Source organism: Erigeron canadensis, chromosome 2, assembly GCF_010389155.1.
Source record: "Erigeron canadensis isolate Cc75 chromosome 2, C_canadensis_v1, whole genome shotgun sequence".
Lineage (NCBI taxonomy): Eukaryota > Viridiplantae > Streptophyta > Magnoliopsida > Asterales > Asteraceae > Erigeron > Erigeron canadensis.
The window spans coordinates 8469729-8539039 of record NC_057762.1 but is presented as its reverse complement, the minus strand read 5'-3'; the positions used below and the strand labels follow the sequence as shown (position 1 = coordinate 8539039).

Genomic DNA, 69311 nt, shown 5'->3' with positions numbered 1-69311 from the left:
TTATTCACTGCTAACTGTAAATCTTTTTCGTCTTGATTGTTTTATTAACCTGAATTTCTATATTTTGTTCTATAAAAAGGTGCAAAACCATCAAGAAGCAGGGACCATCTCTTCCATTATTGATCCACGAATTGGAAACAGCTTTACAACCGAAGGTATGGAAGAGTACATCCACTTGATAGTTCGATGTGTGGAGATTTCTAGTGAAAGAAGGCCTGCAATGAGTTATCTGGTAACAGAATTGGATCGAATACTTGAAAAAGAAATGAGTTTGACAACGATGATGGGGGAAGGAACTCCGGTTGTGACCCTTGGAAGTCAACTTTTCAGGGCTGGAAAATGAACACCATTGGCATTAAAATTTATTTATTATTTCATCTCCAAGCTGTCGTGTGTGCTTTGTGAAATAACTTCATATTTTTTTCTTTCTTATGTCTGGGAAGGAGATTCAGCTGTTTGACAAGTGTATAAAGAACAGCTGGTTAATTTTATTCTCTTCTTCCTCAATTGTTATTACCTTTTTATATCATTCCGAACGAACCAGAGTATTGATTGTGAATATATAAAGAAGGTTGAGATTGGCGTGTGATATTGTAAATGACATTATTACTGTTTATATTAATCGTCTTAATGAAAAAAAATCGTCAGACATATTATTTAACTTGTGACAACTGACACTGAATATCTTTGCATACATTGTGAAGTGGCTTTTTTATTTGGAAGTTGCTGAAACTGTGTGTTTTGTGAAGCTGTAGAGTTAATCGTATTTGTTAACTGGTTTGTTTCACAGGTAAATTTTAGTGATATTGTTCTCTTCATTTGACCATTTCGGGTACCATGGTTGAAACAAGCTTTCAAAGAAATAGAATATCCATTCAAATTTGATTTTAAAGATGAAAATGAGCAGTTTTATATAAAACTTGGGCAACATTTATGTAGTTTACTCGTCTAATAATAAATGAATTCATCAAAAACTTTATAGGCAGCAAAAGAATGAAAATCTGACAAAACCTGCAAAAAAGTGAAATGAAAGATTCTTAGTAAATCTCTGAGGCTATAAAGTCCTTTTTAAAGATTCTCAAATGAAGGTTACTTTAAACCATGCTTGTTTCACATAAATTTACAAGTCAAGAGATAACAGATCCACAGTAGCCCAGACTTGAGGAAACGAATATGGGGTTTTTGTGCAATGTTTCAGCCATACTTGTTATGTTGCTCTGCTTTTGGGGGGTGGAATGCAAGTATATGCTGCATGATACTTCTTACAAATTCCAAGCTGACAATATTAATGTTCATTTAGTGCCTCATTCTCATGATGGTTCAAGACCATTGATCTAATCTACTAGCACCTACACGGGTGCTAATAATCACGTCTATGTACCATCAGCTTTGTGCTTTTGTTTTTACCCTTTCTATACATTTGTCGGCACTCAAAACGTGTTGGACTGTGGTTTCAGCTTTACTAGATGACAAGAATCACAAGTTCATCTACTTAAAAATTATACATAAATACCTTTTTTTTCTATCTACAATACTTTGGATATTTGAATGTTTCTAGGCTTTCATTGAGCCATGCATGGTGGAACCAGCAGAGCGAACTACTTAAGACTAAAGTAGAGCTTGTCAAAACGGGTCAACTTGAGTTCATGTATTTTGATTGTTTTTAAGGTGCAGTGAGTATTGTATTACATGGACTTCATAGATCAGGTGGCTTTGGGACACATGTTTATACATTGAGAATTTGGTCAAAAAGCGAGAGTTGGCTGGCAGATCGACACTTTTGGCTACTCTAACGTCCAAGCTTACTTGCTAATGTGACATGCTTCTGCACAGAAACACATTGTCTACTCTGATTACCGTTGATTTTCACATCAACTTAGACGCACTCGAACCTTTTTTTTTGGCCAGTCTAAGTAGTTGTATACTTGTATGCTACAGTATAACACAGTGTTCAATTCTGTACCTAGACACAATTCTCTAACACAATGTTCAATTCTCTATTATTTTCTTTTATTATGGGTTCCTAAGCTAAACTAATCAGTTAAGTGATCGATGGAATCAATCAAATTAACTAATCATTTTATTGAGTTTTTTTAGAGAGGAAAAAGAAAATAATTCAAATAAATTAAATAATTTTAAAATGAGTTTGCTTTTTGAGTTTTTTTAGAAAGAAAAAAAAACGGATTGCTAGAATTTCAAAGGTTTTTTTAGTTGTTATTAGACATTTGGGCCTTGTTTTTTTTTTTACTAAATAAATTTAATAGTTAATAACTTAATTATTCAGTCAAATTTCATGTTTCTTTTTTGACATAATAAATAAAATAACCGTCAATTACTTATTTTTACTTAATACATATAGATATTCTTAATAATGCATTCAGCCACTTAGGCCGGTCACTAAGGGTGTGTCGACACCTCTTCAACAGGCTTGTCGACAAAGCCACCATAGGGAGCAAGGTCGTCGATGGCTTCTTCCTTCGAGCCGTTTCCATCCACCGATGAGCATAGACGAAGAGAGAGAAAGAGAGAGCGGGGTCAGGTTTGTTTTCTTTTTTGTTTTTGTTTATTATTTGGCATATACATATATATTACATATAGATAGATACTATATATATATATATATATATAGGGGACCCTTATTTTGAAAACCCATTTTTTTCATTCACATGTGAAATGTTGTAAAAACATATGCTGTAGAAGAAAATTTTTTCCGAAACCTTATATATAGCCGTTTGTTACATGTGAACAAAAAACGTAAACAAATTCATTCACAAGTTCATAAAAGGCTAATTTGAAGGAATCTTGAAAAATTTTCTTCTACAACATATATTTTTATATCATTTCACATATGAATGAACAAAAAAAACATGTGAACAAATATATAATTTAAGAGTTCTCATAGTTCTTACAAAAAAATGGTTCTCAAAATAAGGAAACCCTATATATATATATATATGGTGGGGGAAAAAGACAAAAAATATTTTGCTTTTTCTAGTTTTAGCCCCTCAAAATTTGATATATATATGAAATCAGATTCTTAGTCTAAAACTATTCAATATAGTCCTTTGATATTTGTTTATTATTATTTTTGTATGTTAAAAAAATCATATGTGTATTAAATTTTAAATAAAATTAAGTTTTATTTATTTTTTAAATATAAAATAAAATAAATAAAAAGTGTGAAAGAGATGTGGAAGAGGGGTTATAGGGAGTGATTGTGGAATAGGTGAGTGAAGAGAGAGAAAAGCTGATGTCAGTGTGGAAGAGGTATGTAAGAGAGTTTGTTTAGGGGGAGACTTTAATACAATCAACACTTAATGATTAAAAAAAGAAACGGGTCCTTAGTGTAACACCCCGCTAAAGCGGAATATACGGGATGTACAGATAAGCACAATTGCACACAGTACAAGTTCCAACACAACCAATAACATTAAGAAGATAAGAAATATAATAGTTATTACAGAACATGGGGTATACCCAGAATAGATAATATTCAAAAGACAGAACAATTGTCTTAAAGTACCGAGTCTGGAATTGAATAAGCAAAGGAAAGTCTTCACAGCTCCTGGTCTTGCATGCTCGAACAGTCGCCAAATGAGATGAGCTTACAAGAGGAAGACTCCTATGCTAAAAGATCTAGTAGTCTAGCCTGAAAAACATGTAAGTTCGAAAGGTCAACTACGAAAGTAGTTGGTGAGATTCATATAAAGTACTACTTGGTATACATATAAATAATATGTAGAGTAAGAACAAGGTCATAAGATCTGTACATTTAACAAAACTACTTTGCAATAGTAAGAACAGTACAAGAACAATTAATGAACTATAGATGTATTGTCACTGCTAACCTGATTGGCCAGAACTGAACTGTAATGTGACGATATGCTCATAATAATCAAGTAAGTCAAGTAAGATCTAGATCAGAACAAGAACAGATAATATGCATCCACCAGAACTACGGAGAATGAGGGTGAGCCTACCCTAAATAGCGTTGTCCATAATTATCTACGGTTCAATCCCTAAACTGTGGGATTTGAATTGATAGCAGTGAATAAGAACTGAACAAGAACAAGTAAGAACTAGAACATGGTAAAGAACAAGTACAGTAGTATAAATGTATTTAAGGATCTTGCCCATTCAAGACTTAAATACCCCTTTTTAAATAGTAAAGAATCATATCATAATTATCCCTTAAGATCATAAGATAGTACGTAACATAGTTCAAGAACATATATATAAGTACAAAATAGTTTTCATGCTTTTCAGTCCCCGATAAAAGAACTTGAACAAAATGTACGAAAGGGGGATTAGTGAACTCACAGTGATCTGGTACAAGCACAGTTTATAAGCACAGAGATAGATAAGTTATATCTATCAAAATCTAAGCACGTCTTGATGGAAGCCTAAGTACAAGTCATTGATCATAAATAAGTACGCATATTAGTTCATGTGATTAATTAATCATTGAAATGTCTTTGATGAACTGATGATTTGGCCCTTGATGATCTTTGAATGTTTCGACTCAAAATCAGTTTGAATGAACTTAGGTACTTGGACTGGACTTGATCTGAATGTCTTTGAACTCACACACATGTAATTATAATGTTAATTAGTTGAACATGTCTTTAATAACGATTTTTAGCCTTAAGAACTTAGTTTAATTGTTCATAGAACTTGCACTTTAATGGTTAAGATGAATCATGACTTTAATGTACTTTGGTCAAGGATTGAGCAATGATGTTTGTACAGCCTTTGGCGTATATTATTGCAATGTAATGAAGCTAAGAACTGGTCTAGTGGTTTGTTATGCCTGAGATTTTCATCTCCAAGAATTTCAGGTTCAAGATCCTCGTGGTCCAAGATCTTCGGGTTCCAGGATCTTCGTAGCTCAGGATCTTGGAGGTCTAAGATATATGACCGTTATCTTACTTTGACTAAGTAATACAGGAACAGGTAAAACGAAGACTTGCCACCAAAGTCGGAATTTATAGTTAACAACGTGTGGAAATGGCTCCACAACGTCCATTTACCGAGTAATTAAGTCAAAGAGAAAAATCTGCTCAAGATGCTCAAGATCCCAGATTTTTAGGATAGTTAGTTGGATATTTTCTCTATAAAAGGGGCAAGTGATTGCTAGGCTGAAACACATCGACTCACCACTGAAAAAATACTCTTTTCTCTCTATTTTCTTCTGTAAACACATCACACAAAACACTTTACATCATTGTAACACTTAGATCAATCACTTGGGCTCTCGAATTGTAATTATCTTCGATTTATCTTAATAAAAGTAGCAAGAAGGGACGATTGCTTCCTCCCGGGGTTTTTATGCCGGCGATTCAGAAGGATTAAGGGCTTTTCCTCGTCAACAAATCACGGTGTTCTTACTCCTTTTATGCATTTTACTTAATATATATTTTATATAGCGTTTTTCTTACGATTATCGCTAATATCTTTACATTTTGCTTACTTTTGATCAACTTTCAAAAAGTAATCTTTTTATTTACGTTCAAGTACATTAATTACTCATATTTTATGCTTTTATACAGTTTCATAACGAATTCTTAATTATTATCACGTTTCAACGTTTTTTATTCAAGATCTTGACACTTTATACGTTCATTTATTAGATTTTACAAGTAGATCTTTACTTTTACAGTCCTATCTTGACAAAAAAAAATTCATTTTAGCATTATCTTACGTGATTATTCAATATTTAGCAAATATGTTACATTTTCGCGATTATTTCAACACCTCAGTATATTGAACTTTCAAGATGTACAAGCAAACAACCTCACGAACGAAAGTTTGGTTACATAATTAATTTAAGTCTTCAACGTAGATTATCTTAGGTGATTTTTGACCAAAACATGGTTAAGTACAAGATCTAGTTGATTTAAGTTCGTGCATGCCAAGTTATAGAACAAGATCGTTTTAGGAACACTGAACCAAGATCGTCCTAGGAACACTAGGACCAAGATCGTCCTAGGAATACTAGACCAAGATCGTCCTAGGAACACTAGGCCAAGATCGTCCTAGGAACACTAGGACCAAGATCGTTCTAGGGACAAGATCTTCTTAGTGCCAAGATCTTCCTGGTGCCAAGATCTTCCTGGCGCCAAGATCTTCCTGGTGCCAAGATCAATTGTTTGAGCAAAACCAATCTAGAAGATTAGTTACCCAAGAAGTGTGTGTTCCCCAAACACAACAACTTCGAATGAACAACCAAACATACCAAGAGCCTGGGACGATCTTGGGGAGATCGTCCTAGCTCAAGAACAACCTTAATAAGTACAAGCACAATAATGAATGTCTAGATCGATTTTCAGGACTTGTTGGGACATAGCACTAGTACAATATACTCAATAACACTAACCAATAACACTTTTAATGATTCCAAGATCAAATATAACGTGAACAAGTCGTGGCCTTCAAGAACAAGTTGTACCTTCATTTTCAAAAATGGGTTTTGTAGATTAAAGCATGTTATGACCCAAATTTGTTCATACGAATGTTATTAAACACATTTAGACACAAACCCATTAACTTTTAACATCATTTTCATTCAAAAATTGGACCAAATCATCAAGAACATGAACTTGAAAAAGTACATTTTTAATTTGCTCAAAAACCCATCAAATGTTGTCGTTACCTGAGAAATGATTCAAGAAGTGTGTTTTGATTATCACAAGGATGCTAAAAGTACAAACGATTTTGATTAAGTGTTTCAAAATCAAGAGATGCTCTAGTGTGTGTTTTATGGTGTTTTGGTGCGTGTTCTAGTGAGAGAGTGGAGAGATGGAGAAGATGATGAATAGGGTTTTCTCTCTCTAAACTCTTCTATTTATAGTCTTCCCACAATAAATGAACTTAATAATTGCAAGGACTATTTATGAACATTTGAACTAGAACTTTTATGAACACGAACGTTTACAAACCGAACTTTAGTACTTCATCGTATTTAATCATAAACTCGTCATATAAATCAAGATTTAAGATCAAATTGACCTTCATATAAGCACATAATTGAGTCTAAGTTACGTCAAGAACTTAAATAAATTGAACTGTCTAGCCATTCTAATGGCAAAAGTACGATTCGAGGAACTTATCTAAAACATTTCCAAGACGGTTGTTACATTCTCCCCTACTTAGAGGATTTCGTCCTCGAAATTAAGAGTCTTGTCGATCAAAAAGATGAGGGTACTTCTTCTTCTTAATGAAGTCCTCGCGTTCCCAGGTGTCATTGTATCCATGTCTAGCACTCCAACGTACACGAACTAGTGGTACTCTGCTCTACCTAGTTTGTTTAGCATCTCTGCCAATGATCTCGATGGGCTCTTCAGTGAACTCAAGCCCTTCGTCGAAATGAACATCCTTAACAGGAATGACGGTCGAATCGTCAGCTAGGCACTTCTTTAAATTGGACACGTGAAATGTGTCATGAACATTGCCAAGTTCTAGGGGTAGTTCCAGTTTGTACGCAACTGGTCCAATATGTTTAATGATCTTATAAGGTCCGATGTACCGAGGCGCCAATTTGCCTTTCTTGCCAAAACGGGTAATACCTTTCCATGGGGAAACTTTCAATAGGACCTTATCGCCCACTTGGAACTCCAAAGGTTTACGACGTTTGTCAGCATAGGACTTTTGTCTGTCTTGAGCAGCTGTAAGGTTTTCTTTGATAACAACGATTTTGTCAATAGTGAACTGCACAACTGGAAGCTTCATCCAGTTTCTTTCACCGGCGTCTAGCCAACAAAGTGGTGATCTGCACTTACGCCCATATAAGGCCTCGAACGGTGCATACTGAATGCTAGTGTGATAGCTGTTGTTGTACGAGAACTCGATCAACGGAATATGTTTATCCCAACTTCCTCTGAACTCTAATGCACAAGCGCGGAGCATGTCCTCCAAGGTCTGGATAGTACGTTCGCTTTGTCCGTCTGTCTGAGGATGATAAGCGGTGCTCAGGTTAAGTCTAGTACCTAAAGCTTCTTGAAGTGACTGCCAAAAGTCAGATGTGAAGCGGATCTCGATTTGACACGATTGATAAAGGGACGCCGTACTTGGTCACAATATCTTCTATGTAAATCTCAGCGAGTCTCTCCAATGAGTAGTCATCACGAATTGGAAGAAAACGAGTTGATTTCGTCCGTCTGTCTACTATCACCCAAATGGAGTTATGGCTGTCTTTTGTACGAGGTAGTTTCATGATGAAATCAATGGTAATATCTTCCCACTTCCACACCGGGACTTTTAATTGCTTCAATAAACCGGAAGGTTTCTGATGTTCGATCTTAACTTTAGAACATGTCAGGCATCTGCTGACGTACTCAACTACTCATAGATCTCTCTTTTCTATCCAGGCCACCAATAGTCTAGTTTCAGATTCTTGTACATCTTGTCTGCACCCGGATGGATAGAGTACCTTGAACTGTGAGCTTCCTGCATAATGATCTCTCTAACACCATTAACTGCAGGGATCCAAACTCGGTTCTTGAACTTCTTGACTCCTTCGTCATCAACTTCAAATTCTTGAGCGATTGGGCCTAACCGCTCTACCTTTAGGTTTTCTGGCCTCAATCCGATCTCTTGATCTGTGATCACACGTTGTCTTTAATTTGTACGATCTGCTCCTTTGATAGATAAGATCTTGACTCGTTCTTTTCTGCTTAGAGCATTAGCTACTACATTCGCCTTTCCAGGATGATACTTGATGTCATAATCGTAATCACTTAGTAACTCCACCCAACGCCTTTGTCTCATGTTCAGTTCTTTCTGATTATACACGTGTTGCAAGCTCTTATGATTGGTGAAGATAGTACATTTAGTCCCGTACAAGTAGTGCCTTCAAATCTTTAGGGCAAAAACAACTCCTCCAAGTTCTAAATCGTGGGTGGTATAATTCTTTTCATGCACTTTGAGTTGTCTGGATGCGTAGGCGATCAGTTTGCCTCTTTGCATCAGTACACAACCTAGTCCTTGATGTGAAGCATCACAGTACACGACGAAGTCTTCGGTGCCTTCAGGTAAAGTTAGAACGCGTGCTTCATACAATCTATCCTTTAGGGTTTGGAACGCTCGTTCTTGTTGTTCACCCCAAATAAAGTCTTTGGTCTTTTGAGTCAGTTGAGTCAAGGGTAGTGCGATTTTAGAGAAGTTCTCAATAAAACGACGATAATAGCCAGCTAATCCAAGAAAACTACGAACTTCAGTAGGAGCTTTTGGAGCCTCCCACTTTTTAATTGCTTCAATCTTGGCCGGGTTGACATGAATGCCTTGTTCGTTTACGACGTGGCCGAGGAACTGTACTTGACGAAGCCAGAACTCGCACTTAGAGAACTTAGCGTACAACTTCTCATCGCGAAGAAGTTGAAGAATGGATCGTAAATGTTGTTCATGATCAGTCTTGTCTCGAGAGTAGACGAGTATGTTGTCGATGAATACTATGACAAATTTGTCTAAGAATGGACGACAGACACGGTTCATTAAGTCCATAAAGATCGCTGGAGCATTAGTCAGACCAAATGGCATAACGAGAAATTCGTAATGACCATAACGAGTACGGAAGGCTGTCTTTGGGACGTCACCATCCTGAACACGGATCTGGTGATAACCAGAACGTAGATCAATTTTGGAGAAGTACGAAGCACCTTGCAATTGATCAAACAGATCGTCTATGCGAGGTAAGGGATACCGGTTCTTAACGGTTAATTTGTTCAGTTCACGATAGTCTATGCACATTCTCATGGAGCCATCTTTCTCCTTGACGAATAAGATTGGTGCTCCCCAAGGAGATGAACTAGGACGAATAAGGCCTTTGCTCAAAAGTTCTTGTAATTGATTGGACAGTTCTTGCATTTCAGGAGGAGCTAAACGATATGGTGCTTTAGCGACTGGTGCTGCACCGGGAACTAGATCAATATTGAATTCGACTTGTCTAACAGGTGGGATACCTGGTAAGTCCTCAGGAAAGACATCTGGAAAGTCCCGTACAATGGGGATGTCTTGAACTTTCTTTTCTTTAGCACTTTTATCGATGACGTGAGCTAGGTACACTAGATGATCTTTCTTGTCCAAGTACTTATGGAATTTCATAGCTGTGACGATCTTAAGTTCGTTCGTGGACTTGTGGCCTTGCACCATTAAGATCTCGCCGTTCTAAAGCGATATATGAACTGATTTCTCGTGGCAACAAATAGTCGCGTGGTGTTTGGATAGCCAATCCATTCCCACGATGATGTAAAAGCTACTAATCTCGACAGGGATTAGATCAATTATAAAGTTCTTGTCTACTAAGGTCAAAGGACAATCTAGAGCAATTTCGTTGGTATCGTACTTTTGGCCATTTGCATACTCTACCACATATTTGTCATTTAGTTTGATAGTTATCATGTCAGTCTTAGCTTTAAAGGCTAATGCAACAAATCTACGTTCAGCACCGGAGTCAAATAGTACGGAAGCAAAATGATCGTTCAGAAGAAAAGTACCTGTCACAACCCGAGGGTTCTGACGATCTTCCTCAGCGTTCAAAGCAAAAACACGGGCATTAGCAGGGCCTTGCTGGTTTTGCTGTTGCTGATAGTTCTGCTAGTTCTGGTTCCTTGGCCCGCGTGGATAAGCAACACGTTGAACTTGGGCGTTCTGGTTCTGGTTCCTTTGAACTGGGGCAGCAGGTGGTAGTGGAGGTCTGGCATTTCTGACTGGTGGATTCCTGTTGACTGGCGATGGGTTGTTCCTGATCAGATTTGCTGCGATAACATTATAGTATTTGGCCATGTGCCCAATTCCTTGGCACTTATAGCAGAGAGGACAAGCACCAGTGTGATGCAGATTGCAGCGAGCGCACTTAGGATAAGCTCCAGAGTACCTTGTCGGTTCAGCCACTGTGGTCACCGCATAGTTCTTCAAGGTCTTCCCCTTCTTGCTTGGGGGTTCAACTTTCTTCTCCACTACTTCTTCAGCCTTCTTTTTCCCCTTATCAGCATTTTCAGTCAAACCTCCTGATCTGATTATATCTTTGGTCAAGGTCTTAGCCAGCACAATTGCTCTTGACATGGTCTTAAGGCCTTTACTAGTGAGGTCACGGCGAATCTCCAGAATCAAGCCCCAAATGAAACGATCGATTCTCTTCTCTTCGGTAGAAGCTAAATGTGATACAAGTCTGGAAAGCTCATTGAACCTCAAAATATACTTCTCAATCTCCAAACCTTCCATTTTCAGATCCCAAAACTCTTGTTCCAATTCTTGCAATGCATCCTTAGTACAGATATCAGCTCTCATCATTTTCTGAAGTTCTTCCCAGGTGTAAGCATAAGCGGACTTCCTGCCAATAGTGGTAACGATGCCAGTCCACCAGGACCTAGCAGCTCCATCGAATTGGCTGGTCACGTGCTCTACCATCTTATCTTCAGAAGTTTCAGTGTGGTACAGGGCTTCTTCCATATTCTCGAACCACATCAACAGTTCTGCAGCTCCTTTCTCCCCTGTGTAGACTAGGGGTTTGCACTGAGTGAAGGTCTTGAATAAACACCCTCCGCTTCGGGTAACTCTGCCTTCAGTGGTAGTTCGAGTGTTGATCTGACTAGCTCCATCAGACTCACTATTCACTTCCTGGTTCTGTTCAGGTTCTTCTTGAGTCCTCCTATTCTGAGTGACTCTGGTAGTTCTAGTACCTTCAGTTAGTGGGATTTCCAGAATTTGAGCAACTTGAGTAGCAAGATTTGGCATCATCGCATTCATGCGGTCAGTGATGAGGTTTGCTACATCTTCCAAGGTACAGTTGACAGTAACATTAGCACTAGGTTCAGTAGGTTCAATAGTTGGTGCGACCTTAGCTTTTCGTCCACGTTTAGCCGGCATTCTTCCTTATACCTCCTAATAAGATAGAAATATGAACTCGATTACGTTTCGCACAAGTCTATAGCTCCAAGCACGTAGTACGTTAATAAATGATCGTCGTTAGCACAATATATGAACAAGAACAGTCGTCGGTCGCACGATAAGGATCTATAGTCGTATAAGCTCTAAGGCCTATAATCGAAGCACCAGAACGTATGTCTTAAGAGAACGAATGAACTAGAACTGATATAACCGAAGAACGAGATTGCACGAAGTTCTTAGTAGAGCTCTAAGAAATGGATGACGCCTTTAATGACACACTTTGAGTTGTAGGTACTCCATCCGTAATTAGATGTAGTTGATCAAGTTACATCTAAGTAGGGCAAGAGTACTTACTACTCAAACCGGTCATATAAAGGATCACCTTAGAGTGGATTCAAGTTATAGCTCGAGTTTTCCTTAGGAAAAAGCTCGGTGTTCACTATAACCATGGCTCTGATACCAACTATAACACCCCGCTAAAGCGGAATATACAGGATGTACAGATAAGCACAATTGCACACAGTACAAGTTCCAACACAGCCAATAACATTAAGAAGATAAGAAATATAATAGTTATTACAGAACATGGGTATACCCAGAATAAATAATATTCAAAAGACAGAACAATTGTCTTAAAGTACCGAGTCTGGAATTGAATAAGCAAAGGAAAATCTTCACAGCTCCTGGTCTTGCATGCTCGAACAGTCGCCAAATGAGATGAGCTTACAAGAGGAAGACTCCTATACTAAAAGATCTACTAGTCTAGCCTGAAAAACATGTAAGTTCGAAAGGTCAACTACGAAAGTAATTGGTGAGATTCACATAAAGTACTATTTGGTATACATATAAATAATATGTAGAGTAAGAACAAGGTCATAAGATCTGTACATTTAACAAAACTACTTTGCAATAGTAAGAACAGTACAAGAACAATTAATGAACTATAGATGTATTGTCACTGCTAACCCGATTGGCCAGAACTGAACTGTAATGTGACGATATGCTCATAATAATCAAGGAAGTCAAGTAAGATCTAGATCAGAACAAGAACAGATAATATGCATCCTCCAGAACTACGGAGAATGAGGGTGGGCCTACCCTAAACAGCGTTGTCCATAATTATCTACGGTTCAATCCCTAAACTGTGGGATTTGAATTGATAGCAGTGAATAAGAACTAAACAAGAACAAGTAAGAACTAGAACATGGTAAAGAACAAGTACAGTAGTATAAATGTATTTAAGGATCTTGCCCATTCAAGACTTAAATACCCCTTTTTAAATAGTAAAGAATCATATCATAATTATCCCTTAAGATCATAAGATAGTACGTAACATAGTTCAAGAACATATATATAAGTACAAAATAGTTTTCATGCTTTTCAGTCCCCGATAAAAGAACTTGAACAAAATGTACGAAAGGGGGATTAGTGAACTCACAGTGATCTGGTACAAGCACAGTTTATAAGCACATAGAACAAGCACAGAAATAGATAAGTTATATCTATCAAAATCCAAACACGTCTTCATGGAAGCCTAAGTACAAGTTATTGATCATAAATAAGTACGCATATTAGTTCATGTGATTAATTAATCATTGAAATGTCCTTGATGAACTGATGATTTGGCCCTTGATGATCTTTGAACGTTTTGACTCAAAATGAGTTTGAATGAACTTAGGTACTTGGACTGGACTTGATCTGAACGTCTTTGAACTCACACACATGTAATTATAATGTTAATTAGTTGAACATGTCTTTAATAACGATCTTTAGCCTTAAGAACTTAGTTTGATTGTTCATAGAACTTGCACTTTAATGGTTAAGATGAATCATGACTTTAATGTACTTTGGTCAAGGATTGAGCAATGATGTTTGTACAGCCTTTGGCGTATATTATTGCAATGTAATGAAGCTAAGAACTGGTCTAGTGGTTAAGTACAAGATCTAGTTGATTTAAGTTCGTGCATGCCAAGTTATAGAACAAGATCGTTTTAGGAACACTGAACCAAGATCGTCCTAGGAACACTAGGACCAAGATCGTCCTAGGAACACTAGACCAAGATCGTCCTAGGAACACTAGGACCAAGATCGTCCTAGGGACAAGATCTTCTTAGTGCCAAGATCTTCCTGGTGCCAAGATCAATTGTTTGAGCAAAACCAATCTAGAAGATTAGTTACCCAAGAAGTGTGTGTTCCCCAAACACAACAACTTCGAATGAACAACCAAACACACCAAGAGCCTGGGACGATCTTGGGGAGATCGTCCTAGCTCAAGAACAACCTTAATAAGTACAAGCACAATAATGAATGTCTACATCGATTTTCAGGACTTGTTGGGACATAGCACTAGTACAATATACTCAATAACACTAACAAAACACACCAGGACTTGTTGGGACATAGCACTAGATCGATTTTCAGGACTTAATAGGCTTTATTCTTTGTGCTTAAGTTAAATAAAATAGCCTACGAATCGTCAATTATTATTATTATTATTATTATTATTATTATTATTATTATTATTATTATTATTATTATTATTATTATTATTATTATTATTATTATTATTATTATTTTGATTTTATTATTATTATTATCTCCGTGTGACAATCACTTCTACATCTCATAGTCTAGAGTACGTGTGGGGTGTCGCCATTGTATAGTGAGGCGTCCTTTGAGGTTGATTATCGTCTGATTGCTTGAGAAAAATTATGGGTTTTGATATTCGTAGTCTTAACCCTTAGGACTATGAATAACACGCAGAAGCGTTATGTGTAAAGATAATCGCCCCTGCAATTAATTTTCAACCATATATACGACAAACTTTATCGATAGCCCATAGTTGACCTTTTTTAGCAATAAGCCCTATATAGCATTATAGAGTATAGATACTCATTCTTTCTATCAATTCTTTTTAGTTAGGCGCGTAGCCTGCCTTCCCCACAATAATCTTGTATAAACTCTATATATTTAGTTATATTCATTTTTTTACATCAAGCATTAGGGCGGGTGTCGATGTCTCATATTTATTAGTAGTGATCATTTGTCTGCCTCAACAGAGACATCTATGAACGAGGTTTACAGTTAAGTGTTTAGCCATTTAGGTTTCTATAATTGTATTTATACTTGATTAAATATAGATGGCAGACTAGCCTATGGTAATTGAATTGCTGACCTTACCGGTAAAAGTAACAGAATCTTTCAACCTGTCTAGGCACTCTATGAATAAATGCGGTTACTATTTTTACATACTGAGGTTCGCGACAAATTGTTGTAGAGTTTTATGTATAACAAAGTTAGCGCTTGTTGTTTGAATAGATGGTAGTTGCTTACGGACTACCCTTAGCCCTTAGGTAATTAAACCGCAAACTTTATAGGTAAATATCAGCTTATTTAGGCAGTGATTAACCACTCCGTGTCAACGTTTTTGTATTTTCTCATGCTTGCATTCTGTTTTTGCAGATTTTGGAACAAATAGAGAGCTAATGGTGGTAATGTATAACAAGAAGAAGTTAAAAATATTAGGTGAAGATGAATCCTAGAATGCTTGGTGAAAAAAAGGATGCAGTTTGTATAAAGGTGGAACTGTAATTATTAAAGAGAATGGATCGTAAAACCAGAAAGAATGTGGAAGGTGATAGACTAAGCAACTTGCCCGATGAACTTATTCATAAAGTCTTCTTTTCCATTGACATCAAAGATGCTATAAGCACCAGTGCTTTGTCATCTAGATGGAGGTTTGTTTGGACTACATTGCCCTATCTCAATTTTTCAAGTGAAGATTTTTCTGGGCCATCCACATTCAACAAATTTGTGAGTCGTGTTTTGCGTCACCACAATTATAAGATAGACGTGTATTCACTTAAGCTCAAGCTGACACATGATATCGTTCGCGAAGGGCTCTTCAAAAAGCTTCTTTTGTATGCAATTTCTCATAATGTACAACAGCTGACAGTTTCATGTTTGTTTGAGAAGAGCATTACTTTCCCTCTTCATCTCTTCTGCTCCAAGTCTCTCAAACATCTTAGGTTGACTGGCGGTGTGTCTTCCAGTTTCTGTTCTGTTAACTATTCTACACTTGGTAAAGATTGGAAGCTCTCCGCTTTAACAACATTGCATCTAGATTACATCAAATTTAATGGTGACGATACGCTGCTGCTCTCCAAGTGTCCAAACTTGAAAGTTCTCACCTTAAATCACTTCAGAACGAAAAAGAGAGATCCATTTTGTATTTGTCATCCTCAAATTTCTAGTCTCACGCTTGAAAATGGAGACTCGACCTTAGAATGGAAATGTATTGATGTGGTTGCACCTCAACTAGAAAATCTTCACATTATAAATTGCTATGGGCGATACAAGGTTTCGGCTCCTCATCTTGCCTCCTTGCTCTTCAAAGGTTATAAACCTTTGCAGTTCTCTGAAGATGATATGTGTTCTTTGGAAAAGGTGCATTTATGTACTTACCATCCAAAATGTTATGGTGTTGGTGCTAATGAAATTGTTGCTCTACTCCAACGACTCCGCAATGGTGGAGGTATATTGCCATATTGATATTGGTATTTTGGCCATTAGTTATATATGCTGCATTTCAAGAAGATTTGTCATCTGAACAACCAAAATGTTATTTTGGTTATAATTTCGTGGTTATAATTAGTTTCCATATGGTTATAATAGTTGTACTCGTTAAAAAGAGGGTTGCATTAACTGTTGCTGTTTTCTCTATGTGATTTTTCTTCATCCATGGAACAAACCTCATTTCAGTCTCTTTCATTTACAAACTTAAAGAGTTTACTTATCTACCCTGGGTACGTATCAGCAAATGTGGAAGAAGGCGAGAAAGTTAGCATATCTACTGAAGTCAGAAACTATTTGCTTGATAGTTCTCCAAGTGCCACCCTCAGAATAGTATCACATGAGGTATCTACAGATTAGTATTTACATATATAATGCTTGTATTTGCTGTTTCTGATTGTCTTAAACAAAAACATTTTAAGCCTGGTCTTATACTGCTGAAGTTACTGCTCTAAATAAGCTTACTTCCCTAAATGTGTTTGTTGCTATCGTAATCTTCTAGAGTGAAGAGTGAACCACTGGCCGGTGCTACATATGTATTATAAAAGTAGTTTATATATTTTGGAGTAAATTTGAGTTTTCCTAGTCTTTGTAAATTTTATGATATCGTGGACGTGCTGCAGACGCTTAGGGCTTATAGGAATGCCAAGTCAGCTCGAACCCTTATGTCAAGATTATGGACCATGCTAGAGGATGAGAAAAACAGCAAGAACAGTATGCCTTATATGGATCAAAGGAACGCAATAGTGAATAGAGACAAGGCAAAGATGCATGAGCAAGAAATTGCACAAGTTGAGAATCAGAGGGCACAGCCGTTTGAGAAAATGGAAACACACATCTCCGAAATGATGGGACAGATCAAAAGCTCTTGCGAAGATCTTGGTTTGAAGGTTGATCAAGGAAGAGCAAAGACTGTCAAAATCATTTCTACGTTGCAAGAAATTAAAATGTTATTGACAAAGCTTCCTGCATCAAAGAAGGACAAGTTACAAGCAGAGTTTTCTAATCTGTGCGTAGAGACCGACACTGTTGTGAAGAGAATAATTGATCGTGTGAAAATCCAATATGATGAGAAGCACAGCCATGTGATTGACTGTTTTCACAAGTTGACTTCACAACCGGATCGACTAATCCAAGAGCATTAGACCATAAATCACTTCCCGGTAAATCACATCCGTCCTCTTAGCAGATTGTAAGTGATGACGTACTCTAAATGCCATGTTGGTTTGTCTGTCCAGTTATCGTTCTTAAGGACTAAGCTATCATCCAATTAGGTATGTTTTGGAACTGCAGCCCATTGAGATGATTTATTATGTAAACGCTCCAGAGATTTGGGTGGCATATTATGTTTAATTTAGTTTGATGTTATCATCTTATTATTTCAGATCATTTTTTTGTATACAGATTGGTTGAAGCTTGCTATGGCTTTAAAAACTGGGTTAAACTTTAAATGTGGACTTTAGTTACATTACCATGTAGCCTACTAACTACATTAGTTGAATGAAAATTACATTTATACCCTTAAAATTTACCAACTTAAATTACAGAAACCGGCCCTTAAATATTGGAAAGATGCGAAAAGTTTTTCCCTCAAATCTAACAATTGGCTTCCCACCATTTTCATCAACATTTTGTCAATGCGTATCAAGCCAACCAAATCAATGAAATCTTATTATTTAATTATTGAAGACTGAAGATTTTAATTGTTGACAGAAGGTGAAATTTTGGACTTGATAAAAGAAGATGAAATTTTGAGTGGGGATATTAGTTTGTCTATCGTTATTTCACAAAAAGTAAATTGCTTTGTTATAACAACAGATTTATTCACCACTGAAACCAAAAAACTTATAATTATAAAGATATAGCTATTTAGTTTTAGGTTTTTATTCTAGGTCTATCTTTTTACTTTCATTCAGAAAGTTGAATATAATTTTAATAACATATGAAATACTCCTATCATAGATGGTTTCAAACACCAAAGTTGGATTCTAAATATGATCAATGTTCGGGACTTCGATAGGTTTGCCTGCATATTGCCAAAATGAGAATATAGTTGGTTGAGGTCTTGAGGATTTATTTATAAAAGCCATTTATAAAATCAGGATGATAGATTTTAAGGGTATAAATATATTTTGATTGACTCAATGTAGTTAAGAGGCTACATGGTACCTCAAATGGTTGTTCCGAACCTTGAGTCACAAATGGTGTTACAAAGTTTTTTTATAAAATCTTTTACTATCTTGGAAGGTTTTTTATTTTTTATCTTTCTTTTTTTATTTTATTTTTATTTTATTGTTATCAATAGCTTGAAGAATTTGACATCTTCCGTTTTCTTGATTTTGTTATTAAAATATACTTAAAAGATTTTTATAAGCTATTACCATTTGAGCAATACTTTTAACCAAAAAAAAATATTTTTTTTAAAATTTTTGACAATTAACTTGACCATCAAATATATTCTTATTACAAAAATTAGGGAGGAACTATGAATGTTTACATATTGCTTATATGATAATAGAAAATATTTATGATAACATTATCAATATGGCAATATGTATATTCTTTTGGATTTGCTTATTGAGATAAACAATAACACTACACACCATTTATATTATTAAGCCGTACATCATATTGATCCATACATCATATTCTTACTAACATAGTTTCATTAATAAAACAATATCATTATCCACTAAACTTTACATTAAGAAAAAGAAAAAATATATTTATTAAGATAAAATATAAATACGTGACATATTTTTGATTCATCGAAAATTTATCAAAAACTTACCAATAAGCCAATTTGTAACACTGACTACACTCTTGCCGCTCATTCAACCGTACATCATTCTATACTAATATAGTCTCATCAATATAACATCATCGTTATCCACTAAACTCTATATTAAGAAAAAGAAATAATATATTACTTAAGATAAGATATATAAATAGAAAATAAAAAACCTTAATCTTATCCATTTTTCTTTCCATTGACCGTACAAACTTGGTTAGTAATTAATAATGGACCCCCATAGTAGATTATTATAACGTTAGCTTTACTCCACTATGATTAATTTATCAAAAAATAATGAGTTAAACTACTTTTACAACACGCCACCTGTCCCACTGTAGTCTGTACGAATGATTTTTAACGAAAGAAGAGGCTATGTTATATATTAACTTCCTTTCCTTCCATTTCTTTTCTTAAATAAAACCCGGACCTTCTCTCCTTCTTTCTCTTCTCTTCCTTTCTCACTTTAAACAAACACTCTACTCCTCCACTAGTCCACTCAACACGACCGTCCCAATTCATCATCGTTTTCATCAAACAGATGATGTTTCTAATTCTAACTTATAATAATTATAATCAATCAATCAACCAAATCTAATCTTAATAATAATCTAAAATAAAACAATGAAACACGACTTACTTTCTTTCTTCTTCCTCTGGTGGTGCAGCTGCTGTATCGTCATCATATGCGAATGTAAATATATGATATATAATACATCTCAAAATATTGAAGCTAACAAACTCAACGTCCATTTAGTACCTCATTCTCATGATGACGTCGGCTGGCTTAAAACCGTTGATCAGTACTACACTGGTGCCAATAATACTATTCGAGTACTTCCCCTTTTTCTTCTTTCTCCTTTTTCATTTTATTATTTGTTATATATATAATTAACAGAGAGAATTATTGGATTAGACATTTAGACTTGTCATTTAATCGAGTAGTTACAAGAATTATTAGGTTGATTTTTTAAGAGAATATACCATTTCTGTATAATGTATATCTATACTTTATACTATATTATAAAGCAGATCTCTCATGTTTACATTTTAAGTTTCAACATTTAATTTCCCAAAATGCCCGTATATTAATTCTATATTTACATACCACCCTTTTTCTCTCCTCAAATCTCAACCAATCATTTTTTTTCCCTCTCATCCATAAATCATTTATTCCTCCAATTCATTCAAAATCTTTTATCTCAAAAATCGTACATCGATAAATTATAAAAGTAATATAGGTGTTCTTAAAATTTCATGCTCTTTAATTAGAGATCTCATTCGATATACTTTCGACGAGTTTTTAAATCCGAGGGCGGAGCCCGTATGACTAAGGCATTTGGCTATCACACTCCATGACCTATCACCCCCACCATCTCACCGCCGCAACGCGCGAGTACTTACTCTCGTATATATATATATATATATATATATTGACATGCAATAACTGTGTGTTTAATTGACAGGGCGCGTGTGTTCAAAACGTATTAGATTCTGTGATTCAAGCCTTACTTGATGACAAAAATCGCAAGTTCATCTATGTTGAAATTGTAATACTCCCCCCTTTTTTCCTTTTATATATTTATTAGTTTAGTTTTAGCGGATTATACAATTAAATATTGTTACAAATCAGTCTCTCTGCGCTCTGGTAGAGGTATGACTGTGCCGCCTTTGACGGGATTGAGTATTGTTGTTGTTATTAGGCGTTTTTCGAGAGATGGTGGAACCAGCAGAGCGAATTGCTTCAGAGTAAAGTTAAGAAGCTGGTCAATGATGGTCAGCTCGAGTTTATGTAATTTTGCTTTTTATTTTTGACTACTTTTGTTTAGTTTTTCTGTTAAGTTCTTGAAAGTGTTTTTACCTTTTTGTACAAAGTCTATTGTATGTATCTAATGTACTAGCATTCGTATTCTAAACGTTGGCAAAAGACCTTTCAAAATTTTTTTATCTTTTGGAATGGATCCTTTCAAATACATATAGTAACAATATTTAAAAGTGGAATACATTTTCAAATCCCTATCCTTTTTTTTTTGTTCCTAATACTTATTGAAATTTGTTATTTGATCTTATTAACTTGAATAAATTCATTTTTTTGTTAAGAAATGGGGGAATGTGTATGCACGATGAAGCAACGCCACATTATATAGATTTGATTGACCAGACAACTTTGGGACACATGTTTATACTGAAACACTTTGGTCAAAAGCCGAGAGTTGGTTGGCAGATTGATCCTTTTGGTCACTCTGCTGTTCAGGCTTACTTGTTGGGTGCTGAGGTAAAAATATATATTTTCAATTAATTTGGTAATTTTCCTGCTGTTAATGTAAGCAAAAATATAATGTATATAATCTTTATTGTAATTGCAGGTGGGTTTTGACTCACTATTCTTTGCTAGGATGGATTATCAAGATAGGGAAAAGCGGAAAAATGAGAAGACGCTTGAGATTGTATGGCAGGGTTCCAAGTCTCTTGGTTCATCTTCGCAGGTAATTGCCGTTTTGTTTATCATTTTGTTGATATAGTTTATGTTTAACTGTTGTAAAAAGCATTTCATGTTATTAATTTCCCTATGATGGCGATTTGCAGATATTTACAGGTATAATGCCGAGGCATTATGACCCCCCTGATGGTTTCACTTTTGAAATTAATGATGTATCTCCTCCAATCCAGGTAGAGATACAGCACAAGCTATGTGATCTTTAATATATGTATTTGGTTATTTTGCTTGATTACAAGCTTGTTCTGTTTTGAAGGACGATGAACTTCTCTTTGACTACAATGTTCAGCAGCGGGTTGATGATTTTGTAGCTGCTGCCATGGCTCAGGTATGCAACTGTTTGATTGTTACATCGAAGTTCTTAGATGTAAAGGAACCTTTGCTTTTTCAGTAGTTTTAAGTAGTGATTTTTGTAGTCATAGACATAGTAGTGGTTTCTATTACATTGATCTCTTTCATTATAACTTTGTTTTCTTATCATTATAGGCTAATGTAACAAGAACAAATCATGTAATGTGGGCAATGGGAACTGATTTCCGATATCAATATGCACTTTCATGGTTCAGGCAGATGGACAAATTCATACATTATGTTAACCTGGTATTTGCCTTTACACCTGTTTACTACTGCCAATTTGAACCCAATTTACTTTTAAATTTCTTATATGCGGTTTCATATTTTTTATGTTAGTACTTTTTTCAACTCTAATTTTGCCGAAGCTGAGTAATTTGTTATCAATGTTATGTTGTTAAGGATGGGCGTGTGAATGCACTATATTCTACCCCATCCATTTATACAGATGCAAAACATGCAGCTAATGAAATATGGCCTCTGAAAACCGATGACTTCTTCCCGTGAGTATTGTTATCTCAAAATGATACCATATGCCCTTTCTACTGTCTTATGCCCTAACAGACAAAATTAAAACATGTAGATATGCAGATAAAGCTAATACATATTGGACAGGATACTTTACCAGCAGGCCAACTTTTAAAGGTTATGTTAGGACAATGAGCGCTTACTATTTGGTAAGTTCTCTTGAAATTTGTTTGTTCCACTCTCCTAATTGAGATCTCACCATGCTACAAATTCAGGCAGCGAGGCAGTTGGAATTTTACAAGGGCAGGAACAGCTCTGGACCTAATACAGATGCCCTGGCCAATGCTCTTGCAATTGCTCAACATCATGATGCCGTTAGTGGTACCCAAAGGCAACACGTGGCTGCTGATTATGCATTGCGTATCTCAAAGGGCTATGCAGAGGTGGGATCTGACTGATACCAACAAGTATTTTCCATACAGACAAGCCTACACAACCATGAACATGTGTAGCATAATATCAATATTGTTTGAAATGAAACACATATAGCTTATTTTAGCTCACCGTATGTGCACTTGTGCAGGCTTCTGAAGTAGTTACTTCGTCATTAGCATACCTAACAGCTATAAAATCAGGATCCGACTATGAACAATCAGTTGGCGTGTTCCAGGAGGTATTATATTCATGCTTACCCCCATCACATATAACTGCATATTTTTCCCAACTTCTGTATATATTATATACACTTATGTCTGATGGCTAATTAGTAATTTGATATTTTAGTGTCCTCTGCTTAACATAAGTTATTGTCCACCATCAGAAGCTGCCTTGGCTGATGGAAAAAGTCTGGTAAGCATAATCTTCATATATGTTATTTTCTAGGTTTTGGATGTCTAGATATCATTTTTATCGCTTTTATCTCTATAGGTGGTAGTTCTCTACAACCCCTTAGGATGGAAGAGAGAAGAAGTGGTCCGAATTCCTGTGAGTGCTACCATTGTTCCGAATAATCTTTTTACTTCTTAATTATAGATTTCGTGTAAGCTAAAGTGGCTACAAGAATCCAATCATTTCAGTTGTGGATTGTAATCTGAGTAGACTTTGACTTAATGTAAAATTTGTCCAGGTTTCCTCCACCGAATTAGTTGTAATAGATTCAGCTGGAAAAGAAATTGAATCACAGCTTCTTCCCATTTTCAATATCTCTTTAAACACAAGGAACTACCATGTGAAAGCATATCTTGGTAAATCCCCTAGCAGTACACCCCAATACTGGCTTGGATTTACAGCATCTGTACCACCTATTGGATTCAGCACCTACATTATCTCAAAGGCAGAAAACTCAGGTTGACTTTTCAATGTTTTTGTTGTGGTTTGGTTATTGGTCACAAACATCAGAGCTTATACTATAATGATGTGAAATAATGATTAGCAGACACAAGCTCAACAATGTCGACTGTGTGGACTTCAGACAGTAATAGTGATGAAAATGTAGTAGTCGGTGGAGGAAATTTGAAACTGCAATATGCTTCAGATGAGGGCAAGCTTACGCGCTACATTAATAAGAGAAGCTTGGTATCTAAATATCCTTTTATTAAAATAAACTGTCTTCTTTTATTCAAGGCTGCAGCCTCGATGTGATAAAATTAAGTTACTCTTCTTTTGTCAAGTAATAATATATATCTTGTTCTTGGCATATGACTCAAGGTTGAAGAATCAATGGAACACTCATTTAGCTACTATTCTGGGCATAATAGCACTAATCAGGTACATACGATCTTTCAACTGAAATGTAGAAAGCGTAGGTGTATGTACGTGTACTAGGTATGGTTTACGGTGAAGCATTTTCACATATATCTATTTTCACTCAAAAATGCATTGTACGCATCATACTTCAAAGTTTGCAAAGTATGTATCAAACTTCAAATTATTGCTATTGTATGGATCCAATGTCATTTTCCATGTCGTCAAAGATGGTGCCACATCACCGAATTACAAGTCATAAGTGGATCTACATAAAATGGCAATAATTGAAAGTTCGATTAATAAACTTTCGAGTAAAGATATATATATATATATATATCAGTTAACCCTCTACTTTATTCCATCTTATGTTTATTTCCTGCTCTAAAGGTGAAGTAGTTGTATGAATTATATGGTCATCTTCTGAAATTGATTCTAATTTATGAAGGCCTCGGGAGCTTATATCTTCCGTCCTAATGGTAAATATCCAATAAAATCTGAAGGCCAGGTAAACCATTGTTCTTTTGGTGGCCTATTGACATAATATTTTCATTGCATGCTACAATTTATTATCCAATTCCTGAGGATTTGTTTTGTTGCAGAAAGCTTTTGCTATTATAAGGGGTCCCCTGATGGATGAAGTGCACCAAGAGCTCAACTCCTGGATATATCAGGTATTGTAGCATTTAGAAACAGGCAATTTAGTATTCTATATTGTCTATACTCTTCCCACATTGACATAAAGCTCTTGCGTGCAGGTCACCCGTGTATACAAGGAGAAAGAACATGCTGAAGTCGAGTTCACTGTAAGATTTCCCTTGGCTTGATACTGTGGGTTTGAATAGTTTTCTGTTGATCATTAGAAATCATCTAGTTACATATACTTCAATCTGGTACTAGATTGGACCAATCCCAGTAGATGATGGTGTTGGGAAAGAAATAATAGCCCAGATCACAACTTCATTCAAGACAAACAAGACATTATATACTGATTCTAATGGGAGAGACTTCATTAAAAGGGTATATAAATATATGGCTATTTTTGAACTTCGGGTATCCAATGTTTGTTGGCTGATAAAAATCCTTATTTATAGGTTCGTGATTTCAGAACAGATTGGGACCTGCAAGTAAACGAACCAGTTGCTGGGAATTATTACCCAGTACGTTTCCGTATAATTTATCAGTTTCACTTGTTTTTCCCTTGGTATTGCTGTGTACTCATGCAGTCATGCTTGCTTAGGTAAACCTTGGAGCTTATGTTGAGGATGAAAGTATGGAGCTATCAGTATTGGTAGATCGTGCAGTAGGTGGCTCGAGTTTAGTAGATGGTCAAATAGAGCTAATGCTCCATAGGTATGTATATCACTGTCGGCTAATCTTGTAGAACAATACCTAATACTTTTGGTAAGCTTGAAGTAGGTTATGCTTCGAGTAAATAATAAAAAATAAATTAATAATTACGAAGAGATGTGCTGTATATATTAATATCATCGTATTTGATATTTGTATATATTTAGGAGGCTATTATATGATGATGTAAAAGGTGTCGGTGAGGTCCTAAATGAGACGATATGTGTTCAAGATGATTGCAAGGGCTTGGTGGTAAGCATGTGCTTCTTTATGCAGTCTCTTGCTGGTTACCCTAATTTCTGGGATGTGTATTCATGTATGGTGTTTTATAGGTCCAGGGAAAGTATTATATTAGAATTGATCCCAAAGGAGATGGAGCCAAGTGGCGTAGGACATTTGGTCAAGAAATTTATTCTCCTTTACTTCTAGCATTTGCAGAACAGGTATGACAATTTTCTGTTAGTAGCCTTGGTCTAAATAAATGTTACCCTTGAAGTCTATGTGTATCGAGATTATGTACTTGCAGAATGGAGATGATTGGAAAAATTCTCTTGTCTCATCCTTCTCAATGATTGATGAATCCTATAGCTTGCCAGACAATGTAGCAGTTATAACTCTACAGGTATACTATCACAGTAAGGTGCTCGGTTGGCCTGTTAGTTTACGGGGCCATTCCTTGATTTAGATTGTCTTTTGATTATCTCAGGAGCTTGAAAATGGGAAAGTACTCCTTCGTTTGGCTCATCTATATGAGGTTTCTTTTCAACTTTAACGAGCTGCATTTTAAGAAAACTGCACCTTATTATTGTGATATTATATTGGGCTAAACCATGCCATGATATTATTATATATGACTAAACTATGCAAAGCAGTATCCAACTGGTCACATATTTACTATTGTGTAAGTCCAACTTCCAAACTTTCCATTGTTTGTGTCAAAATTTTGATTCATTGCTATCAAATAAATATATGAAACCGTTTTTTTTTTTTGGTGACATGAGCTCTCATGTCATTACAACTGGCACCACGACACCACTTCACAATTTATAAAAGATTGTATACATACAATAACAATAAATGGAAACTTTGATATACACAGCAGAAAAATGTAACTCAGCTGGATACATCCTGTGCACTTGGTCTTATAATCTATTTTCAGGCAGCATTAATATGATACTTGAAGGTGGTTTGTTTTATGGTTTTAAAGGTGGGGGAAGACAAAGATTATTCTGAAATGGCAAGTGTTGAGCTGAAAATGCTGTTCCCAAATAGAAAGGTATTACGGACATGTATGTTGGCTTTGTTTGGTACCAATTGAGATAAACTGTCCATTGATGTGTGTGTTATATTTACAGATAAGCAAGGTGACGGAAATGAATCTATCTGGTAATCAAGAACGAGAGGAAATGGAGAATAAGAGGTTAAACTGGAAAGTTAAAGATTCATCAGAAGCCAAGATCGTGAGGGGAGGTACTGTTGATCCTGACAAACTAGTTGTGGAACTTGGACCCATGGAAATCCGAACATTCTTCATCGACTTAAATTATCTTAGGATGTTTGGTTCTGAACAATGAGATGCAAATTGTGTGATTTGGACTGTCTTAACTAGTTTGTTTTGTTTTGTTTGCTCTTCTTTTCGTTCATCCACTGGGATTAACAATGTGTCCATGTACTGGTGATGTTTGGGAATTCAAGAAATGAAAGAAGTGCAACAATCAAAATGGGATCTCTTTACCTTGTCGGTTATTAAAGAAAGCTTTAAGTTTGTTTGGCTCACAGAATGTTTTGAAGGAACTAAAATTTGTCGATGAAATCAGAAATAACTATTATGATTCTGTTTTGGTATGAAAATTTGTTAAAAGGAATTGAAATGTAAATTATAAGAATAGCTTGACGAGTCCCCATAATATGAGCTCAAAGCTTTAAACTGACAGAACTATAAAAGCTTGAACTTCAACTGCTTTTATAGTTCTATCAAATATTTTGTTTACAAGAATAGCTTGACGCGCGGGTACTTGCTCTCGTCATTATATTATTAATGGTAAAAGAAACTTTTACTGTTTTGCATTTAACTCTTGTCATTAAGTTTTCGAATCGGTAAAATTTATACATTTCCTTGTTTCCTATGAAACTTAGCACCCCATACATGACCACAACCTTTATAAAGAAACGATGTTTTCCTTTTCAATTTCCAATTCCATTTTCATACTACACGACAACCATAATCCCGCATTCTCCGGACGCCACAATTATCAAAACAGGTTTCAACCCACACACATCACGCACCAACTTCCACCTCAACCATCTTATTTCAAATGGCCATCTTTCCCAAGCCCACCACCTGTTCGACCAAATGCCTCATCCAAATACTTTCTCTTTAAACACTTTGATTTCCGGGTACGTCAAATCCGGCGATATTACTCGTGCAAAACACTTGTTTGACAACATGGTTGTCCGGACCGCAGTTTCTTGGACAATACTAATTGGTGGGTATTCGAAATGTAATAGACCAGTAGAAGGGTTTAAGTTGTATGCCGAAATGTGTAGGTGGGGTACAGTTCCCGATTATGTGACGTTTGCGACGCTTTTTTCGGGTTGTGATGAGACTGTGGCGACGAAAAATGTGACTCAAGTTCATTGTCATGCTGTTAAGTTTGGGTTTGATGGGACGGTTATGGTTTGTAATAGTTTGGTTGATGCTTACTGTAAAACTGGTACCCTTGACTTGGCTAGCCGGCTTTTTATGGAGACAATGATGAAGGATTGTGTGACGTTTAATGCAATGATAACTGGATACTCGAATGTTGGGTTGAATAATCGAGCGATTAGTTTGTTTATTGAAATGAAAAGTTTGGGTATGATGCCCTCTGAGTTTACTTTTGCAGCAGTCATATGTGCTTGTATGGGGCTAAATGATGTTAATCTTGGAAAGCAGTTTCATGGACTTGTTCTCAAAGATAACTTTGTTTGGAACGTATTTGTGTCCAATGCGTTTCTTGACTTTTACTCGAAGCATGAATTAATAGACGATGCAAAAAGACTTTTTGATGAGATGCCGTTGCTAGATTGTGTATCTTACAATGTGATTATAACTGGATTTGTTTGGGCTGGGAGATTAAAGGAATCATTAAATCTTTTTCGTGAATTGCAAAGGACTAGCTTTGACAGAAAACAATTTCCTTTCGCAACAATGCTGAGCTTAGCAGCAACTGAAGGTAATCTAAAAATGGGCTTGCAAATCCATGCTCAAGCCTTGGTGACAGAGGCCAATTTTGATATTCTAGTCGGGAATGGCTTGGTTGATATGTATGCAAAATGTGATAGATTTGAGGAAGCTAGTGTGATCTTTGCTAGCCTTCCCCATGGAAGCTCTGTTCCGTGGACTGCTATAATATCGGCATACGTTCAGAAAGGTAATTATGACGAAGCTCTGCAGCTTTTTAAGCAAATGCGCCAAGCCCATGTTTATGGAGACCAGGCAACTTTTGTAAGCACTTTAAAAGCTTCTGCAAACTTGACGTCTCTTTCACTAGGGAAACAATTACACTCTGCTATGGTCACAGTAGGCTGTTTGTCGAATGTATATTGTGGTAGCTCTCTAGTGGACATGTATGCAAAATGCGGGCACATAAAAGAAGCGATACACGTGTTCAAGGAAATGCCTAGTAGGAACATAGTCTCTTGGAATGCAATGATCTCGGCTTATGCACAGGAAGGAGACGGTGAAGCCACATTAAGAACCTTTGAAGAGCTGATCAAATCGGGTCTCCACCCGGATTCAGTGACCTTTTTGGGTGTTTTCGCTGCTTGTAGCCACTGTGGGCTCATCGAGGAAGGGCTTGCACACTTTAAATCTATGACTCAAAGATATAAAATTGCTGTCCGAAGAGAACATTATGCATCCATGGTTGATCTTTTGTGCAGATGTGGACAGTTTAGTGAAGCGGAGAAATTAATGGATGAAATGCCATTTGAGCCAGATGAAATCATGTTGTCTTCGGTCATGAGATCTTGTAGGGTTCACAAGAATCAAGATTTTGCCAAAAGGGTCGCAGATGCACTCTTCAATATGGAAGTTCTTAGAGATGCCGCCCCATATGTGAACATGGCTAATATATATGCAGAAGCCGGTCAATGGGAAGACGTTAGTAAAGTGAAGAAGGCAATGAAGGATCGGGGAGTTAAGAAAGTTACTGCATACAGCTGGGTTGAAGCAAACCACAAAGTTCATGTTTTCACTGCAAATGACAGAACCCATTCTCAGATTGTGGATATTAGGAAAAAGATTGATATTTTATGGAGGAAGATGGAAGACGAAGGGTACAAGCCAGACACAAGTGTCATCCTTCAAAATGTGAATGAGGAGGTTAAAGTAGAATCTCTAAAATATCATAGCGAGAAGTTGGCTATCGCTTTTGCACTTATTAGCACACCAGAAGGATCACCCATTGTAGTAATGAAGAACTTGAGAGCTTGCGTGGACTGTCATGCTGCAATCAAGATTATATCCAAAATTGTTGGGAGGGATATCATAGTCAGGGACTCTAGCAGGTTTCACCATTTTAGAAATGGATGTTGTTCATGTGGGGATTATTGGTGATTGCATTGACGCAACAAAAGACCAACTTCTGTTCTCTTGATTGGCATGATCAACAGAAAGCTACATGTGTTTGTAAGGAATCGGGTATTAAGTAAAGCCACAGGTGAAGAAAGAAAGAAGAAAAGAGAACATGACAAAAGACCATGGCGGTATATATCTCTGTTTTCTCTTTTTATTTGATTACATATAAAACTTGGATTTCTTTCAGTGACATGGTTCTCATGTTCTGTCCTACTTTACGTGGTGAATTTATTTTCTCGACAGATACTCAGATTGGATCCACATAGATTCATGATATAAGAGGCTTGACTTATGGGAGTGACTCATATTGTCTCTAATGAGAAGTAAACACTCCTACCACAGAATCAAGATACTCTAAAACCAATGTTTCCATCAATTTCGTGGCACATACCCCTCTTATCCTTTTCGGTCAAATGAGTTATATCACTTAAAATGTACATCATAAAGAACAAGCATGTCCAACTCCCAAAAAAGTACTTCAGATATCTGATCATAACTAAATGTATTAGTTGTGAAGCGAGTTTTATCATCGTGGATTCATGATAGCAAATTACCGAGGTAGTTGGGTTTGGTGGCACAGGCTCTAGCAGAGATATCAGGATTAGCAATCACAAATGACACCCATAAGTTTTTATGCCTGTGCAGAAGTAAAATAGCCTATAAGACTTTTCAAAACATCTTCCAAACCATATCAATACCCTAAGAAACGCCGTCTAGGATTAAGATGATTCGAAGAAATTTGAAGTATAAATTGACTTAACAAATCACCTATAATATATATAAAAAAAGTATGCAACCTAAGAGATATAACTATTCAATTTTTTTTTAAATGCATACAGCTTCCATCATGTGCAGTTCCATATCAATTGCAATAATTCGTTCATTTATATTTCGGAAGATTCATGCATAATTTGTATGTTAATCCATTTAGCATATATATAAAGTACTTTCGGTATTGTATTTGGTCCACAATCTGTAGTTGAATTGGAATCTGAGAATTGTCTTAAAACACTCCCTCCCTTATTTTGGTCAAATGGTTGCCTACTATTCACTTACAGGAAATCACTTGTAGTCATAGTATTTTTCCTGAGTACTTCGCATAAATAAACTAGTACTTATCCCTAGCCTATGTGAACTAGATGATACGGAACGTTAAATCATTAATACACCAAAAAAAAAAATCGGACAAATCTAGTATTCTAGTTGCAATTTGCTGGAGTTACTGTGAACCTGGCTGACCCTGTCTCCATCTGAGAATTTCTATCTTCAATGTATTTGTTGAATTGTTGAGCATAAGTATAGTTAAACCAGGTTCAAGTTTAAAAACTCTGAAACCTGAATAATTACCATTATGTCATCAGTTTTTACAACAGCACTTGCAATGCAATTGATATTGAATTGCTCTGTCTTGATATTTGATTTGTATTCATAGAAATAACTTTATTCATATGATATCATGTTAATAAACTCGTCTTTGTTAATCAGATCAATCATGTGCAACTATGAAAGTATCGATTATGTTTCTGTGGTATTAGCTGAATGCTGAAGGAGCCGATTGGCAGGGGATCGGCCCTTATGCTAGTTGGTAACGTTTCAAGAAGCATGACTCTGATAATTGATGGTCCAAAGTAAACCACCAGGTATGGTGTGTATAACTTCAATTTCAAAGGGAAAGAAACAATCTTAGAAAGTTTTTTGAGATATCGAATTATCAAATTCACAGTTTACTTGATTTTATGTGTGCTCTGCTCATTTGGTTATTCTTTATCTTCGTAGAGATTATCTTTCCGTAACATACTTACAACTCAGTATCAGAAGTAACAAATTTACGGGTAGATATCAAATGCATATGTTTAAAGTAATAATTTAAACTGTACAACGAATAACCTAAATACAACTTACAAAACCAAACAAATGTATATTATCTTTAATAGCCGCAGCATTCATCTAAGATGCAACAGAAGCAAAGGGCAGCCATACTGCAAAACAAAACGCCGCGTTCAATTTCATTTATTAATATCAGTTGGCAGTAACTGGCATCACTGAAATATGATCAGGATGGATGTACATTAAACATAAAAGGAAAGTCATGATATGAATGAAGTATACATATGAAACATACCAGCCCCTAAGAAAAGAAGAGCAGCCATCGTGATCGTCGTAACATTCATGTTCACAGTGATAAACTTGGTAAGGTGGTGGCTGAGGTGGGGGTGGGTAATTTTGAGGGGCAAAGTATCCTTGATAACCCGGACGCTGAGGTGATGGTGGCGGATAAGAATATCCGGTCACCGGGCCTCCTACGGATGGATCATGGTATTGGTAAACACCAGCATATGTTGGTGGTTGTGGTGGTGGATAGCCTGCGTTATTATATGGTGGTTGTGGTGGTACTGATGGATAGCCTGGTGGGGGAGGAGGGTATATGGTATTTGAGGCATATGTTCCTATTATTATTATTCATTATTCAATAGACAAAACAACACAAAAAAATAAAAAATAAAAAAATACAACTGATTGATGTTGGATTTAGAATGCAATAATGAATTCAAGTTGAAGAAATAAGATTGAAAGATTATATAAAAAGTACCTGATGATGGTGGTGGATAATCTGGATTACTCATTTGTTTATTATAAAGTTGTGGAATCAGATCAGATGAGATCAAATGAGATCATAGAAGACTACAACAACAAAGAGAGCAAGAAATTAGTATAGATTGGTTTTTGTCAAAAAAAAATAAAAATAAATTAGGGCTTGAATCGGATGGATGTTTTTGCGTACCAAGTCCGCCCTGTTTTTGCTCCTAAGTACCTTATCATCAACGGTTATCAACAAAATCTAAGGATGTGTTTTGATTTATATGAATACGAGCATAGTACCCGTGCGTTGCGGCGTAATTTTATACCTAATTTTGTGGATGAACATATTGGTTACATAATGTGTCAGAAATATATATTATGAGATTCTGTCGATTGGTTTAAAACCATATAAAAAGATCAACGTTAAAAAAATTACAATCAAAGATCAGTTTATTTTTGTGAATTTAATTTATTTGTAAAGGTAATTTTGGTAGTTAGGAATAGAATGAGTAAAATATAATAAATGTGAAGGGTATTATGGGAATGAAAAAAATGCTTAATCTTAATTTCAATATCCTTTATAAGGGTTTATAGATAGGAATAGGAATTTATATGGTTCAATCTTAAAAAATGGGTATCAAACAGTCAAGTTTTAAACCCACGGGTAGATGTATTTCCAATCTTAGTATTCCAAAGCAAATTATTTGTTGCATTTTATGTTGGATTTTGTTAAAATAGATGTTAATAATATATTGGATTTTTAACTTTTATTGGATGAGATGATTGGGTCTCTCATGAAATTTTAATTAAACAAATTGCTTTTTAACTTTTTAACAAATAGGCGCCGTTTGTTGCTCACTATCCATTATTAATGCCGACAATTTTGACACAATACTAATTAACACGACATGACCTATTTTTAACAGGTTTTGTGTTCGACCTTAACAAGTTTCGTGTATTAACAGGTCTAGACTTGTTAAGACTTGTTAACATTCGTGTCTTAACAGATCCGGATTTGTTTGGACATGTTAAGAGCTGTTAAGGTTATACATATGTACAAAATACTACGAATTGATATATGATTTGATATATGATTTTTATCAGGTAAGATGTCTATGAACTTTAATAATGTAAGGATTTTTATCATTATATAATAGTTGAGATTTGTAAGAGTTTTTGTATTGTTAATGGTTTCTTTTAATATTACTCAAGAATTCTATAAGATATATGTTAACAGGTCTTAACGGGTGCACCTATTAATTTTTGTGTCGTGTTCGTGTTTAAAATAAATGACATGATTAGTTAATAGGTCGTATTCGTGTTTGACCTTAACAGGTTCGTGTCTTAACAGGTTTCGTGTGACCTGTTATGCCAGCCTTACCCATTATCCAAATGCAATTTGGTTTTTGAAATGATAAATGAAACATAATTGTTTCTTTAAGAAAAACGAGAGTAGGTACCCGCGCGTTGCGACGGTGAGATGGTGAGGGTGATAAGTCATAAAGTGTGATAAGTAAGATAGTATGTTAGTCAAATGCCTTAGCCGTACGGATTCTGTCCTCGGATTTAAAAATTCGTTGAAAGTATATGGAATGACATCTCTAATAAAAAAGCATGAAATTTTAAGAACACCCATATAATTTTTATAATATGTCGATGTACGGTTTTTGAGATAAAAGATTTTGAATGAATTAGAGAAATAAAATGATTTATGAAGGAGAGAGAAAGTTGAAAGTTGTAGGTCATTGATGTATGATACATCATGCAATGCAGCGACGGTGGGGTAGTTATGGAAGAGGTGGTGGTGGTCACGGTGGTAGGGGCGGTGATGGTGGTGAATGTAAAAGTAATTGATGTTAAAGTTGGTTTTAGTGTTGAGGAACTTATATTGTAGATTATTTTATTAAGGGTGTTAAAGATATATTAGATAAAGATGTTTAAATTAGTAAATATATGAGAGAGGTATTTTCGGTTTTTCAAAAAAAGAAAGTTTAAGGAAAAAAAAGAGTGATTTGTTTTATTTGATATTATAGATGGTATATATATATATATAAACTAAACAGAAGTCAAATCTGCCATTAAAAAGAAACTAATAAATATTTCATATTCCCCTACATATTTAAAGGGATTCATATCCCAACCAAGCTTTTTTGGTATCTAGACCACACATACTATTTGCAGCGATTAGTCGCTGCAAATAGTGCGGCCCCCTTGTCTGTAACGGTAAATCTGACAAAAAATAGCGGGCTCCCTGTCAGTAATCGCTGCAAATAGTTGGATATGAACAAAAACACCACTATTTACAGTGATAGTCTGGTTTAATTACCAAAAAAGTGGTCGGGATACCAGCCAATCGCAAAAATCTCATAAGGTTATTCAATTATTAGCACCAAGATGACAAAACTTTGTGTAAATGTATAGTAGTACCCAATGAAATGAAGTCAAGTGGATGGTGACTGTTGTTGATCATGCAATAATGGAGTAAAACGTGTCACCACTGTCCCACAAGGCATAAAGTTTTTTTTTAAGAAAAACACCCACGTGGGGCCAACCTCACAATCTTTTCAAACCCAAAAGTAGCACCCCCCCGCTTGAGATCGGTGGTCAAACAACCCATCACCACCAAAATATGTCCACTACTACTTACTACAACACTGGGTTTCATGGCATATATCCTAATACGAATAAGATAAAAGTCAATGTGACTAGATTCAAACCATTAATGTTACATTGTTGTGCAAGTGCAACCACACAACAGTTTGAGAGTAGTAATACTAGTAATAGTGATGATGTTGAGAAACGTGGTCGTTTGAGGTTGAATGACTACTTTAAACAATCTAGTGATTTGTTGTTAGTCAAAGGTGGTGGTGATGGTGGGCCTCCACGTTGGTTTTCCCCATTGGAGTGTAGTGTTTCTTGCTTAAATAACTCGTCCCCTCTCTTGCTCTCTTTACCAGGTACCTTCATTCCCTTTCTTTCTTTCTTTTTTTACGACTCAAATTCCCAGAGTAGCCGAGCAGAGATACATCCTCCCTGTTTACTAAGGGAAAAACCAATATGCTGCTAGAAGCATGGAAGAACCCTCACAAACTCCCCTTATGAAAATCACATGTTTGAATATAAAATCTCTCCCCCTGAAAATCATGGTGGAAGCATGCTGCCAGAAGCATACTAGTTAACCCCGTTTACTAATTAATTAGTTGTTTTTTGTAACAAATGGTATGTTTTGTTCCAATACTAGTATACAGTTAAAGAAATTAGAGTAAGAAACTAGGAGAAAATGTATATCCAATACAAAGTATACCTTTATTTTTTGTTAGCAAAAGTAGTCATCATCAATAATTATAGAAAATACAAATGTACACTTGTATTAGCATCAATTAGTCCACAGAAAGAAGTCGAGTTTATAGCACTATATGTATGTACTTTCTTGCCTTAAATCGAATACCTATAGTGAATTATCAAATGGGTGTATACATATATATTGTATACATCCGTTTGATTATTGGCACAAAAAACAATTCTTTCAAGGTACCCGTTACCAATGAAACCTAGGCCCACATGTAAAGTTCTAAAGACGTGGGTTTGATCCTTCGAGATGCCCTGGGATCATATGACTCATACGGGGTGAGTCGATGGGTATCTAATTGTGGTACAGGGGCTAGGGTTTCCCATTACCTTTTTTTTTATATATATATTTACCTAAATTTGTTAAAAAGGTTAGATACCATGTTTGGTGCTCATTACTAGGTCTAGTCTTGTTGGAGGTTTTTCTGCTTAATTAGTCTCTTTTGTTCATTGCTTTCAAATAAAGTTACTATAATATTATTATAGAGTACGAACATGATCAATTTTTGCAGGAGTGGATGGTAATGGGCTTTCCCTTCTTTTGCATCATCAACGCCTTGGAGAGTAAGTACCACATTTTATGTGATCATCACTATTAAACAAAAAATAAAGTTAATGCATTATGAGCTCGTCATACATTTTTTAAAACACCGCCTGTTGGGTCAACGTACTAGTAACATACTAATTTCTCAAATCAAACGAGTAACAAGGTGATGATGTAGCATTGTTTATCAATGTGGCAGGTTTAGAAAAAAGTACTATGAATGAGGTGGCTTTTTATGAATAGTAACATGTGGATACTTGAGTAGTATCAGGTAGCAAGATTCCGAAATAAGTTCAATGTAGTGTTTTTCTAAATATTGGGCTGTCTATTTAAAAGTAATTTATTAGTACAATGAAATTGTTGTAAGCAAAGATAGTATAATGACTAAGGTGGATTATTCAAAAGAGTAAGGCGATCATAGAATTATCAAGTGTATATCAAAATTTTTCTACAATAAGATTGTTTCTGATCTACATTTTCTGCTCATTGACTGTAGGATCTTTGATATATGGTGCTTACATATACCTATCACAGATCGAACACCTTTTACAGGTTTCCTATTTTCTCTTGCCCTTGCCAAAAAAAGATTTCTTCATGTTTGTGATTTTTAATTTTTTAATGATCCGGTTGAGTTGAAGTCGTACTATGTATGCGTCTGTATGTCATTTACTCCTTTTTGTTTCTAGTTGACTTAACATGCTATGGCTAACATAGTGCAACTGTCTTTGTTTGTATCAGATCTTGTGAAGTTTGTAGAAAGTACGGTCAGATCTGAAAATAACCGTGTTCCAGACCGACCGATATATCTTGTTGGTGAATCACTTGGTGCATGCATTGCACTGGCCGTTGCTGCCCGTACCACAAATATTGATATTGTGTTAGTTTTGGCCAATCCAGGTGAAGCACTTGTTAGTGCAGCTCATTGTGTATATTCGAAACTTATTGATTTCTATTATTGAATGTATTGGTCTCTTTTATGAAGCTACAAGTTTTGGGAAGTCACAGTTGCAGCCTCTAATACCTATATTAAAAATCTTGCCCGATCATATTCGGCCGGGTCTTCCTTATTTGATGAGCTTAATGACAGGTATTTTGTTATTACATTTTAAATGTTTTTTCTTGATAAATCTACATTTCTACATTAATTAAACACTCTCTATACAGGCGTTCCTTCAAGAATGGTGGTGTCCACTGCAGCGAAAGGACTTACTGCACAACAAACAATCACTGATCTATCGGAAACTGTTACATTATTGTTCACGTACCTCTCTGTAAGATCTAAAGTCAAACAGCCTTCCTTACCATGGTCTTCATGTGTTGGATAAATTGTCATTCATTGTATATATTCTAAAAGATCTGATGATTGAGGTTTGCCAGGACCTTGGAGATGTGTTGAATGTTGAAACGATTCTTTGGAAGCTGAAGTTACTTGAATCAGCATGTGCATATTCGAACTCATGTTTGCATTCTGTTTCAGCTCAGACATTAATACTCTCGAGGTCCCACCTCTCTAATCTTTCTGGTTTCCTTACTGGTTTTTGCTTCAGTAAGCTTTACCATCTTTCTGAGGTTTTATTGTCCTTAATATTCTCAGCGGGAACGATCAACTATTGCCAAGTCTCAAAGAAGGTGAAAGACTTCGACAAATTCTACCAAAATGCCAGATACGTTCATTTAGTGATTGCGGTCATGCACTGTTTCTGGTAAGGTGAAAGTTTAAAGAATATACATGTAATCTACTACTTTATAATAGTACCAAAATATTAAAGTCAAATTTACCATTTACTTGTACAGTATTTATAAAATTCTTGTAACAGGAAGAAAGTTTTGATCTGGTAACAGTCATAAAGGGTGCTGGTTTTTATCGGCGTGCAAAACATATAGATTATGCCTCGGACTTTTTACTTCCAAGCTCTCATGAAATTAAAGAAATTGTAGATTCTGTAAAGTAAGTTGACTCTGCTCCTTTGATCTGATCTCAACTTTTGAGTTTGGTACAATGTGTTTTCTCCTGACTGCTCGAGGAAGCCAAAAAGACTAAAATTACTCTATTTTTCCTAATGAAATTCCGTTGCTTAATTTACTTAAGATGGTTGGATTTTGCTACTTCTCCTGTGATGCTGTCAACTTTGGAAAATGGGAAGATTGTGAGGAATCTATCTGGAATTCCTTCTGAAGGACCAGTATTATTTGTGGGCTGCCACAATATGTTAGGATTTGAAGTGATTCCTATGATTCGCCGCTTTATAATTGAGAGAAATATCATTATTAGGGGAGTAGCACACCCCATGTTGTTTATGAAGTTAAAAGAAGGTAGTATGCCTGATTTAGCAACATATGATGTAACACGAGTTTTGGGTGCAGTTCCTGTATCAGCATCCAACCTCTACAAACTCTTTTCCATGAAAGCTCATATTCTCTTGTATCCAGGAGGTGTGCGTGAAGCTCTTCATAGAAAGGTATATTTCTTTTATCCAGATGACGAAACTATATTCCCTTCTAATATTATCCATATGTAATTATATCAAGGAAATATAGGCTAATTGCTTCTAAAACCTTCAACTTTTAAAAGGTCCAAACCTTCAACTTTTATGTTCTGGATGACTAGTAAACTATACAAGTACCTAGTAAATTTGATTGCAGATGTGGAAATGATAATTTTCGGCAACACTTGCCAACCAAAGTAGAAAAAGTTGAAAGTCCGTAGTGCGTTACCTTATACTTGAAATTTGAAAACAAAGGAAAATTTGTTACCCTAAAAAGCTATGTGCCTAAAATAAGAACTTTTTGAAAGTTCGTACCTTTTTATGAGTGAAAAATAATATGTAGTGCAGAATAGAAATTTGAGGGAGTTGGTTACTTTATATTTAGATTAGCCATGGAAGATATAGTGTTTGAAAGCCAAAGCGATTCGCCCTGGTGGCACCATTCCCCGGTAGGGATGAGCGGAAAATCCCGAGTCCCGTCCCGGTACCGTCCCGATCCCGGTACCGGGAAGTGGTACCGAGTCCCACGTGGGATCGGGACCGGTATTGAAATTTGATGATTTTCGGGATTGGGACCTGGACGGGACCGGGAAAATCCCGCGAACTACGGGATTTCCCGGTACCGTCCCGATCCCGCCTTATTTGGGACCGGGACCGGTACCACGTTTTTGGGTTTTTCGGGACCAGTACCGCAGGTACCGGGACCGGTACGGGACGGGACCGGTCCCATGCCCATCCCGAATTTCCCCCAATACTGAATGGTCATTGGGGAAGGGTCTTGTGGGTTCCAAAGGAACCGCAGGTCAAGGGTTGTCCCACAAACCAACCTTTTTGCTAAATATAGTGATTGATATGAAAGATGTTCTTTAAGCTTTTGATTGATATTAGTCTTTAATGTATTCAGGGTGAGGAATACAAATTATTCTGGCCAGAGCAGTCAGAGTTTGTGAGAATGGCTGCTAGATTTGGAGCCACAATTATACCATTTGGTGCTGTTGGGGTAGATGATTATGCTCAAGTAATTTTCTATACTAGTCCTTTCCTTCAACCTGATAATAGCTACAAAAAAAAAAGAACCCTTTTCTAGTATTGTTTTTCTCTACCAGGTGTTACTAGATTATGATGATCAAATGAAGATTCCTTTTATGAAGGATCATGTCGAAAAAGTAACTGATGAATCTATAAAGCTAAGGTAGAGAATGTTTGTTTGTTTGTTTATTAATAGATGTATAACTTCTAAATGGTAAGTAACTTATATAGTTGGCGACTTGGTGATATGTAGGACTGACACCAAAGGAGAAATTGGAAATCAAGATCTACACATGCCTATATTTGTACCTAAAGTACCCGGGCGTTACTATTATCTATTTGGAAAGCCAATCAAAACAGAAGGTATACCATTTAGCTTTGCAAATGTAGTTTAAGATTCTGTATTGAATTTATATACATATATTTGGTTTACTTTTTGGTGTTAGGGAGAAGGGAGGAATTGAGGAATAGAGAAAAAGCACATGAGTTGTATCTAGAAGTGAAAGGGGAGGTGGAAAAGTGCCTTAATTATTGCAAGACGAAAAGAGAAAGTGACCCGTACAGGAATATAATACCCCGGTTAATGTATCAAGCCTCTCATGGGCTGGAATCTGAGGTCCCAACCTTCGATTTTGATTAGTAAAATTTGCATGACTATATGAAGCTATTCTTATTGAGGATCTTGCTTTGTTGGCCTTCCTGAATCTCATTCTTTTGTAACGATTAGTCTACAAGTCGTCATTGAGATGATTTTGTGTACAAATGTTGTACTAGTGTACAAATGTTGGCCTTCCTGGAATATTGTGGTTGGTGTCAATGTAGATTATGAACTGATGTTTTTTGGTTTGTCATAAGAGGGATGTTTGTTACAACTCTATATATTGGTGGACATGTTTCTAACATAAGGGGTTGAGCAAGGTTCATTAAGGATGGAACAAAAAGTATTGATAATGCACCTAGGCACCAAATTATTGACGATTGAAGATGTATCATCATTCTCTGTAAAATACATCAATTTCTTATACTTAATATTATGTAATATACAATTCTATTGTAATTCATTTTTATTTTATTATAAATAATGTTTCGGGTACAATATACTTTCCTACCAAAAATATAGATCAGACAAAGAAACACTGACCCTGTGGTCTTGTGAAAACAAAATCAAAACTTTTTGATGTAAGGTCATACAATTGACTGAGTCTGATATAAAAGTTTAACCAGTATTATCTTGGTTGTTTCGAAACTCTTCCTTCACTATCCCAGGGTGTTTAGGAACATTTCGAACCTTCGTCTTCTCAGGGCTGCCATACCATTAGGCCACTAAAGCAAAATTTTTTAAAAGGATGAATCACATATGATGGCATAATCCAAATCACTAATTCTGAAAGTGTGGTAATTTCACTTGAACTTAGTAGAAGGTCTAGTGAAAACTATCACACACAAGGAAGTAATGTTGAATATGTAAAGAGAAGATGCATATGATCTCATAAATATAACTTGTTGTAACAACACCTGAGAATATATAACTTCAAACACAATATATGTTTGTCCATTTCAAGGAACGTAATTTCCGGAACTTGTTAAACTATACAATCTACATATGTATCTAATCCAAACTTGGATTTTCCCCATACATGGTGACACTATTCAACATCTTCAGGACCAAAATCGACCTCCCTCAATTTCAACAATAAAAACAACACGATCCCACACACAAACCCGAGTGCAGCACTAGACCCTGTGAGTGATACAGCTGCACACACAAGCATCACAAACGACTCTTCTTTCGAATTCATATCCTTTGATGCCATTGCCAACTCTATCCCAGCAAACAAAAGTAACGTGCCCAATATCCCAACCGGAAACTGGTTCAAAATTCTTACAAATGAGTTTCCAAACAAAAGTCCCAAAACCAATTTCCCTACTCCTAAAAGGACCACCGAAGCTCCAGTACGACCCCCAAATCGGTACTGACCGGCTAACCCGCCTGCACCGTGACATACTGGCATTGCCCCAAACCAACAACCCACTAGATTCATTAGTCCCACACTAACTGACACTGCGGTAACTGATGCTTCATGATCCGGAAACAGGTCATTAGACAGTTTACAAACTGCAATTACGGAATTCAATACAGAGAGCGGGATTTGAGGCACTGCACCTCTTAGAAAACCGGTTTTAAAGTCGTCCCAAGTGATATTTAAAACGTGAAGCTTTGAGGGACCTAATCGTAAGTCTGTGAAAATAGAAGGGTCTATAATGAAACACAATGCTATTCCAACTAGAAACACAATCAGTGCAGAAGGTATAGATGAAAGTAACCGAAGTCTTTGTCTAACCCGACGTTTTCCGGCAACAGTGTCGACGTTCTCGTAAGTTTCCCCTGAACCGGTGGTGATGATAAGAAAAACAATCGCAGACAGGGCTACAATTAATCCGTCTAACCCGATCCATGACCTTGCATCACCTTGTTTATTCGCCGCAAAATCCTAACATTAATAAGAATACGGGTTAACAAACGTGTAACTAGCCATTTATTAAACAGGTTAGACGTGTCATCCATGTTTGGCTGGCAATTCAATTGTGTCCGTTCACAACTTTAGGTTGAAATGTTGATAGTTTCCATATACCTAAACTTTAACCTGACCCATTTAGCCAATCGTGTCGAACATATAAACCCTAATCCAACCCAATTATTAAACAGGTTAGACGTGTCAAGTCGTTTATGACCAAACTAAAATCAAAAGGTATACACAAATTCAAATTCAACCACATTGTACATAGTACAAAAAAAATACATAATTCAATATCAAAACTTGCATATGCTTATATATAGTCTCATAAATAATCATAGTTGTACCTAGTATATATATGTCCAAAATTCACTACATATCCTAAAAATAACCACAATGTAGTAATATACACCTACAAAATACAAATTTATATATGCATTTCTTTTACAGTTTAAGCCCCTGAACTTCTTGACACGTTTCTATAAGCACCTATAATTATTTACCTGATTATATCGAACATATTTAATAGCGGTGAAAGCAAAGGACAGCCCTTGAGAGAGCTGAACGCCCCGGACAACCGGCAACGGGATAAACCGGTAAAGAAAGGACATAAGACCAGTAGCACCAAGGAACAAAAGGACAGAAGCTGTACATATCCCAGCAGCAGCAATCTGAGAAAGAGTAAGCAAAGGTTGTTCAGAAATGGCGACAGAAGCGATGGATTTCATTGGCTGGACAGGCATAGGGATACCGAATAAAAGGCCAGTAGAAATATTATACAAGGCAGTGAAAATAAGGGTAGTGCCAAGATCAAGTTTGGAGACAAGGGTGAGGGCTAATACTATTGGGATGTATGTTCCTAGATCACCTACTGACCCACCTAGTTCTGACCATATTGTGGTTTTGTGGAGCCGGAGAGAGGATGTGGCGTTTGTTGGGATTTGTTGCCACCAGGGAGTACGGCGGTGGTCATGGCTGAGAAGTGGTGTGCTGGTGGTTTGTGGTGGTGATTCTTCATCCATGTTTGCCGGCCGGGAGATGTGATTGGGTGGGGAGGGAAAGGGTCAAGACAGCTCCTGGCTCCTGGCTCCTGGACCGCATCAAGAGCTACTTTGGATAGAGCAGCTAGGAGGACATAAATGGAAATTTATGTTTAACATGTGAAATTCTATCTTATCTTAAAATAATCATTTATTATTAGAAAATGATTTATAATTTGAAAAATGATTTCCTCCAAACTCTTACGCGAGTTTTTATTAAAAGAAAAGAAAGGAGAAGATTGGATAGGTGAATGAAAGGATAAATAATTACATAAAAAAGAGGCATTCTCGAGTTGAAAGAAAAGAAAAAAAGTTGATAGTTAAATGTATTCTTGAGTTAAAAGGGAAGGAAAAGAAAGGATAAAAAGATACAATTTTACATTTATAGTCCTGTAGTAATTGAAACTTTTATATAAATTTGAGAGGTATAATAATAATTTCAGCACTTTTCTTTCCAAATTTTGCCAAAAGTGGCAAGAAAGTTTTGGGATCAAAACTTTCTATTTTTCCCTTTCTTTCCTTTTCCTTTCTTTTAAAACAAAAACTCAAGAATACAAAAACTAAAAGTTGCTTACCCTTTCTTTTCTTATCTCTTCAAAATAAAACTCAAGAATGCATCCTTATCGTAAAAATCCTCCTAAAATAACTAAAACAAGACATGTGGATCGCACTTATTCTCTTTTTAAATTTCATTGCTAAGTTCCGCCGCGAAACAAGTTGTCCTGAATACGACAAATGCAGAAGTGGCTAAGGGACAAGGGTGTAGTCCGCAAAATAGATCACCTCTTTCCTTTAATCGGCTCCTTGGCTTTATTGCACTCTTTAAATTGGCAAGTGCAATTGGCTCTTTTGGCAAGTAGTATCGGCTATATTTGGCCTATTGTAGTGAACGTTGAGTTTTTTTTTTATTTATTTCATTGGGATTTTTTGGCAACAAGTGGCACTACCCCCCTCATTTTAGCTAGTTTTTGGCAAGAAATGTAGTAGACACATGACACACTCTTAGTGGTCCAAAAACATGTCAAAAGTTGCCAAAGTCTCAAACTTTGGCACTGAACTCTAGCCCCTAAAGAAGTCGGAGAAAGAAAGTAGTTGGGCAGATGATCATATAATTAGGAGGACGAGTTAGGAGGATATATTATTACCCTTTTACTAAGAGATGAAAATATAAATTTATCTTAGAATTTTGCTTTAAAAGCATCTATGTCCCTTTTACTAAGAGATGAAAATATAAATTTATCTTAGAATTTTGCTTTAAAAGCATCTATGTTACATCGTTCTAATAGCATATAGTTCAGCCAGTTCGATCAACCTTAAGAAAATACCAATTCAACCTAAACATTTGTTTAACATTGTATTTTTTATTTTTATTATTAGTGTTTTTTAACATTCAATTCTAAAAGCCTGTTAAATTTCAAACAACTCTTCTAAGGTGTGATCGTAAAAATTTAATAAAAAAAAATCATAGAGACATGTCCCTTTAAAAAATCGAACTTAATAGGTTATTTTGGTCTGTCTAGCCAAGAACTTACCCAAAGTCACCAACAGGCATTGGGTGGGTCTAGGACGCTCTCTATAAGTGGGTTTTGAATTGAAAAATGATGACCAAATCATATTCCACCAATAAAAATAGAGACACTTAAGAAAAACAAATGAAAGGAAAGAAATCAGACAACACACAGTCAGACTTGTGTCTGGTTCAAACTAGAATACAAGTCTACTACGACTGCTACCAGTCATTTCATTTTGATCCTTGTTCACAATATAATATGACTTCTTTCAGACCTTAATATCATCACATAATAATATCTACACATATCTGTGCTTATTACAGTAGTCAGTTACCATATATCCATCCATCTATCCATGGCTGCTGTTAACATCAGCAAGGCTGGTAATTCACCAGTATTCATCCACCATTATCTGCCTGCCACCAACCCCATACGACCGCCTGCTCGAATTCGGCCATCTAATAACTTTACTACTACTAGACTGCAGTCAGTTTCGGTCTCTGCCACTGTTGCCACTGACCATTCACATCTGCCTGCCCCTGTTTCCAATACTAATAATGGCAATAGTGCCAATCTAATGGTTTACTCCATACATATGATGGAGGACCAGGGTGAACCTCCTAGATGGTTTTGTCCTGTCGAGTCAGGTTCTGCTTCTCGATTACCCAACTCCCCTCTTCTCCTCTACTTGCCAGGTATGTAGGTCAGTAGGTACCTATTTTGAAATATATAAACACAATACATCAAACAATTGACTAAAAAGCTCTGTATCTCCTTTTAGGGATTGGTGGATCTGGGTTCGGTCTCTCATTGCATCATCGCAGACTTGGAGAGTAAGTTGTTAAGTATATATCAAGAATATACTATTTGTATACGTCGCTTTCCCTATACGTAAATCCTGGTCTTCGCGGTATCTATGTGGAGATATCTACATTAGTAAAAACCTTGCAAAGCCAATAACTATTAGGAATGCATCCCTTTGCTTGCAAGTAAATTAGTAATGCTGCTAATGATATTGTATATGACATGTGTAAAAATGACTTGATATATATGGAGATGATGGACGCAGTGACTAATTTGTGTTTTATCCGTTCCCCTCATAAATGTAGGATGTTTGAATTATGGTGCCTCCAAATACCTTCTTCGGATAGAACACCATTTCCAGGTCTCTTTTTATTACTGTACTATTTATGTCGTATGTAGCTTTCACAGATTGTTACTCCCATCCGACTCATGTTGCCTTTTTTCTACCAACTTTGTGCCAATAGCTTGACCCATTAGTAGCATAAAGCTATTGTGCTTATGTGCTATAAAGTACGACTAAAGTATTATGTGGTACAGAACTAGTGAAGCTGGTTGAAAGCACTGTCAAGTCTGAAAGCTACCGATCACCTGGGAGGCCGATATATCTTGTGGGGCAGTCTTTTGGGGCCTGCCTTGCACTAGCTGTCGCAGCACGCAATCCTGACATTGACCTTATTTTAGTGCTGGCCAATCCAGGTAAGCAATCTGTGTTTCACACAAAAGTAAGAAACTTGTATAATGAAATTATGTTGAGTTTTGCATATCCATTTACAGGGTCTTTTTTGCAGCTACATCTTACAGTGGCTCCCAGTTGCGGCCTTTGTTACCCATGTTACAAGCCATGTCAAAGGAACTCGATGTTTCTCTGGGATATATTCAGAATTTGATGGCAGGTGCTCTCGAATCATGCATTTTGAGTTTAGTTACTAGTTCCATTATATACGTAGTTGCTGGATATATTCTCATGTTTCTAGTAAAAACCTTACTTTACACTAAATGTGAAAAGGGATAACATAAAACTTGTGATGCTTCTGAAATGATCGATTTTTCTTTACGTATATGAAGGCATGGCAGCAGAAACACTGGAGAAACGACAAATAGATACAAGTCTATCACAGGCTCTTGAAGCAATGTCTTCTGACCTTCCTGTAAGCTTCAGATTCTATGAACTTACTTGCAGTACGTAGCTGATTGCTAATGGAAGTAAATATATATTTAATAAGTGGCCTGTATGGTGTCATTACATTTGTGTGGCATATCATAATTCTGTGGATGCTATTTCTCGGGCATATACATATGGTGGTTTCAGAAAGATTTTCTCTCTGAAATAGGTGAAAGGTTTGAGTTATTTTTTTCTACCGAAGATTGTTGGTTGGATAGATTTTGTGATCGTCATAAACTTGAACTAACGGTGGTAGTTTCTACCCTTTTACTAATGAATGGGTTGATTGGGGTTATGTTCTTCTATCTGTAACGGTTCAAACAGGTAAAGTTAAACTCTAAGAAGAATGTAGCCAAAACGGAAATGGGGCAAAATGGTTTGCTATTAAGATTAACAATTTTATGCAAAATAGTGTTTGGGGTAAACCCAGACCAGGTCAGTCCGCACCATAAGTTATCTTTTTGGGTAAACTGCACCATAACTTATTTATTTTACATGTTTACCCAACCCACCCATTTTGTCACCTCTACATTGAACTTTTGTCATATAAACTTTATCTTCTTAGTTATTTTTAACTACTAATAACAAATTTGATGGTTGAGGTTACAGGGCGTAACTGAATTATTTTCATTGGGGACACTTGTATGGAAATTGAAGTTGCTTGATACAGCCTGTTCATACACTAATTCACGCCTTCACTCTGTCAAAGCTCAGACACTAATTCTCTCCAGGTTAACCATCTTCATTAATTTAATTGATTGAACTAACTTCCACATACAGCATGAAGCTATTAGAAGAACCCCACTAACTGTAAAAAAATATAAAAAAAAAAAAAAAAAAAGAACCCCACTAACTGTATAATGGTGTTACCATCGATGTTCAATTCCTTGAACTGATGTTCTCTGCAGTGGCAAGGATCAATTATTACCAAGTCGAGAGGAAGGTGAAAGACTTTACCGTCTTCTACCAAAATCCGACATTCGTAAATTTGATAACAGCGGTCACATGCTTTTTATGGTAGGGACATCATTTAGTTATCTAACTGACATACTCTACATAGATATATGATTCAACTCAATGACTAATATCTTTCCCTTTTATAAATTTTCATATCTAAATATTGAACTTATCAACATGTTCCAGGATCAAGAACATGACTTGGTTACTATTCTAAAAGCCAGCGGTTTCTATCGCCGTACAAGGAATATTGATTATGTTCTAGACTACGTGCCTCCAACCCCATATGAGTTCCAAAAAGCAAGAGAATCTCACAGGTACCTCAACGCAGCCTAACAAAGTTAAGAAGTTGTGTGATGTATTTACAGATGTATTTATCCTCCAGATTTGTGGAGGAGGCTTTCTCTCCAGTAATGCTGTCAACTTTGGAAAATGGGAAAATTGTTAAGGGACTTTCTGGGATTCCTTCAGAGGGTCCAGTTTTATTTGTTGGATATCACATGATGTTGGGCCTTGAATTGGCTCCTTTGGTTGCTCGTATATTTTCTGAAAGAGGGATATTAGTGCGCGGAGTAGCACATCCATTGATGTTTAATAAATTGAAAGAAGGAAGATTGCCTGATATATCAGAATACGATACACACAGACTTATGGGAGCAGTTCCTGTGTCAGCTACTAACCTTTTTAAACTCTTCAAATCGAAGTCTCATATCCTGCTGTATCCAGGTGGCATGCGCGAAGCTCTTCACAGAAAGGTAAGTTACTAGATTTAAGTACATCCTTAATCAATGTTTTCATGTATGATTGAATCTTTTGAGTTTTTAGGGTGAGGAATACAAATTGTTCTGGCCAGAACAGTCTGAATTCGTAAGAATGGCTGCTAGGTTTGGAGCCAAAATTGTACCGTTTGGTGTTGTAGGTGAAGATGATATCGGTGAAGTAAGAATTCTACTTTTATCATAAACCTCTAGAATATATTCTTGTGTGTAACCAGTTATTAACCAATAAAATTTGTTTATGTAGTTGGTTTTTGACTACGAAGACCAAATGAAGATTCCCTATCTAAGAAATTTTATACAGGAGTTAACTGAAGAGGCAATACAGCTAAGGTACGACAGTTTTGCTTTAATAAAATTTGCAAGAGAGACGTTTAAACAATATGGTTTACATCAGTTTGGGTTAAAATTTAATTCTTCTAGGAGTAACATTGAAGGAGAGGTAGCAAATCAAGATGTACACTTGCCGGTGATGCGTCCTAAACTTCCTGGAAGGTTTTATTATCTTTTTGGAAAGCCAATCGAGACACAAGGTATGTTTATGTATTTTGACATGCGTATTTGCAGATGACAAGTGTTCAATTGTGGAAATAAATGATAGCGGTTGGTTTGCAATGCAGGCAGACAGAATGAGCTAAAGAATAGGGACAAGGCACATGAGTTGTATTTAGAGGTTAAGTCAGAGGTAGAGAGTTGTCTTTCTTATTTACAAGAGAAAAGAGAAGATGATCCTTATCGAAGTATATTATCTCGTTTGATTTACCAACTCAGACATGGTCCTGAAAATGACATTCCAACATTTAAACCATAAGAATGATCATTGATCAGTCAGAAGTTTAAAGAAATCATGGCCATGTTAGGCTAATACATACAGATAGATACATGAATAGATACGAAACAGATGTTATAGCCAAATTAGTTAGTATATAGAGTATAAGAGACGGATTCTCATCACACGAGAGAGCAAGTGTTACTATTTTTTGCGAATCCCATAAACAATACTGGGTGCTTTAGATTAGTTTTGGTGCAAAAAAAGTTGTAAATCTTGTGTTATATATACATATAATCATATGCTATTATTATAATAATTATTATCATTATTATTATTTGAAGATTTGAACGGCAAGCTAATGTACTTCTACTTTCAAATTATAGGCTGTATTAATGATATTAAATTACTAACACATTATGATTATTTATATATATAGAATTTGATTGCCTTGCTTTTTTTCTATTTCTGATATAGTGGAAATTCTGATTGATGGCATATATATGCACTTATTCCTCTTTGGCTATATATTAAAAGCAGTGTGCTTGCTTGTTGGTTATATATAGCAACAGAAGTATATGTAAGCGCGAGCTAGTGCTTCCAATGACAAAAGTACCATGACACACTAGCCATAGAGTGAAAACAATAATAATCTTCATTCAATACAAGCTTTTCTTCTATCATGGTGAATTCTATTTTCATGTATATGTAAAAAGCAGCTAAAAAAGTTCATATGCTATCAGAGTATGTATGACTTGAATAAGGCACTTGATTCTAATTAGTTGTATTAGAAAAGCAGATATGCGAATTCTACTTATATAGTTTAAAATTCACTGACAGATATCAGTTGGGTACTCGTTTGATATAGATAGGTCTGTAGGAGCATTGTGTCTTGTTTATTAAGCGTTAATGCGTAATCCATTTGGAGAAGATGAGTTGACAAGTCTTATTGAGTCTTTTGTAAGTAGTTCATTTTTGTGTCCTTGCTTGACAAATATTTTTTTCTAAAACCCGAACGTAAAAAAGTACAGAAAGCAATGCTTAAAAAGAGAAGTACTGATCATTTATTATGTTGATAATATGTAGCAACCATCCAAAATATTGTACTAACATTTTTTTCACTCTGTGACACCATCCATGTCTGTTGCTGGTAAGCCTTCTTGTTACTCCCCTTTCATCAACCATCAATTTGTTACTACGAGATTGCTCTCAACTTCACTCTCCGTGCCTACTCAAGTAGCAAATCCTTCTCAATCCCATTTTCAAAGTCTAAATAATCATATTCATGCTTCAAATGGAAATAACAATCTAACGGTTTACGTGGAACACGCCAAACAACTATTGATATCTCTAGACAGGGGACCTCCTCGTTGGTTTTGTCCTCTGGACTCCAGCTCCTCACGCTTACCTAACTCTCCTCTTCTACTCTACTTACCAGGTATTTATGTACATTTATTCTGTAGTCAATTACACATTTTATGTTATCTGTATTACATACACATAATTTTATGATACATGTAAGTATTTTCAGGGATTGGTGGATCGGGGCTTGGCCTTTCTTTGCATCATCGTAGACTTGGAGAGTACGTGTTACTTACTATCCAATCCAAGGATAGATAAGATATATTTCTTCATTTGTAATGTTAATGTTGCATTCTTAACACGGTTAATCCATCACTAATTTATTTATCTCGATATAAACATATATGATATTAGTACCTGAACTTGATCTAACTAAGAATGTTATAATTGTCACATATTAGTATATTGCTTGATGGTGAAAATCGTTATTGAACAATAGAAATTACACAATATTATAAGAGCGTATCATTGCTAGACTGGGAGTGCTAATCATTTGTATATCTAAATATATATATTTATATCACATGTCCTAAGATTCGTTGTTATTAAAGAAGAAATGCCAAAAAGTAGCAAAGTACTTTCATTTTTATCGTAAGGTAGGTAAGGTGGTTGGTTATGTACTCCGCAAAAGACCAATAGAGGTAATAAACTGTTAAAAATTTGTTCCAGTATAAGTAATGTCACCGGCAATGGGTAAATTTGACAATCTGAGGTATTAAACTTTCAAAATTTGTACCATTATAGGCATTTACCGTCAATTAAATGTGCTGGTAATAATGACTAATATGTGTTGAAATTCTTTCCCTCACACATGTAGGATGTTTGATATATGGTGCCTGCATATACCTGCTACAGATCGGACACCATTTCCAGGTCTTTTGTTTTACTTGTTTTGTTCTTTTACCTACAGCTATTCTTCTTGCATAGAATGTGGCAAAAATCCCATTCATTAAGCCATTTTTTATATAGTATCTGCTTCATATGTTGTCCTACATGATTCTTTTTCTTCTCATGGTTCTTGTCATTTTTCTAGATTCGAGAAGATTTGTCCATATACTTTATTTCTTAACTGGTTTATTGGTTCATCAGAACTCGTAATGCTGGTTTCATGCACTGTTCAGTCTGAGAGTTCCGAGTTACCTGAGAGGCCTATATATCTTGTGGGGCATTCTTTTGGAGCTTGCCTTGCACTAGCCACTGCGGCATTTAATCCTAACATTGAATTCTCTTAGTTTTGGCCAACTCAGGTGAGAAATATCTGTTTCAAGAATTGGCTGAAACTGCATTAGCGTTTTAACTATCTACTTACACAGTCTTCTTTGCAGCTACATCTTACGATGGCTCACAGATGCGTCCATTGATACAAGTGTTAGACGCCATGTCAAAGGAACTTGATGTCTCCCTTGGTTATTTTCCGAATCTAATGACAGGTGGTTTTGAATTATAAGTTTTGGTTTAATAGGTACATGGTCATTTAAACTACTGCTCATAGACCCAAGCTTTATAGGCATGGCTTCGACGATGATACAAGAAATCTCAAAGGCTATGGTAGCATTGTCCTCTGATCTTCCTGTAAGCTTCTTATATTGAATATCCGCTAGCTGTACATAGTCGATCACAGACAAAATTTTGGCTTTCTCTTTCATACATATCAATTTAACGATTGGTCTATCCAATATCATTAACAAGTCTTTGAATAGCTTGTCTTGTATGTGTCCATAACAGAGACTTTTCATTTCTAACATCAGGCGAAAGTTTGGGGTTATTTGTTCTAATGATTCTAAACTTAAAAACATTATTGAATAAAGTATTCTACACCGTGATAACGGACTAATGGTTGAGGTTACAGGGCCTAACTGAAGTACTTATTGTGGAGATGATTGTATGGAAGCTGAAGCTGCTTGATTCAGCCTGTGCATACACCAATTCACGCCTTCACAATGTCATGGCTCAGACACTAATTCTCTCCAGGTTTTCCATCTTTAACAATTTATATTTCTATCAACAAATACTTACCAGGTATTTATGTACTTTTAAGGAGATCCTAGAAGAAGGTGTCTTAAGGAGAGAAGGTCCTATACGCCAATTAGAATGCGACATGTGTCAAAATGAAAAAAAAAATGGGTGGCATTTTGGTAAATAAATCAAACTTTTCTAAAGCTTGGTCAGCTTGGTTGGGTCAGCTTGGGTTCTGGGTTAGCTTGGTTGGTCAGCTTGGTCAGCCTAGGTTCTGGGTCAGCTTGGGTTCTGATCAGCTTGGTTGGTCAGCATGATCGGTTTGGTCAGCTTGGGTCAACTTGGGGTTAGGTTGGGTCAGGTTGGATTAGCTTGGGGTTGGGTCAGCTTGGGGTCTGGGTCAGGTTGGATCAACTTGGTTAGCTTGGGTTGTGTCAGCTTGACACAATCTACACATAAATCTACACAAATGTAGAACCCAGGCTGACCCAGAACCTAGGCTGACCAAGCTGACCAACCAAGCTGATCATAACCCAAACTGACCAAGAACCCAAGCTGACCCAAAACCTAGGTTGCCCTAGCTGACCAACCAAGCTGATCAGAACCCAAGCTGACCCAGAACCAAGCTGACCCATAACCCAGGCTACAAAAGTTTGATTTATTTACAAAAATGCCACCGCGTTTTTTTAAAAGGCCACATGTCACGTTTTGATTGGTTTTTAGGACCTTCTCTCCTTAAGACACCTTCTCGTTTGATCTCTCTTATATATATATATATATATATATATATTAACAGATGTATATAACTTCCAGATTTGTGGAGGAAGCTTTTTCTCCTGTAATGCTGACAACTTTAGAAAATGGAAAGATTGTTAGGGGGCTCTCAGAGATCCCTTCAGAGGGTCCAGTTTTATTTGTTGGGTACCACATGATGATGGGACTCGATTTGTGTCCTCTTCTTATTCGTATGTTTTCCGAGAGAGGGATCCTAATGCGGGAGGTGGCTCATCCAATGATGTTTAACATTTCGAAAAAAGGAATCTTGTCTGATATATCACAATATGATTCAGATAGAATTTTGGGAGCAGTTCCTGTTTCACCAATGAACCTTTTAAACTCCTCAAACTCAAGTCCCATATTCTTATGTATCCAGGCGGTTTGCGTGAGTCTTTTCACAGAAAGGTGCTGGTTTTACTACTTATAATTAACAAATTTTATTTTTTCTATGCAACTTTCAGATATTTTTTCAAGCCGTTACGTTGATTCTTTTATGTGTTCAGGGTGAAGAGTACAAGTTATTCTGGCCAGAGCACTCTGAATTTGTCAGGATGGCGGCTAAATTTGGAGCCAAAATCATACCATTTGATGTCATTGGAGAAGATGATGCTGGTGAAGTATGGCTTTAGTTTTCTCTAATATTTCTATTTCAAAACAGTCTTGTATGTACTAATGACAAAACTCTATTTTCCCTTTTGTGGTCAACTTTTTGCTTATTCAAAACTTATAAGATTGTTGCTTCAATTTAAAAACCCGGGTTGGCCTCATAAGTTTAAAGCGCGTGCTTTTCTGAAGGCGTAAAATTTTTTGGTGAAGTTAACATAACTGATGAAAATTGTTTGTTCAGCTAGTTTTTGATTATGAGGATCAAATGAAGATTCCATTTCTCAGAAGATTCATACAAGAACTAACCGACGAGGCAATACAACTAAGGTATCATAGATGTTACCTGCTAACTAAGGATTGAATTTTTCTGAATTTTTTTAACAGGAGTAACACTGAAGGAGATGTAGCAAACCAGCATTTACACTTGCCAGTAATTCGTCCCAAACTTCCTGGACGGTTCTATTATCTGTTTGGAAAGCCAATAGAGACACAAGGTATGTTTCAGAATTTGATATGTGTATATGCAAATGACATTTGTTTTTGTTAGTGCAAATTAATGGATCGATAGTGGTTGGTTTACGACTGCAGGGAGACAGAAGGAACTAAAGAACCCGGAAAATGCAAATGATATGTATTTAGAGGTGAAGTCGGAGGTGGAGAGTTGCCTTTGTTATTTGAAAGAAAAAAGAGAATACGATCCTTATCGAAGTATAGTATCTCGATTTGTTTACAAGCTCAGACATGGCCCTGAATGTGAAATTCCAACATTTGAACTATAAAAATCACTTGCCAGTAAGAAATTCAATAAGTGTTGGCCATTCTATGCTATGCTATACCTACAAATTAAGTTGTACTGTGATATAGCAATTTCATATATTAAGAGATCTCCTGTTACCTGGGTAATTATGTTGGACATAATTATTTAAGTCTTGTTGTTAAAAGTTTAGGGACTAATTTGTAAATGGGTCAACTGGGCTTAAAAAGAAAAGGGTCGGTGACTTACAAACAGATGGGTGTGACGATTCAAAAGGAGGCAACGGTTTAGTGCTCTCATGGCAAAGGTCACAATGGTTTGAAGCAACACAACGATTCAGGAATAACCGTCATTAGAGCATTATATATAGAAGTTTGTATTTTAGTTTTTCGTGTCTTTTTCAATGTAACCAACGGTTTATTGGGTTATAATAGAATCATAATTCTTGTTCAATCTTGTTGTCGATCCTGTGGATAAGGAATCTCGATTCTTAACAAATTAATGAAGCTTAGATGAGTAATTTGGTTGATCGATAAGACCATATACATAATGATACATCGGTTAAACATTTTCTTAAACAATGGTGGGTTCCATTTTCATTCAATATTAGCTTTTCTTTTAACATGGTGAAATCCATTTTCATGTATATGTAAAAAGCAGCTATAAAAGCTCATACGCTATCAGTTTATGTATGACTTGAATAAGGCACTTGATTCCAAGTTGTATTAGAAGGGCAGGTTTACGAATTCTACTCATATTGTTTGAAATTGGTTTACAGATATTAGTTGGGTACTCGTTTGGTATAAAATAGGAGCATTGTATCTTGTTTATTAATTAAGCATAACCCATTTAGAGAAGATAGGTTGATATGTCTTATTCCTGTCTTTTGTAAATAGTTCACTTTTTAGTACTTGTTTAACAAATATTATTTCCTAAAAACCGAAATAAAAGAAGTACAAAAAGCAATGTTCAAAAAACGAAGTACAGAAAGCAATAATATTGTAATGATAAAATGTAGCAACCATCCAAATTAAAAAGCTGTGAATCGAGAAATGAACCGTATCTGATTCGAAGAAACGCTAGTGTAATCGAGTCTTCTTCCTCTTCCTTCTACGGCCTTTATATAGTAACGTCCAATATATTGTACTAACATATTTTTCACTCTGTGAAACCATCCATAATGTCTATTGCTCGTAAACTTTCTTGTTACTCCCCTTTCATCAATCATCAATTTGTTACTACAAGACTGCTCTCAAGTTCACTCTCCGTGCCTACTCATGTAGCACGTCCTTCTCAATCCCATTTTCAAAGTCTAAATAATCGTATTCATGCTTCAAATGACAATAACAATCTAATTGTTTATGAGGAACATGCCACACAAGTATTGATATCTGCAGAGAGGGGACCACCTCGTTGGTTTTGTCCTCTGGACTTCGGCTCCTCACGCTTACCAAACTCTCCTCTTCTACTCTACTTACCAGGTATTCATGAACAGTTTTTCTATATTCAACTACACATCTTTATGTTAAACGAATTACATACGCGTAATTTTCTGATACGTGCATGTATTTTCAGGGATTGGTGGATCCGGGCTTGGGCTTTCTTTGCATCATCGTAGACTTGGAGAGTAAGTGTTACTTATCGTCCAATCTAAGGGATAGATAACATATACTAGTAGTTCATTTCTAGTGTTCATGTTGCATTCTTAACACGGTTAATCCATTACTAATTTCTTTATCTCAATACACACACACACACACATATATGATATTACTGACGGAATGTGATTTAACTAACAACTCTTAAAATCTGTGTCAATTCTTTCCCAAACAACTGTAGGATGTTTGATATTTGGTGCCTGCATATACCTGCTACAGATCGGACACCATTTCCAGGTTTTTTCTTAGACTTTTTTGTTCTTTTACATACAGCTATATTACTTTTATTACCTGTTTTATGGTATCTGGTTCATAAATTGTTCTTGTTGTTTTTCTACTCATGGTTCTTGCCATTTTTCTAGATTTGGGAAGACTTGTTTCTTATATTTCATTTTTTAACTGGTCTATTGGCTCATTAGAACTCGTTAAGCTGGTCTCACGCACTGTTCAGTCTGAGAATTCCCAATCACCCGAGAGGCCAATATATCTTGTGGGGCACTCTTTTGGAGCTTGCCTTGCACTATCCACCGCGGCATGCAATCCTAACATTGATATTCTCTTAGTTTTGGCCAACTCAGGTGAGAAATTTCTGTTTCAAGAATTGGTTTAATCAACTATTTACATACACTGTCTCCTTTGCAGCTACATCTTACGATGGATCACAGATGCGTCCAGTAATACAAGCGTTAGAAGCCATGTCAAAGGAACTTGATGTCGCCCTTGGTTATGTTCTGAATCTGATGTCAGGTGGCTTTGAATTCTGAATTTTGTGTTTATTTTCTAATTCTTTTATTATATACATGATTGTTTCAACTACTGCTCACATACCTAACTTTATAGGCATGGCTTCAATGTGGATAGCAGAAATCACAAAGGCTATGGTATCATTGTCGTCTGATCTTCCTGTAAGCTTCACATATTGAATACTCAATAGCTGTATATAGTCGATCACAGGCAGAAATCAGAATTTTGGCTCTCTCCTTTGTACATATTAACTTAAAGATTGGTCTATCCAATATCACTAATAAATCTTTGAATAGCTTGTCTTGGATGTGTTCATATATTTGTTGAAAGAAACTTTTCTTTGTTCTAATGATTCTAAACTTAAAAACATTATCGAATAAATAGTTCTGCACAGTGATCACAGACTGATGGTTGAAGTTGCAGGGCCTAACTGAAATACTTGAGGTGGAGACGCTTGTATGGAAACTGAAGCTGCTTGATTCAGCCTGTTCATACACCAATTCACGCCTTCACAATGTCACGGCTCAGACACTAATCCTCTCCAGGTTTGCTATCTTTAACATTTTAGGGTTCTTTCGATAGATACTTATATTAAACAGAATTGTAAGAACTCTGAAAAAATAAAAAATGTGTTCTGCTAAAATCAACTTTAAAATTCTGCTAAAACAAATCTACAAAATACAAGAAATTTTAGATGCTTTCTGTTTCTGTCAACTTGTGGTTGTCACTACATAGGAAACTTCTTGTGGGCTACCAATTTATGTAGCACATATCTACAGTGGCAGAGATCAGTTGTTACCAAGTCGAAAGGAAGGTGAAAGACTTCATCGTTTACTACCACGATCTGATATTCGTACATTTAACGACAGTGGTCACATGCTCTTTATGGTAGGGACTCTTTTTTGTATAAACATTTAGTGCTACAAACGTGGGGCTTTTGTGTAGTCAATTCTGGTAGGGAGTAAAAGTAAGTAAGTAACTGCTCAGTGCCGCCTTCCGCGGGTTTTGAGCCCCAATACCTCAACGGTGTATGGGGGAGGTTAAGATGTAGGCAGACCTTACTTCTACCTAAGTAGAGAGGCTGCTTCCAGTTTCTACCTAAATGGTAGAAAAGGCCCTCCAACCTTTGCATGGGATGAAGATCGAACCCATGACCTCTGTATCCAAAGGCAAGGGTGTTTACCACTGATCCAGCCATGCTGCTTTTAAGTTCATAGGACTCTTGTGTAGTCATTTTGGCACATTTATTAATCTTTGGAGGACAATATAATGTGGGGCTTCTTTTATATTGCCTAAATGTTAAAGTTATTTACAGTAATATCTAATGTACCAGGATCAAGATCATGACTTGGTTACCATTCTAAAAGCCACCTGTTTCTACCGCCGTACAAAGAAGCTTGATTACGTGCTAGATCACTTGCCGCCATCTCCTCACGATTTTGAAAAGGCTAAAGCCCCGTTTATATTTAGGTACCTCAGCTTAGCTCAACCACATCCGCAGTTGTGTTATATGTTTGTTTTAACAGATGTATATTTATAACTTCCAGATTTGTAGAGGAAGCTTTTTCTCCTGTAATGCTGTCAACTTTAGATAATGGAAAGGTTGTTAGGGGGCTCTCAGGGATCCCTTCAGAGGGTCCAGTTTTACTTGTTGGCTACCACATGATGATGGGAATCGAATTGGGTCCTCTAACTTTTCGTATCTTTTCCGAGAGAGGGATCCTCGTGCGAGGGGTGGCTCATCCAATGATGTTTAATATATCGAAAGAAGGAATATTGTCTGATATATCACAATATGATACTCATAGAATTATGGGAGCAGTTCCTGTTTCACCAACAAACCTTTTTAAACTCTTCAAACTCAAGTCACATATTCTTCTGTATCCAGGCGGTTTGCGTGAATCTCTTCACAGAAAGGTGACTAATGTTAAATTTTTTATGCTACTTTGAAACACATTTTTCAATGTTGTTACGTCGATACTTTTACGTGTTCAGGGTGAAGAGTACAAATTATTCTGGCCAGAGCACTCTGAATTTGTCAGGATGGCAGCTAGATTTGGAGCCAAAATCATACCATTTGGTGTCGTTGGAGAAGACGATGCTGGTGAAGTATGGGTTTATCTTATTTTTCTTCAATATTTCTATTTCAAAACAATCTTATATGTACTAATGACAAACTACATTTCCCCTTTTGTGGTTGCATATGTTGTTTATTAAAATTTTATAAGAATGATACAAGTGCTATCTCAACAATTTCCTTTGAAAAACACGGGTTGGCTTCATAAGTTTGAAGCACATACTATATTGATCCCGCATTTTTTATGGTAACGTTAACATAACTGATGAATGTTGTTTATTCAGCTAGTTTTTGATTATGAGGACCAAATGAAAATTCCATTTCTCAGAAGATTCATACAAGAGCTAACCGATGAGGCAATACAGCTAAGGTATCATAGATTACCTACTAATACCTATTACGATTGGTATGGTGTTGGATTGAATTCTTCTGCATTGTGATAACAGGAGGAACGCCGAAGGAGATATAGCAAACCAACATATACACTTGCCACTAATGTGTCCCAAACTTCCTGGGCGGTTCTATTATCTGTTTGGAAAGCCAATTGAGACACAGGGTATGTTTCTGAACTGAAATGTAGACACTTTGTATTTGTTTGTGCAAATGAAAGGATCGATAGTGGTTTTGCAACTGCAGGGAGACAGAAGGAGCTAATGAAAGCGGAAAATGCACATGAACTGTATTTAGAGGTGAAGTCGGAGGTGGAGAGTTGCCTTCGTTATTTGAAAGAAAAAAGAGAGCACGATCCTTATCGAAGTATACTATCTCGATTTGTTTACCAGCTCAGCCATGGCCATGAAAGTGAAATTCCAACATTTAAGTTGTACTAAGTAAAAGTATAGAATTACAAATTAAGTTGTACTGTAAAACAGTTAGTTCGAGTTCTATAAGTACTAATAAAAAGTAAAACTATAAAAGTTTTTTCATATAGCAAGTAGTTAACATTCACAATGGCCACATACTTACATATGTAATCCTGTCAAGTGAATTTCTGTTTGTATTCTATTCTACTTTATATGTTAAAGTGATAAACTGCAAGCGACTTGTCACATAGTTAGTACTGTTTGTATTATATTCTACTTTATATGTTAAGGTCCATATATAAGTGATCGATGAGTAAAAGTACAAAATTAGAGAAATGTGTTCCAGATTGAAACTTGAAAGGAAAAAAGAATACATGATTTAAAGTAAAAAAGTAAAGTACCATTAGAAAAAAAAGCTATAAAACATCTAGGAGTAATTTGAAAAGATTATAAAAGTTCTGGATTAAAATTAAAACTTGATAAAAACTTGAGAACTGAAATCAAACATGTGTTGCATTGCATCCACAAGTGTATCCAATACAATAACATCATTTTGGTTATATTCAATGACTACTTTGTAAAATGTACTTGTACACTGAAATTTTGCAATTAATCTCATGTTACTTGGGTACTTACTAATGTTTAAATGAGTGATTTGGTTAATTGATAAGACCAAATAACGAGATATGTATGTAAAGTTATTTTGAGAACTCTTTTTTTGTGAGAATCTTTGAGAACTTTTCAAATCAAGTCCAACCGATGATTATTTTTTACATGAAAATTGTTTTTTGATTGTTTTCTGAATAACTTATGTGTAATTTGAAGTTTATAATTGTGTGGAGCATAGATTATCATCCGTTATACAATTATGTGGAGATTTGGATTCTTGATCACATATGCACGAATATTGCTATGATCACATGTATGCAAGTCGATCACATGTAATCATAGCAATATTCGTGCACATGTGATCAAGAATCCAAATCTCCACATAATTGTATAACGGATGATAATCCATGTCTCCACACAATTATAAACTTCAAAATCACACATAATTTATTCAGAAAACAATCAAAAAATAATTTTCATGTAAAGAATAATCATCGATTGGGCTTGATTTGAAAAGGTCTCAAAAGTTTTCGCAAAAAAAAGTTCTCAAAATAACATTTCACTATATATATATATATATCGGTTCAACATTTTCTTAAACAATAAATATAAATGAAAATAGTAAGTTTTTGTATTTGAACATCAAATTACATGAAAAAGGCCTTTCGACATGATGCCGAAAGCAAGAAACATCAAACATTACATCAAGTAAATGGGATTGATATGTCATCAATACTAGACTAAGTTATAATTTCTATGATTATTTAAAGTATCTCTTAATTTCGTCTTTCACGAGTTTTGAGTCTCAATAGCGTCTCAGAGGAGGTTGAGATATAAACAGTCTTACATCGATCTATCAAAGGTAGAGAGACTGCTTTTAAGTTCTACCAGAAGTAAAAAAAAAACCCTCCAGCCTGAGCATGAAAATTGAACACATGACCTCTATCTTTATAAGCATGACCTCCGTCCAAATACGATTACTTTCTACTATGATTATTGATTTAAAAAAAAAAGTGTACAATTAGAATTGTCAATATCTTCTTTTTTTTGTTCGGCGACAATTTTTTGTGGTGGTTGATCAAGGTAAACATTTGGAGATGTAAAATGGGAGAAAGATGATAATTTACATAGCCCTCTTATGGGTAATTCTTTTAATTCTAAAGTTGTCTTCTTCAATAAGCTTTTATTGAATGACACTTAAAAATCCAAATTATTTATTTATAGTTTGGTTAATATACATTAAAAAATCAACAACAACAAGGAAAAGAAGCTATAATATAATAATAATATTTCTTTTATTCTTTACGCTAAAAAAATCGCAATTTTGTCCATGTTGTATCTCTTTAATTAATTTTATTTATTTTTCGTTTGAACAAAAACTAAAGAAATATACATATACGGAAATTGATGTGAAAAAATAGTGCAAGCTAGGCACAACTCAAAGGAGGAAAACTGATTGGTGGATGGCATAGACAGACGTCACATGTGCAGAATTGTGGTGTCTACTTGTCGCTTATATTCTCAACATTTGTTTTGTACAATGATCTTTCTTTTTCTTTTCTTACAAATGTATCTAGTCATTATTAATTTGAAATAAATTTAATCCTTTTTCAAATTTTTATCCTCATTTCAGCAAGGTACTATTAACTCTGCAAAATATAAAGAGTACATCATAAACAAAAGCAATTCAAATTTGGAGTATTACCCTTTTTCTAAAACTTAACTGTCACAAATACATATATATGTACAACATCTTATCATACCCTTTGTGCCTAAAATTTATTTTATATGTACATATTGATAAAAATGTAAAATCTAACTTGAAACAAAATAAAAAAAATTAATTAATTAATACTCACTGTTTACAATATATAGAATAATCTACCCTAGTACATACAAGATTAATCTTATAAGGATAAATCCATTTTTATCCACCTTTAAAAAAAATTCCCTTTTTACCAAAATAAAGTACACAAGATTGAAAATGTGATTATAACATCTAATTAATCTGATATCTGGTAACACTAAAAAGAAATTTGATAATTCAATGATTCATTACTTTACCATTATTAATATTGTTGAGATGAAGTTAACGACGGTAATAATCAGAAAAATGAGAGATGAATATCAAATAGATATAGGAAACAACATATAATAAGAAACATAAAAACCACTTTTTCTCATTAAATAAACTAACAATTAATCACCTTAATTAGTAATTTCCTCCAATATCATATCAATCTAAATATCTAATTGATTTAATAATCCGAGAGAGAAACAACAAAGAAACAAACCCATCATTTTCATATCTCTAACAACTCCTTAATTTTCAATTCTTTTTTCTAAATAATTAAAAATCGAACCGTACGGACGTAACGTTAGACCTCAAAGCTAGCTATTTAGCTAATGATTTCGATTAATTAAAGTGTTAATAGTACTGATGATGATGATGATAATCGAAATGATTACAATCGGAGAGTAAGGTCGAGATCGGTGTCTTCGGTGGGCGGTGGTGCGGCGGCGCCGTCGTCAAAGAAGTAGTAAGGAGTAATATCTCCGGCGAGGTCATCATCATCATCAACATCAACATCAAATGGCTGGTCAAACCAGGTGGTGGGGCAAGTTGGGGAGGTGGGTGTGTAGTACTTAGTACAGCAAGTACACGGCGGCGGCGGCGGCGGCGGTGGTGGTGATGGGGATGATGGATAGTAATAGCTGTCGGAAACGGTGGTGGTGGTGGGTGTGTAGTTGTTTGTAGCACAACAAGTAGGACCACATTGTGGTGGCGGTGGTGGTGAGAGGTGGTGGTGGTGGTGGTGGTTGGAGTCAGAGGTGGCGGTCGGAGTAAGTGGTTGTGGTGGTGGAGGTGAGAGAAGGTGGTAATTTTGGTAGTAGTTGTGGTGGTGGTCGGAATCAATGGTGGTGGTGGAAGAACGGCGAGCGGCGGCTCTTTCACGTTTGTGAGCGTTTTGATGACCGCCGAGAGCTTGAGAGGTGTAGAATTTTCTAGGACAGTAAAGACATGAGAAAAGACGGCCGAGTTGTGGTGGTTGTTTTCCGGTGACGACGGCGGCGGCATCTGGGTGGTGAGAATAATGATGATGATAAGGGTGGTCGGAATGTGAATTTGGGTGAGAGTAAGAGATAGAATGAGATTGAAGTTTCATGAAATCAAACAACGAAGTTTCATCCGCCATTAATTAATATATAATTGATCAAGAAATTAAGTTAAAAGAAACAGATCGAGAGAATGTGAATGTGATGGAATCAAATGTGGATGGATGGATGTGTGAGAGGGGTTTATATATAGACATATCCACACACACACACATATGTATAGATATAGGAATGCATACATGCAATGGTGGTGTTGTGTTATTTGTCTTTATCTGCATATGCACTTCTCAATGATGATTGGTTCTGTTACATATTTTGCCACCACCACCACTTACTATTTTTTTTTTTTTCTTTTAATTAATAATGTTAGTTTTACGTTTATTTATTGTTTGTTTGTTTGTAACTTTGTATTATTGGTGAAATATCATGGAACATCAACAACCATATATCGACAAGTTTGTGAATTTTAATGACAAAAACCGTAAAATCTTTATACTCCGGCCAATATTTCAAACAAATCACAAATAAAACTAAAACTATATATTATCAAGTACAAAAACGGGAGACAGATTTCCCAGGAATCAATTAAGCTTCGCCGACAAACAACGTTATCTGTTAATTCAAACCTTTTACTCATGATATCATATTTTATTATTGTCATAAAATTAAAATATAATTTGATGCACGGGTTAATGTATGGTTGCTAAATCAGTCTTTGTTTATAGGAGATGTCCCATTATTTTATATTATATTTTGATTATTGTATGATAGCTTATAGAAGGAATTCCAAACTCATTGATTAACTAAATTTGGTGCTTGGAAGTCACCGAGTCTTTGCTTATGATATGTCATTGTATGTCGAGAACTACATTATATTAGTAAACTATACGATAAATTAAAATATACAAAATGTCACTATGTAATAACTCTATCTATTTTAGGTAATTAATCTTTAATTCCTCACATTATTTGATTAACAAAATATCGAAAATTCAGTCATAAGAACAATTCATTAGTTGCTTGTTTATATTGTTGTCGATTACAATACCAAATAACATAATAAAACCAATGGCGGACTATAAAGCATTGGTAATCTAGGCTACGGCTACGTACCGGTAAGCTAAATTTTTGTAGTATAATTTTTCTTTAAAAACTGATGTATTTTTTATTAGAGTTACGGGTCAAATAAATATGTGATACTTGTCAAAATAACTTATTTTAAACGTTCGAAAGATTTTCTCATCATTATAACTTATAAAATGTATTTTTGCAAATAAATATTGAAAGATTACGATCAAAGATATTGTCAAAACCTGTTAAAAGCCGCCAAAAATAGACAAAATCCTTAAAAATGATAAAATAATATACACATCTAGACAGCATCATTACTTTACAGCTAGTGTAAAAAGTTGTCCTACGGGTCATATTCTACTTGGTTTCGTATTTTGTCAAAACAAACATGTACATTTGATAAGCCAACCTTTTTTTTTTCTTCTTAAGTTCAACTCGTTTCAAATCCTTATAATCCCTAGTATTGACTTTGCGCTAACTAAGAAGAATACAAGTTGAAATGTAATTGTTGTTTTTGTTGAAAACGTTAGAAGACTATTCTTATGAGCAGGCCGGAAATTTTATTGGCAACAGAACGACATGAAGTGATTCATCATCCTCAAATACGAGTCAATCTTTAGTTAGGGACGGTTTATAGATCAGATTGCCACCACAAATTGAATGAGAAGTGTGTACATGTGAATAATCGAGATCTTGCAAACAACAACCCTCCTTCCCGAAGCATTGATAACCCTTGTAAGTACTAATTTTTGAATGAATGTTGTTGATATCAGTTATGCATGTTTTATATATACTACAATACACTTTAGACTAATTTACTTTTATTTATGTACATTTTATGTCAAAACATTTTGATCTTGGTTTCGCTTCCTAGCTTATTGCATGTTGTGGAAGTGTTTTGCAAGTTAATCATTCGGATTTGGGCTTTTGGAGCTAAATAAGAGCTAAAATGGTACCCAAGTGAAATGGAGTTGATCATCAAATGGACTAAGGCAAGTTCGAGTCATACAATGAAGGAAAAAGGTTGCAAGAAATTAAGAAAATACCAAATGCATCGGACTTAAGAAACAATAATAGCCAACTTTACCAAAAAAAAAAAAAAAAAATTAATGGCCTTATACGTTGTTGCACTTGAAAATTTCCCAGTATCATACTCGATCTAATCGAGTGCACCACTTTACTTAAAGAGCCTAGCACACTACAACTTCAAGTTCAACTCTGGTTGACCATTGACTCATCCTTTGTCCAAGTGATGTGTACTTAAACAGACTTAGTTAAAATCTAGTAATTGGCAAGGTCATTACTCTTTACCAATCAATTAGCTGATGACTTTTGTTTAGTTGACTTGTTGGTTATATGTAAATATCAAAAATAGTAGTTGTGATCATGGAAAAGTTTTTGGATATTTGATTTGCACGAGTTCATTAATAATTAAAAAATAAAAAAAAAAAAATTGAAGAAACGCAAAAAGGTAAGGTTTTTAACTAACCCCCAGTTTCGACAAGTAAATGTCCCTTCTATTATTTATTAGCCAATCAAATTCATGTTTCACTTTCATTTTATAAATTTTTCTAATATGTTTTTACTAAACGCATAATAAAAAGCACTAAGCAAACATAAATTTTGAGAAATATGAATATGCATAATCGAGTATACAAAGTTAGACACCAGAGAGAGGGATATGTACGTTAAGAAGAGAAAAGTTAGATAACTATACATTGTTAGAATCTTTGAATATATGAATACTACTACATACAATGTACGGTAGCTATATATATTGTATCATAAAGAAATTCGTATATACCTCATACATGATTCATGAGTATGAAATAAATTATGGTTAAAGTTTATCGATAATGAAAGCTAAATTATAATAAACAGCAATGATACATATGATGTATGTTTAGTTAGAATTGGGATTTACTTTAAAATTTTAGAACCACATCAAAATCAATTCTATGCATAGTAGATGATGGCATATAGTCTTGTGATTTTGGATTGTAAACTCAAATTTTTAAAGTCTTCATGTTAATAATTTATTATACCTATAATTAATATATGTAATAGGAGTTGAAGATTTGAGAAAGAAAAATAAATAATTTATTAATGATAAAACGATCAATCAAATAAATTAGGTTATAATGTCTTTTGTATTAATAAGCCTAGAGTTAGAGTTTAATTATAAGTATAATAAGGAAATTGAATTTATATACAACTAAAAAGCTAATTTAACAAAATAAGTAAATTAAAAGGATACATGCTGATAAAAGATTACGCCACGTGCCGTTAAACAAATATGTCAATCATGGTTTAGTTATTGTAGATAAACGATCAAATAGTACTCATACCTTAGAAGAAAATAAAGGAATTGAGAAGCCTAAGGGCGTGTTTGGTTACAGAAAACACCCCTTATTTTCAATTTTTTGTTTTTCAAGAAAACAAATCATAGTTTTCTAAGAATTTTTTTTAGAAAAAAAACAATGTTTTTCACTTTTCAATAGAATACTTGAAAACATGTTTTTCTTGTTTTCCATTTTCCATTTCCTCCCTTCCCGTCCTGTCACATATGAAATATGTTTTCTAGTTTTCTAATTAGAACACGTTTTTAAATCTTTTATATGTTTTTCAAGAAAATAAAAACCCCTTTCATTTTCTAGAAAATTAGAAATAAAAAACTAAAAAACATTTTCTACAACCAAACGGACCCTAAAGGATTACATGATGAGTAATTTACGTGCTATGTTTTTTGCTAGCGGAGTCCATAAAGTTAATGTACATTTCGATAGATACATATAATTTCTACTCTAACTAGCTTATAACCCGCGTAATGTACATGATGAGTAATGTACGTTTCGTATATTTTTTTTCCATTAAACAACTTTTAATATCTAAAACTTATTAACATCTAAATAGATATTTACATACTTTTGAACAACAATTATAATACTAAATTAATTGTTAATAAAAAATGTTAACAAAACATGTTTTCAACCATAAAACTAAATTATATATATGAAATATTAAAGAGATAATTTTATTAGCACTGAATTGTAACTCTGCCTCTATTTTTATCAAGGGTACCAAAGCTGTTATTTACAAATATTTTCAAAAATCTTTGTATTACATGGTTTTTTGATGTGATTGATTAAATACATGAATTAGTAGTGTCGTTGAAATAAAACATTATTAATAGAAATAAAATGTAATTGAAATTTCTCGTAACAATATAATATTTTTAATGTTTTATTATAATTAAATACTAAAAAAGTAACATAAATAAATAAATCATACAACTAAGATTTTTTACCAAAAGGTAATTAGTGAAGTAAATGGTGCATTTTATCAACAAATAAATAGAAATATAGTAAATTTATCAAAAGTTTTATCAAAACATATATAAATATCATATTCAATTTATCAACCCATTTTAAATTGAAATTTTGTCAAAAACTCAATTATATGACATGAGAAATACAAATGTACAATATATAAAACTTTGTGTGCATGAAAATATAATATATATATATATATATATAAATGATTTTTTTATAAGTTATAAAATTAAAGAATATGAAGTACCATTATTATAAGAGAAAATAGCGTGAGTACCCAATTTATTATAAAAATGAATCAATTTAACCAATTTTTTTCAGACTTTCACAAAATACCCAACAAAATCACAATAAAAATAAAAATCGCATAGAGATTTTTAAAAATCCCATAAAGATTTTAAAAATCTAATAGAGATGTTGTAAAATCGCTATGAGATTTTGACTTTTTCTAATTTTTATTTTTTTTTGAAATTTTGACTTTCACATTACGTTTTTTGACTTTTTTTGATATTCAAAAAACACAATGCAAAAATCAAAATCTAAATAAAAAGTCAAAATTAAAAAAAAAGTCAAAATCTCATAGAGATTTTCAAAATCTTTATACGATTTTACAAAATCTTTATGCGATTTTCCAAAATCTCTATGCG

General features: G+C 35.2%; 9 protein-coding genes and 1 pseudogene across 12 annotated transcripts in view; 8 read left to right on the top strand and 2 right to left on the bottom strand.

Moving 5' to 3' along the window:
• Positions 1-656, top strand: part of LOC122588496 (nodulation receptor kinase) — a 2837-nt gene extending 2181 nt beyond the window's left edge. The window contains exon 8 of the mRNA XM_043760628.1: positions 80-656. Coding sequence (XP_043616563.1) covers positions 80-343 — 264 coding nt within the window. The 3' untranslated portion in view covers positions 344-656. The remainder of the gene's footprint in view (positions 1-79) is intronic.
• Positions 657-15486: 14830 nt separating this feature from the next.
• On the top strand, positions 15487-17600 carry LOC122587648 (putative F-box/LRR-repeat protein At4g15060). The gene is made up of 3 exons (XM_043759818.1): positions 15487-16417; positions 16700-16800; positions 17079-17600. The coding sequence occupies exons 1-3, from the start codon at positions 15487-15489 to the stop codon at positions 17598-17600; spliced, it is 1554 nt and encodes a 517-aa protein (XP_043615753.1).
• A 2076-nt stretch (positions 17601-19676) lies between these two features.
• LOC122586636 (alpha-mannosidase At3g26720-like) lies at positions 19677-27376 on the top strand. Of its 2 annotated transcripts, none has more exons than XM_043758619.1 (29): positions 19677-20080; positions 20713-20796; positions 20950-21038; positions 21347-21521; positions 21613-21732; positions 21833-21916; positions 22000-22071; positions 22230-22343; positions 22497-22597; positions 22678-22771; positions 22838-23005; positions 23146-23235; positions 23346-23411; positions 23490-23546; positions 23689-23908; positions 23998-24137; positions 24270-24329; positions 24754-24813; positions 24908-24979; positions 25064-25111; positions 25206-25325; positions 25400-25465; positions 25546-25658; positions 25823-25907; positions 25988-26098; positions 26182-26277; positions 26362-26409; positions 26863-26931; positions 27011-27376. In XM_043758619.1, exons 1-29 carry the CDS (start codon positions 19871-19873, stop codon positions 27227-27229), a joined length of 3051 nt encoding a protein of 1016 aa, XP_043614554.1. In that variant the 5' UTR covers positions 19677-19870; the 3' UTR covers positions 27230-27376. The 2 variants fall into 2 exon arrangements, with proteins under 2 accessions (XP_043614554.1, XP_043614553.1); XM_043758618.1 differs by having other exon boundaries at positions 23995-24137.
• A 410-nt stretch (positions 27377-27786) lies between these two features.
• LOC122586497 (putative pentatricopeptide repeat-containing protein At2g01510) lies at positions 27787-32013 on the top strand. 2 transcript variants are annotated; one of them, XM_043758479.1, is made up of 2 exons: positions 27787-30404; positions 31762-32013. In XM_043758479.1, exon 1 carries the CDS (start codon positions 27802-27804, stop codon positions 30253-30255), a length of 2454 nt encoding a protein of 817 aa, XP_043614414.1. In that variant the 5' UTR covers positions 27787-27801; the 3' UTR covers positions 30256-30404; positions 31762-32013. The 2 variants fall into 2 exon arrangements, with proteins under 2 accessions (XP_043614414.1, XP_043614415.1); XM_043758480.1 differs by lacking the exon at positions 31762-32013 and adding an exon at positions 30520-30805.
• A 74-nt stretch (positions 32014-32087) lies between these two features.
• On the bottom strand, positions 32088-33120 carry LOC122586498 (cysteine-rich and transmembrane domain-containing protein WIH2-like). The gene is made up of 4 exons (XM_043758481.1): positions 33059-33120; positions 32867-32958; positions 32399-32723; positions 32088-32255 (listed from the first exon to the last, which is right to left on the bottom strand). Exons 2-4 carry the CDS (start codon positions 32898-32900, stop codon positions 32204-32206), a joined length of 411 nt encoding a protein of 136 aa, XP_043614416.1. The 5' UTR covers positions 32901-32958; positions 33059-33120; the 3' UTR covers positions 32088-32203.
• Positions 33121-35458: 2338 nt separating this feature from the next.
• LOC122586580 (acyltransferase-like protein At3g26840, chloroplastic) lies at positions 35459-41292 on the top strand. Its single transcript, XM_043758560.1, has 14 exons — positions 35459-35813; positions 36717-36768; positions 37245-37300; positions 37487-37645; positions 37731-37835; positions 37913-38019; positions 38126-38247; positions 38343-38451; positions 38566-38696; positions 38838-39207; positions 40139-40252; positions 40341-40426; positions 40517-40626; positions 40710-41292. The coding sequence occupies exons 1-14, from the start codon at positions 35486-35488 to the stop codon at positions 40901-40903; spliced, it is 2043 nt and encodes a 680-aa protein (XP_043614495.1). The 5' UTR covers positions 35459-35485; the 3' UTR covers positions 40904-41292.
• A 453-nt stretch (positions 41293-41745) lies between these two features.
• LOC122586581 (molybdate transporter 2) lies at positions 41746-43906 on the bottom strand. The gene is made up of 2 exons (XM_043758561.1): positions 43283-43906; positions 41746-42755 (listed from the first exon to the last, which is right to left on the bottom strand). The coding sequence occupies exons 1-2, from the start codon at positions 43799-43801 to the stop codon at positions 41910-41912; spliced, it is 1365 nt and encodes a 454-aa protein (XP_043614496.1). The 5' UTR covers positions 43802-43906; the 3' UTR covers positions 41746-41909.
• A 1586-nt stretch (positions 43907-45492) lies between these two features.
• LOC122588686 (acyltransferase-like protein At3g26840, chloroplastic) lies at positions 45493-50117 on the top strand. 2 transcript variants are annotated; one of them, XM_043760853.1, is made up of 14 exons: positions 45493-46025; positions 46112-46163; positions 46440-46495; positions 46672-46830; positions 46923-47027; positions 47200-47282; positions 47906-48027; positions 48205-48313; positions 48440-48570; positions 48639-49008; positions 49079-49192; positions 49277-49362; positions 49453-49562; positions 49650-50117. In XM_043760853.1, exons 1-14 carry the CDS (start codon positions 45686-45688, stop codon positions 49838-49840), a joined length of 2028 nt encoding a protein of 675 aa, XP_043616788.1. In that variant the 5' UTR covers positions 45493-45685; the 3' UTR covers positions 49841-50117. The 2 variants fall into 2 exon arrangements, with proteins under 2 accessions (XP_043616788.1, XP_043616790.1); XM_043760855.1 differs by having other exon boundaries at positions 45865-46033.
• An 818-nt stretch (positions 50118-50935) lies between these two features.
• Positions 50936-55373, top strand: LOC122587647 (annotated as a pseudogene).
• Positions 55374-56433: 1060 nt separating this feature from the next.
• The window catches only part of LOC122587646 (acyltransferase-like protein At3g26840, chloroplastic), a 25202-nt gene continuing 12324 nt past the window's right edge, over positions 56434-69311 (top strand). The window contains exons 1-14 of the mRNA XM_043759817.1: positions 56434-56734; positions 56829-56880; positions 57093-57148; positions 57331-57489; positions 57554-57651; positions 57736-57816; positions 58079-58200; positions 58435-58543; positions 58989-59125; positions 59203-59572; positions 59651-59764; positions 60017-60102; positions 60179-60288; positions 60369-60555. Coding sequence (XP_043615752.1) covers positions 56434-56734; positions 56829-56880; positions 57093-57148; positions 57331-57489; positions 57554-57651; positions 57736-57816; positions 58079-58200; positions 58435-58543; positions 58989-59125; positions 59203-59572; positions 59651-59764; positions 60017-60102; positions 60179-60288; positions 60369-60555 — 1982 coding nt within the window. The remainder of the gene's footprint in view (positions 56735-56828; positions 56881-57092; positions 57149-57330; positions 57490-57553; positions 57652-57735; positions 57817-58078; positions 58201-58434; positions 58544-58988; positions 59126-59202; positions 59573-59650; positions 59765-60016; positions 60103-60178; positions 60289-60368; positions 60556-69311) is intronic.

What these genes read in the sequence shown, in the direction of transcription:
- LOC122587648 (XM_043759818.1), top strand. Translation starts at nt 15,487, where the DNA reads ATGGATCGTAAAACCAGAAAGAATGTGGAAGGTGATAGACTAAGCAAC. An exon ending in ACGACTCCGCAATGGTGGAG is followed by an intron (nt 16,418 to 16,699) that starts GTATATTGCCAT and finishes GGTACGTATCAG; the next exon opens with CAAATGTGGAAGAAGGCGAG. An exon ending in TCAGAATAGTATCACATGAG is followed by an intron (nt 16,801 to 17,078) that starts GTATCTACAGAT and finishes GACGTGCTGCAG; the next exon opens with ACGCTTAGGGCTTATAGGAA.
- LOC122586636 (XM_043758618.1), top strand. Translation starts at nt 19,871, where the DNA reads ATGAAACACGACTTACTTTCTTTCTTCTTCCTCTGGTGGTGCAGCTGC. An exon ending in CAGTTGGCGTGTTCCAGGAG is followed by an intron (nt 23,236 to 23,345) that starts GTATTATATTCA and finishes TTGATATTTTAG; the next exon opens with TGTCCTCTGCTTAACATAAG. An exon ending in ATGATTGCAAGGGCTTGGTG is followed by an intron (nt 25,908 to 25,987) that starts GTAAGCATGTGC and finishes GGTGTTTTATAG; the next exon opens with GTCCAGGGAAAGTATTATAT.
- LOC122586497 (XM_043758479.1), top strand. Translation starts at nt 27,802, where the DNA reads ATGACCACAACCTTTATAAAGAAACGATGTTTTCCTTTTCAATTTCCA.
- LOC122586498 (XM_043758481.1), bottom strand. Translation starts at nt 32,900, where the DNA reads ATGAGTAATCCAGATTATCCACCACCATCATCAG. An exon ending in TTATCCACCACCATCATCAG is followed by an intron (nt 32,724 to 32,866) that starts GTACTTTTTATA and finishes TAATAATAATAG; the next exon opens with GAACATATGCCTCAAATACC. An exon ending in TCTTCTTTTCTTAGGGGCTG is followed by an intron (nt 32,256 to 32,398) that starts GTATGTTTCATA and finishes TTTGTTTTGCAG; the next exon opens with TATGGCTGCCCTTTGCTTCT.
- LOC122586580 (XM_043758560.1), top strand. Translation starts at nt 35,486, where the DNA reads ATGTCCACTACTACTTACTACAACACTGGGTTTCATGGCATATATCCT. An exon ending in TATTGTTCACGTACCTCTCT is followed by an intron (nt 38,020 to 38,125) that starts GTAAGATCTAAA and finishes GAGGTTTGCCAG; the next exon opens with GACCTTGGAGATGTGTTGAA. An exon ending in GCGGTCATGCACTGTTTCTG is followed by an intron (nt 38,452 to 38,565) that starts GTAAGGTGAAAG and finishes TTCTTGTAACAG; the next exon opens with GAAGAAAGTTTTGATCTGGT.
- LOC122586581 (XM_043758561.1), bottom strand. Translation starts at nt 43,801, where the DNA reads ATGGATGAAGAATCACCACCACAAACCACCAGCACACCACTTCTCAGC. An exon ending in AATATGTTCGATATAATCAG is followed by an intron (nt 42,756 to 43,282) that starts GTAAATAATTAT and finishes TATTAATGTTAG; the next exon opens with GATTTTGCGGCGAATAAACA.
- LOC122588686 (XM_043760853.1), top strand. Translation starts at nt 45,686, where the DNA reads ATGGCTGCTGTTAACATCAGCAAGGCTGGTAATTCACCAGTATTCATC. An exon ending in AAAGCAAGAGAATCTCACAG is followed by an intron (nt 48,571 to 48,638) that starts GTACCTCAACGC and finishes TTTATCCTCCAG; the next exon opens with ATTTGTGGAGGAGGCTTTCT. An exon ending in AAAGCCAATCGAGACACAAG is followed by an intron (nt 49,563 to 49,649) that starts GTATGTTTATGT and finishes TTTGCAATGCAG; the next exon opens with GCAGACAGAATGAGCTAAAG.